Below are 72,089 nucleotides of genomic sequence, written 5' to 3'. Positions count from 1 at the left end.
AGAAGGTCACATAGTGGTCTAGATATAAAGAAAAAATTTTGTATGAACCTCTTATAAAAGCCTGTATGACCAGGAAATGATCTCACATCCTTTATAATTCTATGTGTAGGCAACTTAGAGATTAATTCAATTTTAGATTAATCTACCTCTATCCTCCTAGAAGAAATAATATGCCTTAAGACAATATCTAAAGGTACCATAAAGTGACATTTTTTTCAATTTAAAACCAATTTCTTCTCCTCACAATGAGTCAACACTCTCTCTAAATTTAATAAGCATGCATCAAAAGAAGATAAAAAAATAGTCAAGTCATTTATAAGAACTTCCATACAATTTTCAATCATGTCACTAAAAATGCTCTTCATGCATCATTGAAAAGTAGCAGGTGCATTACACAATCTAAATGATATTCTACAAAAAACATAAGTACCAAAAGGATAAGTGAAAGTGATTTTATTCTGGTCTTCTAATGTAATTTCAATTTGATAATAACCAGAATAACTATTCAAGAAACAATAGAAATGTTGACTAGCCACATGCTCAAGAACTTGATTAATAAAAAGGAGGAAAATGGTTTTTTCCAGGTGGTAGCATTTAATTTTTTGTAATCAATGCACATCCACCACCCAATCACAAGTTTTGTAGGGACTAACTCTCCTAAATCATTCTTCACTACAATAACACCTGACTTTTTAGGAATAACCTGTGTAGGACTTACTCACTTATTATCAGAAATAGGATATATGATTCCTGCATTTAATAGTTTCAACAGCTCGTTCTTCACCACTTCTTTCATAGTGGGATTAAGCCTACGCTAGGGGTCTATACGAAAGCTAGTTCCTTCCTCCAAATTAATTTTATGAGAACAGAATAGGGGACAAACACATTTTATATAAGCAATGTTCCAACATAAGGCTAACTTATATTCACTTAGGGTTTGAATTAATTTCTCACCTTGAGACTTAGATAATTCAAATGAGATAATAATAGGAAAAATATCATCTGGACCAAGGAAAGCATGCTTTAAACCCTAGGCAGAGACTTCCACACTTGAAAGAATTTGTTTTTCACTTTTCTCAGGCAACTCTTCAAACTTTAGTTGCCATGTCCAAGTGCCATAATCTTGAGTTCTATAGAAAATAGTACAAATATCAATGACATCAGATGTATTACTGATAGAATCAAATTCAGAATTAATAAGAAAATACTCAGGGGTATCACAATCATGAGCTAAAGAAACTCCCCTATCCATTAATGAGTCAATCATGTATGTCCTGTGGCCGTCGTCATCATCTTCTACCTGTTTTGTAATATGGAAAATATTCATCTCAAGAGTCATATTCCCAAAATACAGCTTCTTGAGTCAATTCCTTCAATTAATAAGAACATTATCTGTGACAAGGAAAGTCGTACCTAAAATCAAATGAATTTTAGAAGTAGTATCAACAACAGAGCTAGTGTCAAGAATTAGGAAATCAGCAGGATAATAAAATTTGTTAATTTGAATTAGAACATTCTCTACCACACTCTGAGGTACTTTGACTAAACAGTTAGCCAATTGTAATACTACAGTGGTTGGTTTGATTTCTCCTAACCCTAACTGCAAATAAATAGAATATGGCATTAAATTCAAGCTAGCTTCTAAATCTAGCAAAGTTTGCCCAAACTCATGATTTTCAATGCTACATGTAATGATTGAATAACCAGGATCCTTGTACTTAGGAGGAGGAATCCACTGTTCAATTAAAGCACTAACTTGCTCTGTTAAGAATGTTGTTTTCAGCACATGGTGTTTCCTCTTAACTATATACAAATCCTTGAAAATTTTTGCATAAGTAGGAACTTGTTTAATCACATGCAAAAAAGGAAGATTGATCCAGAGTTCTCTAAGATTTCATTATTAGGATCCAGAGTTCGCTTACTTAATTTTAAAGTTTGAGAGAATGGTACCTTAATAGGACTCTTTGTCACCTTAAATTCCTTGGACAGCTCGACATCACTACTATCTTAATTCTTTTCCACATCTTCTGATTTGTTCATTGTTGGGATGTGTAATGACTTACCATTTCATATCACAATGACATTCACATTTTTCAAATTCTCTTGCGCTATGTGTTGACCATGGGATGCGGACTGAACTTGAGAAATGAACTTACATAACTCATTCACACTCAAGGAGCTCATCAATTTGGATATATGATTCTTTATCTCTTTATTTTCTTCAACAACCTACGTAATCAAATATTCAAATTTTTGGTTAGTCTTACCATGTGCCTCAATAAAAGCATGCATAGTATCTTCTAAAGGACTCTTAGAAGATGAAGGTGCATGATATGGTGCAGGATATGATCTAGCGGGTTGTGCAGAAGGCTTGTTTTCAAAATTTCCGCTAAAATTTGGGTGATTGCGTCATCCTGGATTATAAGTATCAGAGAAAGGTGTAAAAGACTTATTGTACATACCTAAGACATTATATAGTTCCTCATACGTTCCTCTCATCTCAGTAAATGTGAGACACTCTTGGACGAGGTGATCTACTCTACCACACACAAAACATGGTTAAAAAGACTCTGCATATCGTCTCGCTGGCAACGATGCCAAAATTTGATTACACCCGAAAAATAATGCGGTAGTTGTAGCACACTTTTGAGGTGTCGATTCTACAAAAAGAATAGCAGAATGAACAAAAAAACTAAAGGAAAAATATTAAATGATTAATGAAAAATAAAGATTAATTTTAAATATAAATTAAAGTGAAGTAAAGTGACTAAGGGAAGAAGTACTCAAAGTTGACCAACAGTAGAGCGTCGGGAATCCCTTGCACAAATTCAGTATTTTAATTATTCTTAACTCATTGACTAACTCAGTCGAGAACTCAATTTCCAATCGGAAGGTATAAAATTATAAACCAAAATTAAATCAAATATAATCCTTTGAAAAATTATTCACCACTTTTAAAATACGTAGATTATTATCTCTATTGATAAAATTCAATGACGACAATATACTTAGGGAGTGATATTGCAGTTAAGAACTAAATCAATATAGATAAATAATTTATCTAAATGTAATAAAAAAATTAATCCATTTAATAGAAAAAACATTACTGAATCCATAAATAGAATAAATTCTATGATTATTCGGAAAAAAAATCAATAATGAATTGAGAATGATAAAATAAAAAAGTTTTAGCAACTGAAAATTAAATATATAAATTAAAAATACTATCTAATATATAAATTTATCCTTAATTCTATTTAAAAATTTAGTTCTCCATAAATATAATATATAATAAAAATCTCGAAAAAAAAATATAATAAAAGGCGATCAAGAAGGAAATTTTCTTCGTTCTTCAATCCCTCGTCTCACCAAAGAAAATGGCGCTGCTTCTTCTTCTTCTTATTCTTCTTCTTCTTCTTTTTGGAATGTGCGTGCGTCCAGAAACCCTTACAGGTAAAAACCCAACCTCCCAAAGACAAAACCCCAAAAAACTTTCCTTTTTACTTCTAACAACCAAAATTGCCTCTCCATGTGTTGCATCCATAAAAAATTTCAGCTTGCGGTGAATCCTTCAAAGACCTTTTCCGTTGAGATCTCCTCTCTACTGCGTCTAAAGGCCAAGCCGAAATCCCCACAAAAGTCAAAAACGGCCACCTTCCTTCTAAAACCCGAAAAAAAAAAAAAGCCCGTGTATATCCATTCCTTCAAAAATAAAATAATTCCAATCTTTTCATGTGTTTTTCATCCAAAGCCCAAAAAGTAAAACTCAAAATGGCCCCACCATGTTGCATGTAAATCTCTTTTCCTCTCAAGACCCCTCCATTGGTCAACTACGGCCCAAAAACTTATCTTCAAAATGTGAAAATCCCACGCCCAAAAGAAAAGAGCCCCCTTGCCGATCCTTGCCCATGGTTCCTCAGTCGTTTTAACTCATCCACAGGCTTAAGGTACTCCAGTAATAGTCTGATCGATAGTCTCTAATTGTTCCTAGATGATGGGTTTGGAAGAGCTCATTTCCATCTTGGACACTATCCTATTTAGAGAAAGTGCTATCCTCTTCTGCTTCTCATCGGGGTTTTCTATACTTGTTACAACTTCTACTATTATTTTGAAAAAGAAATGGTAATAAAAACTATTACAGTGAAATTTTGAAAAATCTCAACAAATAAACAGTCAATATATCACAAATATCATAAGCATATAAAAGCAAACCACAAACAAATACATGGGGATGTACTTTGACCTAAAACCTTGACATATGCAACATAAACTTTCTCATAAAACAACTTTTCATCTTTTAAACTCTTAACACATGCTCATATCATTTGAGCTCGGGTTCTTGTTCATATAATAACATGTCATTCCATTTCCTTATCGTTTCATAACATGTCATATTGAGATCACATCTCATCGTTTTCATATCATTTCATGTTCATATTATAACATATTATGACATTTCCTTATCATTTCATAACATGTCGTATTGAGATCGCATCTCATCATTTCATGTTTATATCATAACATATCATAGCATATCATGGCATAACATATCATGTCATATCATAACGTATCATATTATAGAGCTCAAATGCCTTGTTCTCCCCACCTCATCAACCAATGATCCACTTGATCGAGGTTACTCTATCATAATCATTAACATATTCTTGTACTGCAGTTTGCTTATTTCACTTTTACCGTATTACACTCACTAGCCTTAGATGCAACCTCACCCTGATATACTTCCATAGGAATCATTCGAGGCCCGTCGATGGTACTTTGTTGATCTAGGGTTCTTCACTTGACTTTAAACACTCCAGAGTGGACAAGGAGTTCTACTAAAGCATTTCCCTGTCCTAACATTTGAGGTCATGATAAAATATTTATTGACTCATTTCTTTTAAAAACATGGACCCAAATGAACGAGATGTGGACATATGATGAAGCATTTATCATACTCATGCAACATGTAAAAGCCGAACCATATAGCCCAAATAATAACATGCATATTGCAGTATGGATTGAAAATATTAGAACATGCAATCATATGACGAATACACGTAAGCATAATCGAATCACACTTCCCAAAACACAAAATAGATTTTTACACCTTTAATATAGCCTTGGCGGATTCATACAAGTCCTCCAAACATGGATTTTCATTATCACAACACAAATACCCATACTTCTACATGTTCACATATCGAAACAAGCATGCATAGCACTTATACATGTCAAAACCGAAACCTTTATATGACATGCTTGAAATCTTCTTTAACCAAAACATCACAATACATGACATTTCTTTTCTTTTATAAAAATTGAGCATACATATAACAAGATAACATGATTCAAGCAATGAAATATAAACAAGAGTTACATAACATTTAAATCGAGTATATACGTGTAATAAGATGGCAAGGTTCAAGCAACACAATACAAATGTTATCAAGAGTAAGTTGGAAGTTTACTTACAAAAATCCATGAGAATATTAGCAAGAAATCTGGAAATGTAACATAGCATACTAGAAATTATCAAACAAACCCTAATCTTCAAAATATGAATGAGTGTAAGTGTCTACGATTTTCCAAACCATTTTCGAATGCTAAAACCCTAGAATCAAAAGTATTCTCCTCCCCATGGTCACGTGTGTGTATGTATGAAGAACCCATGGGAAAAACTGAAACATTCACTCTCTCTTGGCCGTATGTATATGGGCAAGAAATAGTGAGACGACTCTTACCTTTATGTGCTTCCTTTCTTCTTGAATGATGTAGAAGAAATCCTTGGTGATTTCGAAATAGTGCTTGAAGAGTGAGGGTGGTGTTTGGTTGGTAAGAAAACCTGAGACCATGAAAACTAGAGAAAGAGAGCCATGGTGTGGCCGAAAGGGTGTTAGAAGCAAATATGAAAATTTTTCCCAAAAAGGGCTCCTCATATTTTGACTATCCCTTTATATAAAAGCCTCCCTCCCTTCTTGAAATACCGGAAGTCATGTGCATGGATGCCACTTGGCTCCTAGGCAAAAGAGTCACTTTCTTTTCCTTATGATGGGATTGCCTTGAAAAGCCAAAGGTCTGTTTTTGCAAGTGACATGTAGCCTCCCCAACTGAAACCCTCTAATTTCCATATTTCCCCTTCTTCACGTGTTTAGGTTCAATGCACTTGGTGGCAAAAAGGTAAAATTTGAAAACCCTAACTCTTCCTTGAATCCCTACATATGGACATGGTTGCCATGTGACAAATGGAGTGTGTGTTTGGGTGCCATGTACTTGCTAAAAACCCTAGGTCTTCTCAATGATTTTTTGTCTTCCCTAGGTGTCCCTTGAGTTGCCTTCTTGCTTGTACCATCGCCCCCCCTCTCTCTTCCTTCACCAAAAAGCCTATTCTAGAACATGGCATTTTCTCTTCCCAAATAAGTTCTTCTGGGAACTCCAAAGGTGTTTCTTCATGATTGACAAGTGTTAACTAAAGAAATGGGGCTTTGCATGTGAGTGTGTGACCTCAAAACCGAAACCCTATATGACTTTGTCTCTTCTTCTTCTCTCAAATCATTACAATCATCTTGGAATTTGACAAAATCCATGAGTGGCGTGTAGGACTAGGGGTTTCATCCAAAACTCTCTTTTCTTTTTTTTTCTTTGCCTCATCCACTCACCTCGTTCTAGAACCTCTATGCATGCAGGACACGTGTCATGTGTTGTTACTTTCCTAGGTTTCAAATGATGAGCTTCTAGAAAACCAAAAAGATCTTCTCATACCACGTGGCATCTCCACCATCCTTAGGAATAAACTTTGGGTTTCTAAAACCCTAATTCCTCAAAGGGCCGAATTACATGGGCCTATTTCTTCTATTTCCCTCTTGTGGGCTCTCTAGCTTTCCACTCTAAGATCCAAATCCAACCAAAAAAAAAAAAAAATGTCCTAAAGAACTCTTCCAACACCTAGCCGATAGCGATATTAAATAAACATTAATATCTAAAAGAATTACGAACAGGAACTTAGCAAAAATTTGGGATGTCACAACAACCATGCTTTGTGTGGGAGCAACAAGCCTTGACGGTGCAGATTCAATGACAAAGGGGCACTGCAGATTGGAAGTGATCTCAGGCTGGAAATTATTATTCATCGAAGACCACACTACGGCTAAGGTAGATCCTTTTTGTGATGGGATCTAAACATCTATAATCCCTATGAGTGGAACAAGAAATATGCACCTCTTTGATCTAAATTGGAGCTTGTGATTATTATAGGGTTTGCGTAAGGGGTAACAAGCACATCCAAAGTTCCTTAGTGAGGAGTAGTCTAGTAGTTTAATAAGTAAAAGTTCATAGGGTGACTTGTTGTGAAGAAAAAATGTAGGTATACGATTAATGAGGGGGACAATAGTGTTAAAAGACTCAACCCAATATGTTAATGGAAGATAAGAGTGCGCAAGCAAGGAGAGGCTTGTTTCAATTAGGTGTCTATGTTTCCTCTCAGCAACTCTATTTTACTAAGAGGTATGAGGACATGTGATTTGATGGATAATGCCATTAGCATGAAGAAAATCCTTAAAATGGTTAGAGGTAAATTCTCCACCACCATCAATTTGAATGGCTTTGATGATCTTGTCAAATTGATGTTTAGCAAAGCATTTGAACTTTAAAAAGGATTGAAATGTATTAGATTTAGCATGTAAAGGATACATCCATGTGAATCTCAAGAAATCTTCAATAAATGTAACATAAAACTTATATCAACTCAAAGATTTAATAGGTGAACACCAAATGTTAGAATGTATCAACTCTAGGGGAAAACAAGACGCCCTAAAAGAGCTAGAGAAAGGTAGAGACTTACTCCTCCCCAATTGGCAAGATTCACAAACAGTCTTATTATTAACACAACTAGAAATTGGGACAAGGTTCTTGGATTTTAAAAATTGTAAAATAGTAGGAGTTGGGTGGCCAAGTGGAAGAATCAATAGAGACTCCAAGAAAAGCAGCAAAAGCTTTTGTTTTATTTGCAAAATTTGTGAATTTAATGGGGGTAAAGACCATTCTTACTGGGCCCTCATAAAAGAATCTGCCCCGTGAGATTGTCCTTCACTACAAAAAACTTGCATGTGAGTGCAAACTAGCAATCATTGTCTTCACAAAATCTTTGAATGGACAAAAGGTTAGTAGCAGCTTTAGGACAGTGCAATATGTTATTTAAATTAAACTTAGATTTAAAATGAGTAAGGGTAGAGAAGCCAGTAGCAGTGATATACAAACCAGAGCCATTTCTAATTGCTACCTCCTTACCACCATGATAAGGTTCGCTAATTGTGAGATTATTCATGTCAGTTATGATGTGAGCATTGGCACCACTATTAGCAAACTAGGTTTGCTCCTCACTTGTATCATATTGTTTTGCAGCCATAACAACAAGTTGTGAGGGAGGGTGACAACCTTGGTAAGAAAAATTTATTCGATTAAAAAAATCCAAGGCTTAATTTCCACTTTTGCCACAAATTTGACAAGGGGCACATTGTTCTAAATCAAAGCCAGAATTTGAAGATTTGTTGGTCTGAGATGCAATTGACTTAGTAGGCTGGTTGGGTTGATTTGAGTTTTTCATGCTAAAGTGACCATTTTGTCATTGAGGCTTATAAGAACCATTCCTTTTCTTGTGAGAGTAGAGGGCAAATGAATCTTGGTTTCTTCCAAAATTGTGATTATTAAGAAGCATTTCATAATTCAACAATTCTATCTGGAACTCATCAAAAGTAAGAGATGAGTGGAGAGTAGCAAATGAATAAGAGGAAATATAAGGCATGATAGGAAGGATTCAAACCATTTATAATGTATGTAATCAAATCCTCATCATCGGTCGGCTTTCCAACAATAGCCAATTGATTAGCTAAAGGTTTAACACTTTATAAATATTCACCACAAGTCTTGGAACCTTGACGAAGTGATTGAAGTTGAAGCTTCAAACTAGCAATCTGATACCGTGATTGAGAAGCAATGCGGGAAGCAAGGAGAGTCCACACTTCCTTGGAGGAATTAAGGCCATATACCAAGGCCAAAACATTGTTAGAGAAAGTGGCATTCAACCAGCTTAACAAGAACTGGTCTTTTTTAATACCAAATGGTGAATTCTAGGTTGACTGTTTGGGTGATTTTTCCAGGGAAGTTAACAACAAATTGTGGGGGACAAAGTTCACTTCCATCAATGATGCCGATGGAACAGGCAGAAATTATGACACCCACAAGAGGTCATTTGAATTGTCTAGTTTAACTGATATAAAAGGAGTAGGATTGGGGGCATTGAATGGAACAGAAAGAGAGTAAGTGGAAGTGGGAGTGGCCATTGAAGGTTCGATAAAGCGATGAACCTAACTGGCTCTGATACCATGAAAGAAAACAAGAAAAATCGAAAAAAATTGCAACACAAAGAGTGAGTGATTAGTCTGCTTCTGTTTGTATTTATAAGTTGATGATATTGTTTGTTACAACAGAAATGATAAGATAGGTACAAAGAAAAAGTACAGATGAGATAAGCATGACTTTTGAATTACAAGTGATCTGATCATGACTTAATCTAAAATACAAAACTGAGATAAGAAGCATCATCATTAGAAAGTGTTTGAATTTCAGAGAAGTTACTCTACTGTAGTTGAGGCCTGTGTTAGGCCATATAAACTCTTGAGTTTGCATACTCGAGGGTCATTAGGTGTAGAGAAACCACATGGTAGCTACATATATACTTCTTCATTTAAGTCTTCGTGCAAAAAAGTATTATTTACATCAAGTTGATGTAAATACCAATTATTTGATGCAGCTACAGCTAGCAAAGTTCTCACTGTCGTCATTTTAGCAACAGGTGAAAAGGTATCAAAAAAATCAAGTCCCTCTTATTAAGTGTAGCCCTTTGTTACCAACCTTGCTTTATATCTATCCAATGTGCCATCAGCCTTAAATTTTATGCAATAAACCCATTTGCAACCTATTATTGTTTTGTTAGGAGGCAAAATTGCAAGTTTCCAAGTTTTATTAGTTTCAAGGGCTTTAATCTCATAGCTTGTTGCCATTGAGGTTGTGAGATGGCTTGTTTAAAATTTCTAGGTTCAGGTATAAAGGAGACAACATGAACAAAGGCTTTTGTGATTGTTGGAAAGTTTAGAATAAAAAATGAAAGGCAAAATTGAGTAAGGTTTACCTGAAGAAGGATAGCTAGGAGGTTCATGAGTTGCTAAAAATCTTTTAGTCAAAGTACAACAATAATAGTTATGCAAATTTTGAGAAAAATGCCTCATTCTTTCAGATCTTCTCAGATTTGTAGGTAATGGATTTGTAATATTTGAAGATGGTAATGAAGCATAATTTTTTGTAAGAGGTGAAGAAGAATTTTTTGTAATAGGACAGTCATATATTTGAGGAAAATTAGGAAAGACAAATAGTATATGAATAGAGTTAGGGATAGATGGAAAAATGGATTTATTAAATATGACATTTCTGGATATGAAGGGTTGTTTTAAAATCACTTTTGGGCTTTGTGATCAATTTTTTTTTCTATTTGCTTGGGCTGAAATGATTTTTGGCAATAAACATATTTGTTTTAAATCTGGCTCAAACTATTGTTGTGTTTTAAAAAATATCAATCCATTTTCTTAAAACAAAAAAAAAAAAAAAGAAGAAGAAGAAGAAGAAGAAGAAGAGAGTTCAGTTAACTTGGGCCTTATGCCCAATAGGAGGAGGCCCACACTGCAAGCCTACGCAACGACCCCTAGCTGTGTGAGAGTCCAATATGTTGGGCGCACAACCCATATAATTTTTTGTGTTCTTTTTGGATCATTAACCCATCCAAGATTTGTGTTTTTTCTGGATCATTGAAGGCAAAAAGGTCTTTGTGGTGTTTAGAACCCAAGACCTCCAAAGACAATGAGCACAACCATTGGAGTAGAGGCATCCATGTTGATTTTATTTATTTAACTCAGCATGTAATTGTGGCATATAACATTTATTTGGAATTATTTTTTGCATGTAATTATGGTTATTGAGTACATGCATGCCATGATATTATGAGATCATTTTATCGAATTTGTTAGGCATTTTATTTTATGTTATAAATTGCCTATATTATTATTTTTTGTACATGTATTGTGTTTACTTGTCATAATATGAGCTTATTTTATCCCTAGTGATCATAGGAATTAGTCTTCAAACTTTTCGAATGTAATAAAGTAAATGATTAAGTAGCCCGAGTTTAATTAGTTCATGCTTTTGATTGACTCAAATTGATTTCTTCAATCTGGGAAGAAATTGTTTTCCATGTGTTTAACTCAGAAGAGTGCTTATCATAGTGAGAGTATGGTTGAGATTGATTTGAAATTAATCTCCTAGACGATATAAATTTGTGCAAAAATTAAGTTAGAAATTAATAATTAGGCATTGAGGCGTAAGATATGATTAGGAAGCTAATTGAATTTTTGATCTTATGACATGTGTTAATTATTTTTATTCTGACTTAGATTGACGCAGCAAATTATTTAAATGCGCGTGCAATTAAAACCTATAGGTTAGTAATTTTGAGATAACTGAAAAGAAAGCCTAGAGATTGTATATGCGACTTAATTGTTCCATTAATCTCCTTCATGAGCATGGTTGGTAAAGAATGAAGATTATTATGAGTGTTAGATAGTTTTAGACCATCATTATTGTATAAACCTCTAAAACATCTAGAGTAAAATTGGAAGTGTGCATGAGATGCATGCATTACAATTTTCATCAAAGTTGAAGGGATCAACTATCAGATAAAGCTAAACTACTATTTTGCATTTGAGAATCTTGTGGGTAATAACGGAAGTTGAGCAATTTACATTAATCTTACTAGATAGATTGTGTTCAAACAGCTACCCATCTTATTAATTATATTCCTTCTTCAATCTTAACTAATCAATCACCATACTATCTCTTATTCCACAAACAACCAAGTTACAAATACCTCCAAGTATTTGGATGTTTGTATTTTGCAAGCAAACTTAAAAATAATTGAGGGAAGTTTTCACCTAAAGCTTCCATATCACTAACTGACTTAACTACCTTAACTGCTTATTTACAGATGAAGCTCTCTGTTTGGCTTCTAGAGATTTTAACTCCAATTTCTCTATATGATTTTCTATATTCCAACACTCCCTCTCAAGATGAGAATGTATATTAATCATTCCCATCTTGCAAATAAGGTGATGAAAATTGAGAGAACAAATAAGCTTAGTTAATATATCTGCTTTTTGGAATTTGAAAGGAATGTGAATGATCTTTATAAGACCTTCCTGCAGCTTTTCTCAAACTAAATGGCAGTTCGATTGGATATGCTTTGTCCTCTCGTGGTGTACTGGATTTGATGCAATCTCAGAGGCAAGTTTATTGTCCGCAGGTAATTTAACCATTGAAGTTTACAGGTAGTTGATGCCAATGCTTGATACTCAGACTCTACAGTGAACCTACTAATTGTGGGTTGTTTCTTTGATTTTCAAGAGATGAGAGAATCTCCTAAAAATATTGCAAAGCCAGTGACACTCTTTCTTGTATCAATACAGCTACCCCAATCAATGGCTGAGTAACCCTTTAGATGCAATGGAGATTTAGCAGATAAGTAAATTCCTTAGCCTGACGTTGCCTTGATGTATTTGAGGACTCTCTCGACTACCTTGAGATGTAAGGTGCTAGGATTAGCCATAAATTGACTTGTGGTTGGATTGATGTAGGTTTAGATTAAGATAATTTCTCACAAAATTTTCTTTTCTCCCCTATAGTGGATTGGAGAATATGAAAAATATTGAGTATGTGAGAAATAGGGATATTGCTAGTTAGCTGCTAAAACATCATATAAAATATTTATTGCACAATGAGATGTTTTTGGCACTTTTAACGCAATATTGGCAAAGTTTACACCTAATTTGATTTAAGATTCATTACAAATAGTGGTGTTAGTAACAATTTCTAGAGATTTAGAAGTTAGATGGTCACTCATTGACTGAGTGATATTATTTCTTGGATGGAGAGATGGTATACTAAAATGAGCCGTGGAGGCATAGGATGATAGATGTGAAGCTTAAGAAATTCAAAATTTTCTCACTAATGAAATTGCTCTCCTTTATTAGAAGAGTCAAAGAGAAAAGGTAATATGAGCATTTTTTGTATGAAAGTTCCTATACATGCACACGAAATACATGGAATAATAAAAATATTGTTTCATTGTATACATACAATTCTAATTTTTTTTAAGAAAAATATATTTTTCAGTTGAAATATATTTTTCAAAATTTCAATCATATGAGTTATATGATAAGAACAATTATCTCACAGTTTAATGACTTACTAAGAAGTTATAAATTAATTATGACGCAAAATAGTTGTTAGATCACACTTGGGTTGATGTAATATAAGATTCTAGTAATTCAATTAAGATGAAAATCTTGATAATCTAATATTGATCTTTTTTGGTCGAGTTAAGAAAATTACTCGTATTTTCAGCTAGGGTGGGGTATTGTGAATTTTTGTAACACTTGTTTTTTGGAAAGAACGTTTCATTACGTTTTATTCTATATTACCTTAATATTAATATTTTCAAAAAAAAAATTTAAAGATCATCGAAAATAGTTCAAATAATTCAACAACTAGTATGAATATACATTTGACAGATGGTGTACCACTAGTGATGGTGACTCCTAAAAGTTATAGAATATAAGGATACTCACAAGTAGGGTGGAAGCAATATATAAATATTATCTTGTCATTTAGAGACTAAAGAGAATATTTGTAATATGGCCCTGCTAAAATTACTGAATCTGTATAGTAGAAATCCCAACATAAAATCTTATAATCACTTCACTTATATGATCCAACATAGGGTCGTTGATCTGATTGACACAATAAAAGTGAAGTTGATAAAGGAATATATCCATCTATTGGCACTAATTAAGTTGCCTTTAAATAACCATTGATCTCACATCTATTTGAACTTTTATTAAAAGAGTCAAATAGTTGATTCTCATAGGAGAATTAGATTATTAGTTTTTTGTGATGTTTAGGCATGAAGTACTTTGAGTGCATGATTTTTGTTTATACTATTTTGATACAAAAAGCGAATGAATGTTGTTGGTACTGTTTTCGTATAGCTTAAACCAACCATTTATTCAAAAATACCCAATATGTCTAGTCGTTTGTTAACGACTTATTGAATAAAATGGGTTCTTTGTGTTGACAATCTTAAAAAAAGGTCATCATAAGAGATATAACGATATTGTTTTCTTCTATTATTAATTATCACCTAATAAGATTTTCCATACTACGAAGTGATAAACATGAGTTTGTGAAAAGTAACTAAGACTTTACATCTTATGAGACTGTGTATAAGAAAAATAGTTTCTAGGAGTTTTTGTTCAAAATCCATAGACAATTAATGATATGAAAAATTCCAAAAAATCTAATTTTGTCTATGCTATTTGGTGTTTCTATTATGGTTTGCTCATGGGAGTGAGATGTTGAAATTTTGTTAGAGTGTAAATATGGCTTACTTAATTAAGTAAGTTTGTGATGTGATTGTCGTTAAAAGTAAAAACTGGACTACTTTGATTGTCTTTAGGGGTAAATGCCCTAATCTCTTTACCCTTAATGAAAAATAAATTATGGTTATCTCACATGCTTTTGTTGACTACATAAAATTTATATGAAACCCTGAAGTCACAAATTGAGTTTGCTGAATGACATTTGTGGTCACCTTGTAGATTCTTAAAACTCACAATAGGACTTGCTAACTAGAATCTAAGATTTATATTAAGAGTTTGACCTTACATGAGATTCTTGATGAGTCATTGCTACCTTCATGGTTGTGCAAAGGATTTTTATATATAAAAGCAAAGTATCCTGGTAGGAGCATGTTTTTATAAGGTTACTACACATGGGATTGGGCATGGAGATAAATGGTCATTCATCACTTGAGAGTTGTGGTTTGATTATTTTTTAGTTGACCATTTGATTTCTCTCTGTCATGGTTTTGCTCGTCATGCATATGACACTAATTTGTTCTATGATCATGTGGCATGATTGGAAGTATTTTTATTTTTATTTTATTTTTATATAAGCACACACATTCACCATAGATCTGGTAGTTAAGGTGAAAAAGGTATGTCAACAAGCATATATCAGCTCACTCACACGAGCGATCGCCTTTTGTGCTACAAAGGAGTAGCAAGCAAAGATGAGACAATGTGTCATTTGATATTTGTCCAGAGAGCGATAAGTCGTAAAACATAAAAAATATGTTGCTTTAGTGGAAGTTAAGATAAGATCCATTATATTTAAAAGGATCGTGCATGGTTATCCACAATCCATATAGCTTGTGGTTTTGCTAGATGCAAGATTTTCTTTGGCGCTTCGGATAGCAAGCAAATTGAGGAACTCAGGTTAGGCACTAAGATAGTGACTAGACTTAAATACGTACGGTGTATTGAGATTAGAGATATGATCTTTCTTGTAAAAAGAAAACTCTATTGTAATATGTATTTTATACTACATCTGTTTTTGTGATCATATACTATGCTGGCCTTCTCTCGAAGAGTTTTGGTATAGTGCTCCTATTTTTCTTTAACAAGTGTACTCGATAGTCATACAACCTATTTGCTAGTATGAACAAGATTGAAAACATATTGAGACATGCAGAGGGACCCCAAATGTCAATATGAACTAATTGAAAATTTTTATTTGATTGATTGTTTGATACAAGAGAAGGAAGGTTCTTTTGTCTAACTAATGGGCATATTTCACATACATGATTAGGAGAAGCATTTACAAAAGAATCAAGATTACTAATTATCTGTAATCTTGCAGATGGAACATGTCCTAATCTAAGATGCCATATATGAGGATTGCTATTACATGATTGAACTAAGGCAGTAGAAGAAGAACCAATCATATCAGACATTTCACTCTTATTTGAAGCAGAAAAAGATAAGTAGTATGAACCAGATTTGACTTCAGCAAGCCCAGTCATCCTCCATTTGCTTAAGTCCTACAAAATGCATTTGGATTGAATGAAGAACAATCCAATAGAATTATCTTTAGTCAATCTTGAAGCATAAATCAAATTGATATTAAAAGAAGGAACAAACAATGCATTTTGTAGGGTTATGTCAGAAGAAAGTGTGACATTTCCAGAGAAAACGATAGGAACAGATTGTCCATTTGGTAGATGGACTTTGGAAGGTTTGTTGAGTATGCTTATGGAATCAAAAAGATGGGGAAAACATATTATATGATTTGTTGCTCCTGTGTCAAGAATCTAAGTGTATGAATTCATTGAAGAAGAAAAAGTATTACGGGAAGAAGATATACCTAAAGTTGAGGCAACATTAGCTGTGGAATCAGTATTAAGATTAGAGTTGGATAGGCTATTTGCTAAGGTAAGCAGATTTTGATTTGCTCTTGAGAAAATACCATATTGGGAATACTTGAATTTTGTTCCAATGAAGATACATTGTTTGGAATGGGCTGTGCATATGATGAATTTCCAGATTGCACATTGAGAGATCTTTTCTCTTTAGGACCTTTCCATCCAAGAGGATATTCAATGAGTTTAAAACATTTGTCTACAAGATGGCTAGAATAGCCACAATAAGAACAGATCAAATCTGTTTTTCCTTTCTACTTTATGTATCTAGCACCAGTAGATGATTGTCTTTGTGGTTGAGCAACAACCATGTCATGAGAACCTAGGAAAATTCCAACATTATTAGACAGAGATCTTTGACTTTCTTCTTGTAGTAACGAAGAAAATACTTTGCTCATTGATGGTAGAGGAGATTGAAGGAGTAATTGACTCCTGATATAGCCGAGTATGAATCATGCAATCCAACCAAGAATTTGATTACATAATCAAACTGTTGTCGATCTGTGAGATTCTTGAGAATATTGCATGTGCACTACCAAGATTTCCATATTTACAACTTGGAATAAGTCGATAGCTGATATATTCATCCCACAAGGCTTTAAATTCACTGAAATACTCAGTAATAGTTTTCAAACTTTGAGAAATTGAATTGAGGGATTTTTCCAAAGAAAAAACTCTTGGACCATCGCTTCTAAGATATCTTGTCTTGATTGCCTCTCAAATAACCAAAGCAATTGTAAAAATAAAGAAGGTTGCCATGAATTTCTTCGGAAATTGAGTTCATTAACTGTGATAGCACCAGATTATTGGCTCTTAGTCAAGCAATTCCTAGCCTAGGATCAGCATCAATTCTAGGTCGAAGCAGAGTTCCATCAATGAAGGAGATTTTATTCTTGACAATGATTGCAATTGAAATCGATCGACTCCATGTAATATAATTCTCACTTGTGAAGATTTCATACACAAGAAATGCTCCTGGATTGTCAGAAGGATGAAGATAGTACTGACTCAAGAAATCATGACAAGGATTCGCCATAGAATAATTTTCAAAAGGTATTTCAAAGGGTGCCATAGAAGTAAGAAACAAAAAATCAAGAACATAATCAATAAGGAAAGAATTCAACGGAAGACTTCTCTTTACTCTTTTGATACCATGTAAATTTCTATAACATGTATAACTCGAAAACAGAAGATTGTCTGAATGGAGACTAGAATAATTCTCATTACTTTTGTGAAGATAAAAAGATTGTACAAAGGGTCTATTTATACATTGCATTTACCTGAGCATATCACTAACTGACTTAACTAACTTAATTGCTTATTTACAGACGAAGTTCTATGCTTGGCTTCCAGAGATTTTAACTCAAATTTTTTTATATGATTTTCTATATTCCAACAGTTTGGTTATAAAAAATAAAATAAAAATAATTTCATGGCATTCTCTTAAATTTAGTTCGTATCGATGAACATCATGATCTCCTGATGCATGCAGCAATTTGAATAAATTAACTACGGTACAATCTTAGAAGAAATTAATAGAAGGTACCTAAGTTAATTAGTAATTGAAGTATAAAGGATATTGATCGAAAGAACTTAATTGATGAATCAAGGGTGTACGTACAAAGTCCATGTGATGATCTACATATATATATATATATATATTTATATAGTGAGAGGGATTCCGAGTATTTTTTATTATTTCTATTTAATAATTAAAGAAATATTTTTAATACTATTATAATTTAATAAATATACATATATTTGAGAATTTTAAAAAGATGATGAAAACAAATCAAAAAATATAAAAATATTTTCTTTCATTCTCGATAGATCTTTGGAACGTAGGACTTCTCATGTACGATATGAAAGCTGACTTGAAAGCTATAGCCCCAAACTTTCCCGAGTTTCTTGCCTGCAACGCTGGAAAAAGATGTTAAGAGCATTGGCAATGGCCATTGCCAATTTCAAATTTTGGCTAGAATTATAAATTTTAGCTATAGCTAAAACTTTTAGCTAAGTCTATCACATTAAACTAGTTATTTTGAAGTAAAAATAATAATATAATATTTATATATTTAAATAACAATTTGGCTATACAACACAAAACACCGGTTTATGCTCAGGCTCGACAGAGGCATGCGAAAATAGAAACAAAAATGAAAATGAAAACAGAGACAGAGGCAAGCGACGGAGCTGGGCGGCCCACAAGTGGCTTGACGGAGGTCAACTGCGCCAGAAGAAAACGTCGTCGATCTGCATGGCCCCGTGACTGAGAGAGAGATAGAGTGATCATCAGAGAGAGAACGGAGATGAATTTGAAAAACAGATTACACGGCGTTGAGGGGAAAAACCTCACTGTGAGACGCGGCCGTTAGTGCGACTGACATGCAGTACTCGGCGGCATCTTCTGAGGCGATGTGGAGGTGCAGCGGCGTAGGCGACGGCGTACGGTTGTGCAACGGGCGAGAGCACAATATTCTACTCTGTTTTGAGGTTCTCCAATTACTGAAAACGAAAACAATTCCATGCGATGGAGCTCCGATGTAGAGAAAAAAAAAAAAAAAAAAAAAAAAAGGTATTAACACAACTGCAAGAAACGAGTAACACAAAAAGCGCGAATCCGAGAAAAATGAGAGGTTGCATGTGAAAAAAAAAAGAATAAAATAATGCATGGACTCAGTACAGTAGCTCGCCAATGTTGACGAACAACTTACAATTACTGTATAATTTATGTCAAATTTTTGAAATTTGATTAGATCATTACAGATGATAAATAGTTAAAATGCTGACTATTTTAATCTTGTCAATAGCGAGACTAATGCGGATGCTCTAAGAAGTTATCACGTAGGTTGTCATTTCCAGGAGAAAATCCTTTAACACGTTTAATACACCTTACACGTTGCATCAAATTGTCAATTTCATGGAATGGAATGGTTGAAGTCCTCGTACCTACTCACCTATATACCTAATAATATCATGGATTTGAAAATACAGTCCGATCAATCACGTTGCCTACAGTGACCGCTCAATGTGTCTTGTTGCTTTTTGTTCTTCCTAAAAAAAGGTAAAAATTTAATCGTAAATATAATTATACATTAATTTATATATTAATTTAGTGTGATTAGATAAAATATAAATTTTATTAAAAATAATATTAATTTAAATTTTAAATATAAAAAATTTAATATTATTACATAAATTAACATGCAATTTTATTTATACATAATAAAATTAAAAAAATAAAATAAATGATAACTACTAACAAATTTACCACTCTTAAATTACTATTAAATAATATAATATTTTTAAAAAAAATTAATTTTAATTTTGATTTGATGTATCTAAAATTTTAAAATAATTATATTTTATGAAGAAATAATAGATAAAATGTAGATGGATTGTTACTTATCGTTGCTCAAAAATCAACACAATGACATATACATTGGACGATTCAAATTTGATAAATGGAATGCTACAAATCATTTAAAATTATATATTTTATATATTTTAAAATTATTTTTTATTTTAAATTATTTTATTTTTATTAAATTAATTAAATTATTTTATTTATCATCTATATATTATATATTTATTATAAAAATATAAAATAAAATAAAATAAGTATAATATATAGTGTACGGACATTATATCCAAATTAGTGGACATCCACCACATGCAACAGCTAGCATATATAGCCATGCAACACGAGAGATCCATCGAAACCCTCCAAGATGATTCCAAATTAATATAAAAAGACATTCGTATGATACGGTATGTCTTTAGCTTATCATTTAAAATTACACATTTTTTATATATTATATCTTAAACGGTTCTCATTTAAATGATTAACATATATAATTGAGGGTATGGGAATAATTGATCTGGTCCTATCCGATTCTAGACATATTTTATAATTGAAACAGTATATCGATTTTAAAATTTAAAAAATCGATATCGCACTGGTTACAACCCTAGATTGATACTTTCGGTTTTTTTGATATATAATATAATATATATAATATAGTATATAAGAATATAATGATAATATATTGTAGTATATTATAATTATATTATAGACTATAATGATAATATATAGTTATTTTTATAGGATTTTAAAATTTAATATTATATTAATTAATAATTTATTATATAATATAAAATTATTTTATATATAGTTATATATAATGTTAAAAATATTTTTTACAATATAAAAAATTAAAATCTATATCTATCAACTGGTCTGGTATGATATAAGACAAATGAAAACCAAAATTGATCGGATTGATTTTGATAAAAATGAAATCGATATCATATCAAACCAAACCTATTAATTCGGTCTAGCTAGTTTACCGCTTTTCTTTCCATCCTTAATTGAAGGTGATACCTACTTATATTTATGGGTTTTGCTAGATGCAGTCGGCAAATGCAATCAGGATACAAACGGTTGTACGGAATGAATTTATAAATTTTTTTTTTTATGTAGGTTCCATATTAATTTATTTTTTTTAAAGCGGCTGCATGCTGCTTGCATTTGCTGACTGCAAAAATCATTTCTCTATATTTATTGATGGTTGTTATGGACATGAGCAATGCTACATTAATACTAGACTTTGTCACAGATGTTGTCATCCTCGATAGCATTAAGCTTCGGTCTAATGCCCATAATAATTAACCATTAATAAATATAAGCAAATCAGTAGCATACATTCCTAATAAACTAAATAAATAAGTACTCAAAAGTCTATAAATACCCAATAATTAAGAAAAAAAAATTATAAATATATGTGCAAATTAATTTATTATGTTTAATTTGACGCATGCCTGAGATATGTATTTTTAGATTAAAAAAAAAATTCTATTATCAAATCGGTATATAAATCACACACAATAAAATATTTATATATCATAATTTAATTTTCAATATAAACTTTAAAATTTAGATTTTATAAATTAAATCTTACTATTTAAATAATTATATAGATGATCTTTTAAAAAATTATATAAATGATGTATTTTACACATATATTAATTTAAAAATAGATCAATAACTCAGTTTAGATTAAAAATATAATACTTGCACTCGTGAGTGTATAAAAATTATATAATTATTTTTATAAAAATTAATAAATAAGAAATTTATGTAAAAAAAATTTAATTTTTTAATAATATACTTTATTTTTTTAAAAACAGTTACACGATATTTGTGACTTTATGATTGTGCACAGTGTTAGTCGTCGAAGATAGATGAAGGGGGCCATAACTAGTCGTCTTGGCCATTACCACCTGAGAAATTCTATAACTTAAAATTTGGAATATATATAGTGAAAAATTTTATGTGCAGTCATTTTTGTGGACTCATTTGTGCACTCTAGTGATATGATTAGTTATGTATTAAAAAAAAAATTAATCCAGCCAATCATATCAGTAGAGTGTGCAGAAAGTATGTAAAAATGACTGTATATAATATTACTCATATATAATTATATGTACTGAAACCTATCTTGCCTTCGTTCACGTTAATATGGCCCACATGAGTAATGTCATGTCCAACGAATGAGTTTCTCCAAAAAGTATGTGGTGATAAATTAAGTTTCGGATCAACCTTCGCTTCTAGCCGATGCAGGCTGCATGATAATTAATGTCGTGGTCCCTAATTCCCTGAGTCACCATATACCAACAAACCCAAGGGGGGCCATATGTGTTCCTAATAATTCTTTGTACGTAAATCGATGATCCACGTGATTTTCAACAGGAAATGGATTATGGCGTTAACGAAAATGATCAATATGCACGGCCAACGATGGTGACCATGACATCAAACTATCCACGCATGCACGATTCCATTAATTAATAATTAATTAATGTGCATGGATTAATCCTATTTGATGTGGGACACGCATGTAGGAGTTTAGTCATGTCGTCTCACTCGCATGAATTGCATATAGGAGTTTATTGCCGTCTCACTCGATTGGATCTAATCATCTTCAAGATTAGATGTTCTTGACCTCCACGTACGTTATAAGGGATAATTTTCTATCCTTGGGTATATTACGAGGAATGAATATTTACTCTCAAACTAATTTTATAAAATAAATTAGATCTGTAAATTTTTTTATTATATCAAAACATATTAATAAGGACTCACACTATTTATTTTGTGATAAGGATTAAAAAAAATATTAATATATACATAAAAAAATATATAAAAAAATAAATTTCACATTACCTATAAATAAGGTGTTAAACATGTTTATAAAAAATGAATAAAATTATCTTATTAAACCCGATTTTATGATATGAGTTATATCCATAAATTTTTACCATATGGTCGTTTCTTTCATCGACGACGGAACTCCCATGGATTTGAACATTGCTTGCCCCCCATTCGTCTAATACCTGAGGTCTCTAATCTTTCGCCGCCCTTGCCCACGTATGATTCATTGCCTTTTCCATCGGTCATCACTCGACCGCGGTACCATCTAGATCCAGTTTCAAGGCTGATCATTGCCTCCTGATCCCGTACCTCTTTCCTCTCCTTCCGACCGACGACCCCATTCTTCCTCTCCTTCCAATATTAATCTCGATCTTCCTTATATATATAGAATGCATGCTTTTGAACATGGATCTACTACCCACGCATCAACTATGATAGGTATTATACATACGCAACATGATCGATCGAGGAAAAAGAAAATAATTTTTTTCTCTTAATTCCTAGTACTCTACAATAAATAAATAAAGATATATATTCAATGAGCTGCTCAAATTTGGATTCGACTACATTCATTTATTAAAAATGAATTATCCGCACAACATACCTATGATCAATTATTAAACGATATTAATTAAATTGTGTGAAGTTTCATTCGACTCGTACAAACTCGAATAAATTCAAATAAGTTCATATTTATTCTTCTTATTGTATGATCTCATCACTATCTATAATGAGTATGATTTTAATATTATATGATTTCATATATAAATATTATTGTTAGTTATGTATATATAAAAATTTCATAAAAATATTGACAAAAATTTCAAAATTTATATGTCAAAATTCACAATCAATAAAGCTATAAATGTACTATAAATAATTTATTTTAATAAAATAAAATAGTTTGTGAAAAAAAAATTGAATATGTTAGTTCGAAAACTCATATTCAAACAAAGCTAGATTAGTGAATAAGACTTTGTTAATAGTAGTACTCGAGTCAGGCGGCTAGCTGCTCAATTATTAAAATATATGTGTGGACGTGGGTTGTTCAAATTTTCATATCCACCTGAACCATACGTACCCATGGCCATCATCAATTAAGGAAGAAAAATAATACTTGCAGAAAAAAATCAACTAGCTTTTAGTAAGGCGCATTTCAACGACGTAAAATATGTGGATCTTGTTAATTTGGCGTCATTTCATAGCGTGAAACATGCATGCAATATCTTAGAATCTAACTATTTCAATACCAGGTGGTCCATGAGCACCTACATGAAAATCTTACCTAAAACTAGTACACCTAGAATTTAAAACTACTCAATACATGAACTAGCTAAATTAGTCATGTTTAGGTAATTAGCAATTGTAATTATACCACAAAAAAGCCGAAAAATGTAATGAAAATCAGAAACTTACTTACATACTGAAAGAGTTTTTAGGCAACAGTCATCCGTTCAATGCAACTCCAATAATACTGACCAACTTATATATAACAGTCAACAGTACTCAAGTAATTACCCGATCACATCAGAGGCAACGTGATAAAAAGATTATATGAAATAAGTTTATAAAACGTAGGGTTATATATGTTAAATTATAAAATTAATTTTATTATAAAAATATATATAACAAGAAATTAGATTAATTTATTAATTTATTTGTATAAATCTTTTGGTCACTATGGCTATTCTTTCCTCGAAAATATCACAAAGAGGGGAATGTAAAAGGAGAAAAAGCGGTACGGTTAGGACTACGCAGTCAATACACAAAAAATTGTTTAAATATAATTTTTTTTATATTATTTTTATTTTGAAGTTTGAAAAACTTGTATTGAATTTTATATTTTGTTTTAAAATTTGTAAAAGTTATAATTACTAAACTTTTAAATAAAAAGGTTAAAAATTAAAAATTAAAAAATATTTTATATTTAAGTAATGTTTGCAAAGATTATTGTAATAAGTTTTGAGAATTTATCATTCCATCCCGTCTCTATTGCCGAACAAGCCCTTGGTTAAACTAGCGCTAGATCATCTAGTATTACAGATTCTATATGTATAAAAAAGGTAAATATTTCCTTTGGTATCAGAGGTCCAGAACAATCATAAATAAATTCAAAATACAAAATTTCTTTTATTCTAGTTAATGTTGTGGAAATTTATCCTAATATATTTATGAATAAAAAATTTTATATACAGTTATTTATATATATATATATATATACATTTATTGTGTATTTTATTAACATAATTGATTGCGTTATTTTTTTAATATAAAATAATTATTTTGATAAATCAAAAAATATTATACAAGAAGTATGTAAAAATAATTATATATAATCAACTTTTGTAAAGAAATTTTTTATATTTTTTAAAATAAATAATAGTGTACCACCCTGGGAGTATAGATGAGTTAGACACTTAGAAACCTTAATTGAGAAAAGTCATTTGCAAAAGGGCCATTTGCAGGATGGACAGAGAGAAAACCTGCCCGAACGCACATGAATCACATGGACGGTATGGGTGTGAAATGCATGGTGCGGAAATAAAAAGAGAGAATTATTAACGAAGCACGTTTGCGTGGCCTCGATCTATTATATATAGAGGTTACAAATCTTGCTTCATTTCCAGCTTCCTTCCTCCAACGCCTCGGCCGAGTCTTTATTAAAAGCAACTCCTCGATCGATCTTCTTCTCCCTTTTGTTGTGTTAAATTAAACATGATGGGCTTTCTTCAGCTAGCCACTCTCTCACTCTTTTCCCTTCTTGTTTCCAAGCTCAGTTCCTTATCAGCCATGTCGATTTACATATATTCGATTGCTACCAATTTGAAATGGGCATTCAACTTCTTGCTTTACCATGCTTTCTCCAAGACCTACGCCTTTGACCACGTGGTTCCAGAACTTGGTCATGATGATCATGAAGAACTTAGCATAGAACGATACCAGCACACGCCTGGTAGTAGTACTGATGCAGAAGTGCAATGTGCTGTGTGTCTGTGTAAGATGGAAGATGGAGACGAGTTTAGAGTGCTGAGATGTGAGCATCTGTTTCATAGAGTTTGCTTAGACAGATGGACTGGATACAAGGTTAATAATAATCAAACCTGCCCCTTATGCCGAGATTTCTTAACTCGGGCGAGAATGATTACAGAGCTGGGAGTGGAAGTTCTATCGTTTAAGTTTTACACGTTCAGATCCGATGCCCGCGAGACATGGTGGCTTCGGTAAATATTAATCATGATGGGGCCGGCGAATTAGCTGATGATGCAGGGATTAATACTGCACAATCTGGTACTAGTACTCCTTTGTTTTGCATGTCTGGCCTTTTCCCAGAGAAAAAAGAAAAATCAAGGAAATTGTTCTTCCGTTTTTCATAGTACAGTAGTTTGAGGCTTATTCCCTGCATTGTAGATGGTAGCTGGAAACCATCGTCAAAGTGAATGTTGTGCTACTTATATATATATATATATGTGTGTGTGTGTGTGTGTGTGTGTGTGTGTGTGTGAACATGATCACTTTGTGCTACTTACAGCCACTTGTATGTTCTTCCAAGAAATAACTATGTCTTAATACAAAAACCCACATAAGTATCACTGAGTTTAATTAGAGAAGTCAGCTGCAGGCTGATTTTAATTTTAATTTTCGTCTCAACATGTTTGGTTTTTTATATAATTGTAAACAAAATAGTGAATATATATTATTATTCCCAGAAAAAATAACAACATAGATTAAACAAAATAAAAATATTTTAATCATAAACAAATTTTATAAAAATAAACTTATAAAATCATAATATACCTTGATGTAATATATATATATATATCAAATTATAAATCTATTTTTATTATAAGATGAATCTAACATATCACGTGACTTCACGTTAATTCGTAAAATCTCTTTATATTTATAATATTCTCTGAACAAAGAAGTTGCCAATTAATGCATGTCCTCTGACACTACTTCTCGCCATAGAGGTTGTCGTCAAACCCAACATGAACTCACGTCAACGTGTTTGATTTTCATCTCAACGTGTTTGAGATTTTTCCACACGTGATTTGATTTTTAATTTTCATCATGTCATGAACCTAATTTTTTTTTTCTTTTTTATAGATCGAATTGTAGAAAGAAATTGTGTATATATTATTATTCCGAGAAACAATAATAGAGGATAAATAGAATATATATGCTTTTAATTATAAAGAGATTTTACAAAAATAAAATTATAAAATAATATAACTTGACAAAATATGTCAGATTATATAATTATTTTTATTATAAAATAAATCTAAAATATTTTATAAATTCAATTCATGAGTTTGTTTTATAAAATTCTGCGCGACAATATTACCTAAGCATAAAACTTGCCGATTAATGCCTGCTCTTTTGACACCGCTTCTCACGTTTTCTGGCCATAGAGGTGGTTGTCAAACTCAGTACTACGTGAGCGTGCTTTGACCAGATTCCTTGGAACCCGGCCTGTGGTTATGACAAGTTGGCATCATGCAAAGTTTCTCTTTCACCACTCGAATGGCATCATACATGATACATGCAACCGATGATCCGGGAATTCAAAATTACGGGTGCGTTGAGTCCAATGTAGTATGTGTTGGGCTGATATTCAAAAACAACCAGCCCAGTTTAATAATAACGGTGAATAAAGAAATGAAGCCCAAATCAATATGGAATTAAGCCCACAATATCGATGAGTTAGATGTTAAGATATAACAAAAATTTTGTTATGCTTGCAAGACCGAGAAAATTTGTTCGGTCTAATGACTCCGGTGAATGCAAAGTTCGAATCTCAGAACTTCCGATTTGTAGTAAAATTATTTAAGAATAATAATGAAATAGTTTGAGTTAAAATATTTTATTAGATTTTAAAGATGTGAGAGAAAAAAGTTAAATAAAAATATTATAGAGTTAAAATATTATTATAATATAATTTTTTAATATAATTTTTCTTTTGAAATTTGAAAAGTTAGTATTGTTTTTTTATGTTTTGTTTGGAAGTTTGAAAAATATGTAACGATTAGATGAAAATATTAAATACTTGAAATTAAAAAGTAATGATATTTGAAAATGAAATTATAAAAAATTTTGAAATAAAATAAAATGAGATCATGTTACTTCCCAAACAAGCCCTAAACATATACATACATTTGCAAAACCATCACAAATATGATTTAGATAAATAGTTGATTTAATCATATGATAATTAATGTTCTGAATCATATATTCTTTAGCATCTACGATTAGCAGTAGCAAGTCAACTCTATTCACCAAGAAATTACAATAGTTTCTTCATCTGGAAGCACTAAATTGCCAGTTCATCTGGAAGCCCTAAATTGCTAGTTTTATCTCATATTATTTTATTATCATAATTTTTTTAAATTTCACACAAATATAATAAATAATTTAATTTTTTATTTTAAAATAATAATATTAAAAAAAATAATATTTTAATTATAAGGAAATATTTTCCTAGCCTTGATCCCAGAGTGCAAACCTAGATAAAGGGAGCCTAAGCCAGTCAGATGACCTATCAGCCCAACAATCGCCCTGGCCACGATTGTGCTAGAAGTCCCTAAAGCCAGGAAGGTGAGGGACACGTCACCCCGGTAGCCCCTAAGACGCCTAGCCTCTGAGGGCCATCACAGCCAGGACGACAGTAAACATGGGAAACCCTTGATCCACTGACAAGTAAGTGAGGAGGAAGCTAACAGAAAAAATGCTTGCAAATGAGTAGAGGGGACAAGAAGTCATGCCACATTTATTGCACTAACCCAGAAGGCCAAATCTCATTAAAGGACTCTGACCAAAGGGACAACTAAGGTGACATATGCCCCTAACATAGAGCATGGGGCGATTGACCTCCATGAACCAAGTATAAAAGACAATCCTCATGTATGAAGAACTCTCTCTAAACTCTTGATTTACTCACACAAAACTCTAAGACAATACTAACTTTGACATCAGAGACTCTCTGGCCACCACCACGATCGCCGTCTCGTAGTGTTTTCTTTGTGTTGCAGGCCTAAGACTAAAGACTCGAATTGCTGAGAGTCTGGCCCAAATGTGTGCAAAACACGACATTAACAATGACTCCTTATGTGGGATCTTTATAGACTTCACGTGTCATTCGTACGCCTGTAACAACCCGTTCTCTAGCAACTCGGGGGCAGGAGGAAGTAATATTGGCAAACATGAAAACAAGGATCGTGGCAACGGAACAAAAAGAAGGGAAGGAGAAAAAGACACTTGATCAAGCCACCAATGAACTAAGAGATAATGTAGAACCAAACAAGTGCATAGGCTCCGGTAGTGTTAAAGGGGGAGCCAACACCGAGGAACAAAGGAAGAGCGCACAGGACTTCCTCCCATCCCCACCCAAGTCTGCCCCAGCAGATGGCGAGATTCGGGATGAATAAGCACTTAGGAATGTGGAGCCAAAGGAGCTGCTAGAATTGGTCCTATTGAACTTGAGCTGCCCTGAAGCCACTGCCAAGATCAACAATGAGATGACTCTCGAAATGAGTTACGAGGACATGCCAGGAATCGACCCAAAGATCATGCAACACCACTTAAGTGTGGACCCCAAGGCTAAAGGGGTAAGAAAGAAATGCAGCAGTTTTAGTGCAAAGAAGAACGCCACCATTGCCATAGAGGTTGACCGATTACTTATGGCGGGATTCATACAATAAGTCCACTACCCAGTCTGGTTGTCCAATGTGGTGTTGGTAAAGAAACCAAACAGCAAATGTAAGGTGTGCATGGAATTCATCGACCTGAATAAGGCATGCCCAAAGGACAACTTTTTGCTTCCCCACATCTATCTAATCGTTGACTCAACGATAGATCATTGCATGCTGAGATTCATGGACATATACTCCAGGTACAACTAAATTCTCATGAACCCGGACGAGGAGGAGAAGACGTCATTCATCACTGACCGAGGGTTATACTGCTACTCAGCCATGGTGTTCGGGTTGAAGAAGACATGGGCCACCTATCAACGATTGGTTAATCACATGTTTAAAGCTCAGATCGGGAGGTACATGAAGGTCTACATTGATGATGTGTTAGTCAAAAGTGAAACTTCTGAGCACCACCTAGACGACCTCCGAAAAGCCTTCGCAGAGCTGAGGCAGTACCAAATGAAGTTGAACCCGGCAAAATGTGCTTTCGAACCCTCCATTTCTTCAAAGTGTTGTGGAAGGCTCAAAATTGGGATGAAGAGTGCGACCGAGCTTTCGAAACCCTAAAAAAGTACCTCACCAACCCTCTGTTGCTTAGCTAGCCCAGGTACAAAGAGGCCTTGGTTTTATACCTATCTGTCTCCCCACAGACAACCTCCTCAGCCTTGGTACGAGATGAAGGTGGGGTCCAGAGACCTGTATAGTACACCAGCCAAGCCTATCAAGGAGCAGAGGCCAAATACCCCTATAGAGATCAACTCGCCTTCACCTTGATAGTAACCACTCAAAAACTCTGCCAATATTTTCAAGCTCACCTGGTCAAAGTTTTCACCGTGACCCTCCTGAAAAAGATCCTGCAAAGGTCGGACGCCTCAGGCCACCTCACAAAATGGGTCTTGGAGTTGAGCAAATTCAACATTGATACGCACCACGTACTTCGATTAAGGGGTAGGTGTTGGCAGATTTCATGACAGAGTTCACAAGCTTCTTCAATGAGGCCAAATATGCATAACCCATGATGCCCTCGCAAGTCTTTGTCGACGACACATCTTGCCAGGCTAGAGAGGGAGTGGGAGTGCATATAGTTACATACAAGGGCGGAAAACATAACTATGCTAACAAGATTGGCATTCAAAACTACAAACAACGAGGTAGAATACGAGGCATTAGTCTTGAGTCTGATAGTTGCTAGGTCCCTAGGCACCGAGGAAGTAAAAGTATGAGCTGATTCCTAGGTAGTGGTTATCCAAATGTGAGGAGAATTCACGGCAAAGAGCGAGCAGTTGAAAAAGTATCTAATGATGATAGAGGTCAAGCGCACCTACTTCAATTACTTCCAGATTCAGTAAATCTTGAGAGCCAAAAATCACAAGGCAGACAGGCTAACAAGAACGGCATCCGGACAAGAGAGTGCCTCTCTCCTAGAGCTAACAGTGTTCTAGACCGTCGAGGTACCCACCGTAAGTACTGAGGTAATGGAGGTTGAACTAGGACCATCGACGTGGGTACTAAACATTATCAAATATTTGGAAGCCAATGAGGTGCCCGACGATAGGTGGGAAGTCAAGAAGATCAGCAACAAAGCAGCATGATATACCATAGTCGACGGAATCTTGTATCAAATGGGATATTCTACACTCCTTCTGAGGTGCATCTTGTTTGAAGAGGCCTAATACATGTTAGCAGAGATACAAGAGGGAATCTATGGCAGCCATTACGAAGGAAAGGTGTTGGCAGACAAAGTCATGCGAGTGGGGTACTACTGACCGCGTGTCCTTAAGGATGCTGAGGAATATGTGCAGAAGTGTAAAAAGTGCCAAGAATACTCTAAAGTACCCCATTGCCCGCCGAAAGAACTGATATCCATCACCTCGCCCTGAGTAAAGGGAGAGGGAGGTTTGTGATGGTCGTGGTAGACTATTTTACCAAGTGGATAGAAGACAAGGCATTGGCAACAATTGCGGTGCCCATCTTGCCACCGACCCCGTAATGAGTTAACAGGTAGGAAAGGTCAAGGATTGCCTGACCTCTTAAACACCCAAAGGGGCCAGCAGGACACTTAATAGCACGATTGCGTTCATGCACACTCTGCACAACGGAAGCCACCTCCAACCTAAATCCAACTAAATGTTGAGATAGCCAACTGCGAGACAACACCCCAGTGAGGGAGACTAAAGAGGCATGGCCAACGGCATCCCAGCCTCTCTCCCCACGGAGTGGAAGCCCAGTCTCCCCTTAGCACGGCTTATTCTTCTAAGGTTGGGGTTATTCGACTACAAAAAGAAAAAAAAAAGGGGTCAAGCCCATTGGCAAATGACCCATGGTGCAAGTAGAAGAAAATGAAGGAAACTAGCTTATAAAGGAAGCAGCAAAGAGAGGCAAGTATTATGTCCCTATGGACTTCCCTCAACCCTTGTTCTCACAGACTAAGTCAATGTGGTAGTCTGGGCCCCACCGGACCATTAGGCCACCGATGAAAATTAAAGGAAAGACAGTAAAGTAAAATACACAACAAACCATTGAAGAAAAATATTTGTTCATTGATGATTAAAGCCTTTACAAAAGGGAAAGAAAATTGCTACATCTTCACAAATAACTTTACAAGGAAGAAAAGAAAAACATTTAGCTGGTAAGGTCATTCAAGAGCACACTTGGAATCAGGTCCTTCCTTATTAAGGTGCCTTGCTTCAAAACCGTTGGGTCATAAGCAAGAATCTTGAGGTCCAACGACCGCAGATTGCTCATAGGAGTTGTCACGAACCTGGCGGACATGTGACAACTCCTGGTGCAGCTGGAGGAAGGTCAAGCTGACACTATCAAGGAGAAAGCACAAGTCTCAGTTGGTCTCCTCGTGGGTAGCAATCGCTTGATTGGCCTCAGTCTTCTTGACCTCCAATGCCTTTATGCTCTTGGACCACTCTTTCAGAGATTCCTTTTTCTTCTTATTAGACTCCACAGCTTCCTTGAACCTCTACTCGAGCCACTTATGGAATCAAGCAGTAAATTTTATTGTTTGGTTGGCTCCACCTTCTCGACCTCGAGCTTATCCAGCTCCTTTTGTTGGCAATCAAAGGACTCCTAAAGGTTGTCCCTTACCTCCATAGAGAGTGTAGCCTCAAGATGATGCAAGCAGGCCTCCTCCTGGGACCTCACCAGGGCGGCCTTGAGTTGGGCCTTGCATTGGCGAAGACGGAGAATCCTCTTCTACCTTCTCCACCTAACTGAATTCCACCTTGAGAAGCGTGTCCTCCAATTCCTCCATGTGCTCTCTCTCTTCATTGACACAGTGCAGGGTCAACTGCGCCAAAGACCAGAGCGCTTGGTTCTCGCCCTCTACGCCATGCCATGGAAAATCCAGGTTAGATAGGTGGGGAAACATGCTAAGAAAGTTATTAAAAAAAAAAAGTAGGAGAAAAAGAAGTAAGCAAGCAACAAAAGATAGCATATAGTTGATCCCCAAGAAGAGTCCTAGTAGCCTTTGAGCCATCGCATGGAAGAGGTCAAAGTACGCCCCATCGACCGACAGCTAGGGAGCGGCATCACACTTTTCCAAGGAAGGGATCACGATCACAACAACCTCGCCCGTCGTGGCCTTAGGACCCACCTCTAGCTCCACAGGAATTTCCTCAACCTTGGCTTTCATCGGCCGGGGGAGGTAAATGCCGCCGCAAGTTATTTTTGGACAGCAGGGTGCCTGAAAGGACTTCATTTGGGTGGGCCTTCACCCAAGCATGTACAATCTCGATGCGTTCAATGTCTTGGGGTGTCGCCAAGGACTTCACGACTTTGTCGTCCTTCACAACCCCCCAGATGGCCCAGACAAGGCATTCCCACGGGTTGGCTTACCTGATGGAGAACTCTTATCCCTTGTCGGACATGAAGAAGAAGCATCTGTGACACCCTTTCAATTTCTTGTAATGTGGATCCAAATGAGCTAGCGCCTGGACCGAATAGAAATTGCAAGTATTCCTACTCTGCATCAAAAGGTTGTGGGTGAGGAGGACTCACGAGTGGTAAGGTCAGGTCGATCAAACCCAACCTCTTTTAGGGCGCGCCACCAAATGATGCAGTAGTACACCAGGATTCTCCTAACACCATTTGCACCACCAAATGGCACAAATTGCACGATGACATGTGACAAGAGTCGCCTAACACCATCAATGCAGAAGAGACATAACGGACGCAATCAAGTACCTAAATCCAATTGCCTAAGACGTTCCAACAAAATTGGAAGGGGAACTGTCGCACGATGTGTTGGAAGGCGAAAAGACCAAATAGGGGCGACCTACGGCCTGCCGCGTGGAAGGGTCAAGAAGCGAAAATGGTCGCTCGCTCCAAAGGGGAGGATAGCTAGCGGCTGAAAATGCTAGAAGATGTGAAGGCGAAGGCAAAAAGAAATTCTTATCCAACCAATCCAACAGATATTGGTTGACTAACTGTATGGAAGGTTTTTCCCTCAGGCCTAAGGCTCAGAGTGCAAGCCCAGATAGAAGGAGCCTAAGTCGGTTGCACGATCCATCAGCCCATCAAGGGCTCCCGGCCAAGATCGCGCTGGAAGTCTCTAAATGAGGGGATGCGAAGGACACGTCACCCCTGCCTCCCTCTATGACGCCTAGCCTCTTAAGGCCTGTATAGCTAGGATAATAATAAACATATGGAACCCTTGATCCACTGACAAGCAAGTGAGGAGGAAGCTTACGAAGAGCACTTATAAATGAGCAAATGGGACAGAAAGCTATACCGCAATTATTGTGCCACTCGTCACGCCGCATTAAAAGGCTCTGACCAAAGGGACAGTTGAGGTGACATATGCTCCTGGCACAAGGCATGTGCAATTGACCTCCAAGAATCAAGTATAAAAGACAATTCTCAAGTACGAAGAACTCTCTCTAAATTTTTTATTCACCCACACAAAACTCTAAGACAATACTGACTTTGACATCGGAGACTCCCCGACCTTTATTTCGCGGTGTTTTCTTTGAATTTACAGGTCCAAGACTAGGGACCCTAGTTAATGAGAGCCCGGCTCAAAGGTGTGCGAAACATGACGTAACACTAATAATATATTATTCAACTTTTAACTTTCATCTAAACTATCTTACCTCACTATCCAAACCGTACCTTAAGGTTAGTGGAGCTTGATGTTGTTAATGTTATCTGATATTGGTTGCTTGGTATATTGGTTGGTTATAACAACTGGCTTAGGCCATATTTTGTACATACGTATATATTATCTGCATTAATAGTGATTATGCATAACGAGTCAAATCCGAGCGAATAAATATAGATAGTGAAACTCTGTTCATTTACTTTCTACTCGAACTTTAAGATATTCCCGAATTATGTAATTTTATATGAACAATGATAAGTTAATTTACGTCTTTAACGAGCTAGCGGTTGTCAAATAGTGTACGGAATTTTGGGGGTTTTTTTTCTTCATTAAATAATATGACTGTCTTTGTTTGGGTTTGACCTCCTCAATATATTTTGAAAAAGTTAAAAATAAAAAATAAATTACTGTTTGGTCACATAAAATTCTCATCTCAAATATAAAATTCTCATCTCATCATTATAATTTTTTTAAATTTCTATACAAAATATAATAAATAATTTAAACTTTTTTTTAATTTTTTCAAATGTCAATACAATAATAATATTAAAATATAATATTTTAATATTTAATCTTAAAATTCAAAATTCTCATTTAAAAAATCTCATGACCAAGCAAAAATGAATTGTTGAAAATTTTTACTTCTTCTACATTAGTACGTTATATACCATGTGGAGGGTTAGACGATTCTCCTCAAAGCATCTTGAAAAAGTAAAAAAATAAATAAATCTCAATTGTTGAAATTTTTTTCTTTGACACATGAGTAGTACGTTATATACCATGTGGAGGGTTAGAAAATTCTTCTGCCAAACCAAAAAGAAAAGAAAAACATCATTTTAACAACCTATTGCCCTCCAAATGTACAACATATGTTTGATGACTTTGTTTCACTTTCAATTAACTTTACGTGCCCAACTCTATATTTGCCCATTTTTCTAACCTAGTCTTACGTACATATCTAGATAGATTAACCAGCAAACAGTAACGCTCGCAGATTTTCTTAATTCCGGCCATCGTTTTTCTCTTTTCCACACTAATCATTTCAATCCTGTTTGGTTTTCAATTTAGATGACCAATTTAATTTAATTAATTGGGAATATTAGTCGTACTTTGCATGTAATATATATTTAATACGTCATGAGGTGGAGAAAATTAAAAAAGAAGATTAGATATATTTATGGTGTTTATTTTTTATTATTTGGAAATTTCTGAACTGATATTCTATGGTCAAATTAAATAAATCAAAAAGGAAACTTGCAGGAAATGAGTCACGAAAATTACTGTTTGTTTGGACTAATAGTAAGAGATAGAATGATATCATTTCAATTTTCTTTCTTTCTTTCAACGAAGTAAAAGGAACGATTCTTGTGTCTAATTTTTATTATTGACTTAGCTTCTAGCAATATGCATGCATTTTGGAGGCGCACGTTTTCTTTTCTTTTAATTTTAATTCTTGGAATAATTCATCTCATTGTTGCTAAAAATTAATTGGATAAAAATGTAAGTTATCTAGTCAAACAAACACGTCATGTGACTTTTATAATAATATTTGTTCAGAATTTAATGACATCTCAAAAATTCATGATACGGATGAAATTGCTATCCAAAATTTAATATTTATAAAATAAATAATATAAAAATTTGAGCAAATGTTATTCTAAAGTTTTTATACAACAAATTTCTTACCTGGCCTAATTTGATTTGAAAGTTAAATATTATTAAAATTAAATTGAATTTTATAAATTAAATTTTATTATTTTAATTTTAAATTATGTCATGTAATGTAGAAGTTGTAGAATAACTATGTTCCAATTTGTATATGGGATATTTTATATAAATATTAGTCGTCTATAACGGTCAAGTATTCTAGAGAAATAATAATAAAAAAATAAAAAAACATTTTTTATAAAAACATTTTTCATATGGAATGGTCAAAAATATTTTTCAAGGTCAAGGTCCCCAATATATAATGAGTCAAAAAGATGGTTTTTTCCTCAGGTGAGCAGATAGGCGTCGCTAATTGATGTTTTGATTGTTGGGAAGAATCTTAGATACTGTTTGACCACAAATAATTTTTATCTTAAATATAAAATTTTTATTTTATTATTATAATTTTTTTAAATTTTCATATAAAATATAATAAATAATTTAACTTTTTTCCTATTTTTTTAAATCTCAAAATAATAATAATATTAAAATATAATATTTTAATATTTAATCTTAAAACTCAAAATTCTTATCTGAAAAATCTTAGTGGCCAAGCACAACCTGCGGCCTCTATGATTACCGGAAATAGTAATTAATTTTGGTAAAGTTTAATTTATAATATTTAAATTTTTAAGTTATTTTTATAAAACAAATAATGATATATCAGAAGGTATATAATACATGTCGCATCAACTTATAAATAGAATTATTTATTAGACAAAGTTAAGGTCACCGAAAATTACACTTTTCATATTTTTTTGTAAATATTTTTTAAACTCCTTAAAAAATTTAAAATAAATCACCATTCTTGAACAAATATTTTATTTATTGTAAAATATAAAGTAACCTAATTAGTTAATAGATATTGTCCTTAATTATAAGGTTAGATTTGTCAAAAGCTTATGGCTTGATTAATTTTTGTGAAAAATAACTATTTTCTATTAAAATAAGTTTGTTTTGATCGTAAATAATCATTTTCATCTTATATAATTCTTCACAAATGGTCATTTTAATCTTATTGGTCTTTCCAATATTGTGTGATAGGAGGATGGAGTTTTCACCACCAAGAAGTCGGTCGAGCATTGGTCTTTCCAATATTGTGTGATAGGAGGATGGAGTTTTCACCACCAAGAAGTCGGTCATGGTAGTGGCCATATGCGTACCAGTTTCGACAGTTACTAGGTGGGTGATAGCCCCAACAGGCTGTATTGTATCTCCAGAGAAACTCTTTAGTGGTATTAAGGAGGGTCTTAGTTTATTGACGTTTGATACTCATTTTGGCGAACACTTCCCAAAATAGTAAATGTGCAAAGCTTCCATTGTTGATTAGTACCCACCTGGTTGTGTAGTTTGCTTTCATAAGGGTGACCACCAAAGCATCATCGTGTGGATACAGTACTCCTTCCTGGTCCTCCTCCCTAAAAGATATTGTTATCTGGTTATTAAACTTTTGTTGCTTAGAGGCTCTATCTGTCATATATACATCTTCATATTTTACCCTTCGTGCATACGCCTTCCTGCTAGATGTGGACACGCCTCCTCCAGCAAACCCCCTGTTGTTGTCTGAATTTCTCCTATGGGTGCTCTGTCCCTATCGCTTTGGCGACCATCAGCTCGGTGTTGACGACGTTGCTCAGGACTATTGCTCCTCCTAGTACCACGCTTGGATTTTGGGTTTCGAGCGATCTGCGACCATTCGTTCCAATTCTCTCGTTCCTACTTGTTTGATTACTCTCTTCTTCATGGTCATTCAGTCCTTAGTCTAGTGCGACCATGTTTGGTGGTACTTGCAGTAGTGACTGACTGTCTTAAGTTGATGTCGTTTCTTGCTCTCCTTCTCTTCTTCCCGTATGTTTAAATTACTATGAATCAAACTGGGATTGTGGTCTGGCCACCTTTTCTTTCCTCCTTTCTTGCCGACTCACACCAGTTTTTCTGTCAACGTGCCCACTCCTCCATTTGATCTTGTTGTCCTCCTTCCGAGGATCCACCAAAACTTGCAGTGTATCTTCAGCTTTAACAAAATTATCCGCCCTATCCATAAACTCCCTAAGGGTAGAAGGAGTCTTTCTAGCTAACTCTGCCATAAAGGGACTTTGTGGCCATGTCCTACCCAACAGGGCGATAAGGGTAATCTTTTCAACCTGGTCATCTATTGTTAACCTCTCTTTGTTGAAGTGAGCAAGGTAGGTTTTCAAGTTCTCATCTTCTTTTTGTTTTTCTATTAGCAATTAGGTGGTTGGTCGCCGACGCCTTCTACTTGGCATAAACTAGGTTATGAATTGTTTAGCCAACTCTTCAAAACGGTTTGTTGACATTGGCTTGAGGGTCCCGAACCACACTCTTGTTGTTCCCCTTAAGATCAAAGGAAAAGCTCGACATGCAATCTTCCCTAGAAAACTATGGAGCGTGATGTGGGCCTTGAAGTTCTTCAAATGATCTACTAGATTTTTGGACCTATCATACATGTCTATCTGGGGAACCTTAAACTTTGGCAAGAGCGGCATGGCCATAATCTGTTCACTAAATGGCAAGTTGGTTTGGTTTAGCACCTAATAAGATCCCTCCATTCTCATCACCATCTCTTCATACTTTCTTGCCAGTTCTTTCAATTCATCGTACATTTTTTTCTTCTCTGCCCTTTCTATGCTTGACTCTGCATTGCACTGCGGCTCTCCCTCACTTTACTCATTGTGATCGGGTACAGCACCGTTGTGACCAAGTATGGTGGTGTCATTAAATTTAACATTCTTTTGCTGCAAATAGTCGTTTTCTTTCTTTAGGATTTTCATGGCCTCCAATGCCTTCTTTAGCTTTTCCTCAATTGCTACTAGTCATGCTTCCATGGCAGTTGACAATGTATCCATCTCTCGATTTGCTAAGGAACGGGTTACAGTCGGCATGTGAGAACCGCGTTGGTCCGTAACGAGAGACCAAATTCAGATCCCACAGACGGCGCCAATGTTAAAGACGTGATGTGTCCCACTACCACAAATGCAACCGTTCACCTGCAAATGTGAATAAGACTCCAACATGATACGTCTGAAAACACTTCAATGCTTAAGTCAGTAAAGTGTATCACATAAGTAATTTAGAATTCAAAGATGGATCGTCTTTGAGGTTATTTGGTATATATAAAGATTTCCTGTTGAATTAGATCAGCACTATATAAGATTACCATCACATGACGTCTATCTTGTGCAGTATTTATCAACTTAGATAATCTCTAAGTAACCGAAACAATCACGTACATGTATGAAATTTATTTATTCTCAAGTTAGGCGACGTGTAGCGTGTAGATCCCTGTTGAGTATGGACTCTTCAGTTTAAGCTAGTTGGTAGAGAGCTTTTATATTGGATTTAAATACAAAATGCGCCCACCATATATATAAAAGATGAGTAATGCTACATACAGTCACTTTTGCGTACTCCCTGCGCACTCCACTGATATGATTGGCTGGATTAATTTTTTTTTAATATCCAACCAATCATATCACTGGAGTGCATAAAAGAGTGCACAAAAATGACTGCACATAAAATTTTTGATAAAAGATAAATTCGATATTTACATGACTTGCTGGCATGAATAATAATCAAGCTAGATGGCTAGCCAGCTGCCAGGCCACTTCAAAAATAAATAAAAGAATTTATATTAAGCACCCAGCAAGTGGAAATATTGTCTCCTAATATATAGATTGCGATATATCCTCGATCTCTGTCTTCCTCTTTTTGTTTTATATGCACTAAGTTACGAAATACGTAGTTGTTCCAAAAAGTCTGCCACCAACTGTGTATAAAATGTAAATTATTTAGGCGAACAAACAAGTTAAGTGAGTTTTATAATAATATTTATTCAGAATTTAATGATATCTCACCAATTCATGATACGGATAAACGGAGCGGCTACCATGCCTTCTGCATCGTACCGTTGAATGTGTTGTCTAATTAATTATTTTATATTTATTAATTATTTTTTTAATTATTAAGTAAAAAAATACATCTTTATATTTAAAATCACTTCTTTAATTATTAAATAAAAAAAATTTCTTAAATGATACACTTGAATGGTACCGGCGTACCGCCCAAGCAGCACAAGGACTTTTCTCTTTGGATAAAATTCTTTTTCGAATTTTAAGATTTATATAAAATAACCCATATAAAAATTTGAGCAATGTTATTCTAAAATTTTTGTACAACACACTTATTATATTATGAACTAATTTAATTTAAAAGATAAATTTTAAAAATAAAATTTTACAAATCAAATATTATTATTTTAATTTTAAATTATGTCATTTAATATAGAAATTTTAGAATAACAGTGTTCAAATTTGTATATAGGCTATTTCATATAAAATATTGGATAAAATTTTTAAATTATTTTCGATTTTGAGTCCATGACTCCATGGAACAATACCCAAGACACCATGTGCAAATTAGTTTTCTTAGGCCGGGTTTGGATGGCCAATCTGTACTGTATATTAATTTTTTCTATCTAAACACATTATATTTTATTTTTAAATTTTAAAAATATTTCCTTAAATAAACAGTAATGAAGAGTATATAAATAGTAAAAATATGACATAAACAGTATATGAACAATATATAAACATTATACTGTACAATCTGACATGAACAGTAAATAATTCGGCTATCCTTATTAAATAATGAGATCCATATCTTTTTTAAATTTTAAAAATAAAAAAAATTATTACATCTCATCTTATTATTTAAATATATATTTTTTTATAAATTATTTTATCCCGATTCAAAAATTTTATTATTATTTAATTTTGAGTGCATGAAACAATACCCAAGACACCATGTGCATGTTAGTCGTCTTAAACGGCCAAGTATTCTCGAGATTAAAAAAGACATTTTTCATATGGAATGGTCAAAAAATGTTACCCAAGGTCAAGGTCCCCAATATAATGAGTCAAAAAGGTCGCTTTTTGCTGAGGCTAGTAGCTAGCCGTCGCTAATGGAGGTTTGATTGATGGTAAAAATAACCAGCCTCCATTATTACCGGAAGAAAAAATTTAGTTGTAAAAATAATTGTGTATTAATTTATATATTAATTTAATATAATTAATTAAAAAATAAATTTTATTAAAAATAATATTAATTTAAATTTTAAATATGAATGTATCAGTATTGATATGTAAATTAGTATACGATTTTATTTATATATAGTAAAATTCTTATAAAAAATAGTAATTAATTTTGGTAAAGTTTAATTAATAATATTTTAAAATTTAAAGTTATTTTTATAAATCAAATAATGATATATCAGAAGGTATATCTTTCGCACAACTTATAAATAGAATTATTTATCGAACAATGTTAGGGTCATCGAAAATTACACTTTTCTTATTATTTGTAAATATTTATTAAACTCTTTTAAACATTTAAAATAAATTACAAACTTATTAAAAAATGTTTCTTTAACAATTAAATAAATAAAAATAACATATCCATCGGTCACTTTTGGGAACACCATTCTCGGCGGTCCAACTATTTTATTTATTTATTTATTTTAAAATATAAAGTAACCTAATTAATTTATATATATTGTCCTTAATTATAAAGCTCTATTTTACATTTCTTTTCGTAAAAATGCTTTTTGTTTTGTAACCAAAGCAGTCACGTCGTCCACGTTGCTGTGATGGAGATATTTGCTCGATTGGTCTAATATTAGGGACTGGAAAATGATTTATACATGACATTTTTTACAATATATTTCATAATAATATATTAAATAAGAGATATTTTTATAAAACACCTTATAAAGGAGTATTATTTTATAAAAATATCCTCATCTTATAAAATTATTATACAAATATGTTGTGTGTATCATTTCTCTTTTTTATTTATTTTTTAAAAGTTTTTAATAAATTAAAAAATTTTAAAAATAAATTAAAAATATTAGAAATTCATTTAAAAAATATTTACTTAACTATTATATAAAAAAATAAAAAATAAAAAAAGGAATCGGTAGACCACCAACTGTGGACAAAGCAATTTCCTTAATTCCCAATAACTCAAAATCGATGAACAACTCTATGAGCGATTCTTTCCTATGTGCTGTAAGAGCGACTTTTTCTCCATATTATTCGCTTCCTCTTTTTCATTTTCAAACTCACCCTTAATTTTTTTTTTAAATTGACGTAATTAACTTGATGCAATATATTGAATTATAAAATTATTTTTATTATAAAATAAATTTAACATATTATATAAAATCACGTCAATTTATAAATTTATTTTTATAAAATTATAATCTTAATTAGATGCGGTGCTAGCTAGCTAGTTCAAAATAAAACTTAATTTATAATTATAGTTATTGAATTTAGAGTATCATACTGAAGTAGAAGATATATATATATATATATATATATATATATATATATATTAGACTTGCTGGCATGAATAATAATCAAGCCAGATAGCCAGCCAGGCCACTTCAAAAATAAGTAAAAGAATTATCAAACACCCAGAAAGTGGCAATATTGTCTCTTATAGATTGCGTCTTCAAAAATAAAAAAAAGAATTACCCAGAAAGTGGCAAATGGCAATATTGTCTCTTATAGATTGCGTCTTCAAAAATAAAAAAAAGAATTACCCAGAAAGTGGCAAATGGCAATATTGTCTCTTATAGATTGCGTCGTTGCGATATACTCTCTCTCTCTCTCTCTCTATTTTTTATATGCACGATTAAGAAATATGTAGTTGTTCCAGAAAGACTGCTACCAACTGTGGATTAATTTCCATATTCTTGACGTAATAATGAACCCAAAAGTCTTGAACCCAGTATACTCGTGCATGAACCAAAGACCATTATAAGTAGCTCGGCCCTCTTCTTCACTCTCCACCGAATTCATCTTCATCTACTCGGCCTGCAATTCCACTGTTGCTTGCCATATTCGTGATATATTAACCGTAAAAGGAGTACAGAAAAAATCCATTTTCCTGGAAATCAACCCTATCTCTCTGCTATATATCAATTAGTCCTAAAAAATCACAGCATTCGTGCGTTACTTAGTACTGATCGATCACTTTCTTTCACTTCCAGATAACCCTATCGGCCTCCTACGTCCTTTAATTCTGCCCTCATCGATTCAGCAGCTAGCCATCCATGAACACTTTGCCGATTCCGTCAACTTTCTCACTCCTTTTCGTTCTGGTTTCCATCATGTTTCGTTTCCGTAAGCAGTTTTACAAACTAAATCGTTTGTCCATCGTTTGGGAAAATGTCGTCTTGGTGGCTTCACGTCTTACAACGTTGCTCGATCTCCTGCTTTATCATTCCTTCTCCAAGGGGTACCGGTATGAGCATGATCACCATGACATGCCACATAGCAGCTGCGACCAAGAACGTCGTCCAACGAGCGGCTTTTACGAGTGGAAGCCGGCCGCCGGGGCTGATGAGGAAGATCAAGTAGAATGTGCGGTGTGTCTGTGCAAGATTGAGGAAGGCGAAGAGATTAGAGAGTTGAGATGTGACCATATTTTTCATAGAGTTTGCTTAGACAGATGGCTTGGATACAATCGCGCAACCTGTCCCCTTTGTCGTGATTCTCTGTTCATGCGCAGGAATGTCACTGAAGTTGGAGTGGAATTGCTGCATTTCAAATATTGTTGTCTCAACTCTCGTGACCGGCGCCAGACATGGTGGCTGCGCTGAATCTATATATATATATATATATATATATGAGAACATATATAGCAAATGAATGAAGTCCCTGTAATGCTAAGTACTTTCATTTCATCCAACATACCTACCTATAACATCTTCTAGTTTATTTTTTTTAAATAACATTTCTAGTTAGTTATTATATATATTTACACTAATGTGTTTTTTTTTTTTTTTTTTGCTTATATATATATATATATATATATATATATGTTAATGTTATATAATTCGTCGGGCTTGCATGTGTGGTTTTGATAAACAGCTAGCATGCACGAGCTAGTTGATCTATTTATACTAGTTAATATCATGATTCGTAAATTATATATATCCACAGCAATTGGATCAATTGTATTAAGAATATAATACAGATAATTAAATTTACATCTTCTCATTATCTTAAATTTTTGGAACAAATGATGGTTTTATAAATTGCAATATTGGCTCTATCTTAAATAGTTAATGCATGGCTGCATCTTTTAAAACTGTGACCAATATGCATGGCAAAAACATAAGAATTAATGATAGTTATATATAAATATATATATATCAAACAATATTGGTTCGTTAAAACAAATTTGAACGTGGAGATCATTTGTTCTCCGATTTAAAGATTGATTAATTCTCGGAAATATCTAATGTTGGGGGGGAAGGTTTTCTAGTAGAAACCCTTCATGATCATGTGAAGGATCCAATTAAGACTAATATTGACTTATGTCAGTAGAAGTATACGTACGTACGTGTCTCATTTGGGTATGATCAATTAATTCTGTATTCCAGATCAATCTTTTGAAATAGCACTGACGTCGTCGTTGTTGGGGTCTATGGGTGGTGTTATGTGTTTCCACGAGTCTCTAATATGTCTGCAACTTTGGTCAGACAAGACTTTTAGTACTCCGTCCTCTTCCATCTAATTGTCTAATTCACGTGCGCTCTCTTTGATTCTTCGCCTACAAAGACAAAAATATCGTTGCACACTTTCTATTACCATGCTGCATTAACGTGATTAATTAATTACAGAACTTTGAATTCAATTCCAAATTAGGGGCCGGGACAGTAACATTATTATTCCAAATTAAGATGATAAGGACATTGACATAAGTCATCAAGGTAATTAATTTTGTTTTTAAGACAAGAAATGATATAATTTGCAGATGTACGGTACTGTACAAATCTAGCAATTATTTTTATATAAGTTCCATATTAACTCTCTTTTTTCAAATGAATGTGCGAAACCTATACATTAATCTAATGTTGTATCTAATATTACTTCTCTGGTATTAAGATAATTGAACGTAAGGAGCTAGAAAGAAAAATTCTAGTTAACTATTCATTTTAGAGAAATGTTTTAATCACAAGAGATTTCATAAAATTAAATTGACAAACTCATATAGTTTGATAAGCTATGTTAAATTTTAAAATTATTTTTTATAATAAAATATATCTAACGTATCATATAAAATTATATCAATTTGTCGATTTATTTTGATGACATCTATTTATAATTGTATTCCTTGTCTCGCTTTTAACTATTTAATACTAGACATATGTGGAGTGAGTTGGTTGCGGGTGTGCGTGGGCCTAGGGGCGTAACCAGAAAATTTGGTTTGCGGGGTAAGTTAAAAAAAATAAAAAATTATTGGGGGTCAAATACTAAATAATTTACTTTATAAAAACACATTTAAAATTTTAATTTTCATCATATTTTGAAAATTTTGGTCAATTTTAAAATTTTAGTGGTTCCGCCCCTGTGTGGGCCTGACACGTAGACTGACATGGACCGCAAATTTGTTGAATTTTTTTTCCAATGGTTATTTGATAAGATCATGACTTTGATTTAAATCCGGACCCTAGATTATCCTATGAATTTTAGAATAATCTAGCCTGTGATTTATGAGCTTAAGGTTACATTTAGTTTTACAGATGGTTTCAACTTATATCATCACATCACATCTAATCTCATCTCAACATCTAAAATACTATTCAAATACAAACATTTTTTATTTTTTAATTTTGAACTTTTCAATATTTTCATCTAATCATTAGAACTTTTCCAACCTTCTAAATAAAATACAATAAATAATTTAACTTTTTCAAATCACAAAACAAAAATTATATTATAACAATATTTTAATTTTATAATATTTTTCTTCAACTTTTTCTTTCTCATTTTCCAAAACCTTATAAAATTTCTTAATTTAAATAATTTCACTACTATTCACAAATTTCTAATCTTATCTCATCTGATTTGTATAACCAAATAAGGCCTAATTCTCTAGGCATGGCAATTAACTAGTGTGTTTTGTTACACTTGTGTGAGAGAGAGGGAGAGGGATATGTTGTTGTTCAAATATTTTGTTTAGGAGAAGCAAAAATAAATTTCATAAAAATAATCTTATAAATTGATTACAAGTGACACTTTATATCTATTTTACAATAAAAATTATTTGACAATTTGACGTACCTATCATATGAAGTTGCGTCAAATTTTAAATTTACATTTATAAAATCCATTTATAGTTAAAACTTAAAACATGTCTCTTTATTTACCGGTCTAATTAATTAATAACCTTCGTGATTCTAAAGAATTACTCAATTCATTAAATGAAAGAAATTCTACGCAACTAAGCTAATATGTCTTTGGGTATTACGTTATAAATAGAACTTTTGAAAGAATTTCAGTTTTAGCATTTTCAATTTTTAATCACTAAGATTTTCATTACCACAACTTAATCAAATAAAAAGTAGCAATGCAATTAAATATACCATTTTCATTTTTTTTAATAAAATTAAAAATTTAATTGGGTGCACAACTTGTAGTTCGCCATCTTCATGGTCTTGAAATGCTCAAGCAAATTTAAGCAGAAACATAAAATCCAGTTTTAATCTGTATCAACAGAGGGAACCGACTATATCCTAATAAATCTGACAAATTACTCTCACTACAACAAATTTGATATTTTGTGATGGACGAAACCATCATAAAAAATTGGCAAACTATCACAGAAAAGTTTTGGTGGCGTTTTGGAAACCGACGCCAAAAATGCGTCATAGAATGTATTTTATGATAGTTTACTATACCAAAAAAAAAAAAAATTGTGACGATTGAAAATCAGCCAAGTTAGATGCAACATTCGAACGTAAAATAAGTATTTTGTTTTTTTGTGTGTATGAAAGTCAAATTCCATCACGGAAAGTAAGTTCAAACGTTTACTCAACCGATTAGCATTCAAACGATAAATATCTAACATTCGATATTTTTCATTCAAACGTTTTATTTTTAAGTTTGAATGTGCACACATTCAAACGTTTGAATGTTTCATTCGCACAGTATTAAGAATTATTACAACGTAACAAACTAAAATCTTAGATGATTAATATATAATTTCAAACATTAAAAAACGTCGTTCGATCGTAACAAAATTAGTTCAAATATTGCTTGGATATTTTTGTTCGAACGTAATAGTTTTCATTTGAATGTATTTATCACACGTCTGTGTAATTATATTCGAACGTTAATTCGAACATAAAGCTATGTTCAAACGTTCTTTGTTTACATTCGAATATACCGCTTAAAACTAATAATTTCATAAAATTAATTATCATATAAATTGTATTATATTACAGCACAAATAGTATCATATGATTTGCAAATTATATCCACAACAATTGCATCACTTAGGTTAAGAATATAATATAAATAATTAAATTTATATTTTTTTATCAGTTTAAAATTTTGTAATAAGTAGTAATTTCACAAGATATTTATAGCAGAGTTCATTAATTCAGATGCCAAATAATTAAATCTATCTCTTTTTATCGGTTTAAATTTATTAGATAAGTAGTGATTTTACAAATCGCAATAGCTCGATCTTAAATACTTAAGGGTATCCATGTATGCATGCATCTACGTGTCAGCATTCAATCGTCTAATCAATTAACTGATCTTGAACATGGGAAGGATGGAAGACTGATACTAACTTATGTCGACAGAAGTGTACGTACGTGTTTAAGTTGGGTATCGATTAATTATGAAATCCACGTGCATATATATCTTTTGAAATATTAAGGACGTTGTGGGGGGTGGGGCCTATAGGTGATGTTATTTGTTACTACGAGTCTCTATTTATATGTCACCAACTTTCATCAGACAAGAATTTTACGTTTTACCTCGTCCACTTCTTTCTCGTCCAATTCACGTGCTCTTTGATTCTTCTTCTACAAAAACAAAAATATCGTTGCAGACTGATTCCCGTAATTAATTAATTTAAAGGAACTTTGAATTCAACTCGATCGATAGCGGACAGAAACGTGCTTATCATTCCGAATATCACGACGTTGATCAACAGTCCCCAACGTAGTTTTCTTCGGTTTTAAGATAAGAAATTATATTTAGAGATCTAAGAACATTTATATTGATTTAGGCATATGCATATGTAAAATCATATCTTTTAGAGATCTAATTTGTCATACAAGCAAAATTTTTACATTAACTTATGCAAATTTGAGACAAAATAATAATAAAATATTATCATTTTATTTTTTATTTTTTACTTTTTTTTTTAATAGGGTTTGATCTTCAAATATGTAAAATATTTAAGTAAAATATTTTTTGGGGAGTGAATGAGTAAAATATGTAATAAAATATTTAAAGGTAAAATATGTAGAAAGAGAGTGGGAGGAGAGAAAAAGAATGAATAAAATATGTTTTGGAGAGTGAATAGTAGATCTTTAAACATGTAAAGGTACTGTTCATAGCCATGCAAATATTTAAAGATGCATAATCTAATGTAGATGAATTTAGACTCATATTATATAAATATGACTTTGCATATGCATATGCATAGACCAATGTGAATGCTCGGGACTTTTTTGCAAATCACCTAAATTATTTTTTAAAAAGAGTGATTTAATTTAGAACTTCTATAAAAATAATAATTTTTTAATATTATAACCCACTTTTTCTAAAATGAATACCCAAAACTTATACATTAATATAAGAATGTGTCTAATATTACTACTTTGATCTTAAGATAATCGAACTCTAAGGAGAAAAAGACAGACTTGAGTTAACTATTCATTTTAGAGAAATATTTTAACAAAAAGAGATTTTATAAAATTAAATTAACAAATTCATATAATTTAATGTGATACGTTAAATTATAAAATTATTTTTATCGTAAAATAAATCTCATATATTGTATGAAACTATGTCAATTTATTGATTCACTTTTATAACATCTATTTGTATTTGTGATTGTATTACTTTGTCTCGCTTTTTAACTCTTTAATACTAGAGATCAGTGGAGTGAGTTGCTTGTGGGTGTGTGCGGGCGTGACACGTAGAGTCACATTGACGGCAAATTTGTTGAATTTTTTGTTTTTCCAAAGATTATTCGGTAAGATCATGACTTTGATTTAAATCCATTCATACAATCCTAGATTATCCTATGAATTTTAGAATAATCTAGTTTGTGATTTATGAGCTTAAGGCCATGTTTGATTTCACAAATAGTTTTAACCTATATCATCAGATCACATCTCATTTTAATTCACTGTAATAAATTTTAATTGTAAAATACTTGTAGAAAAAAATTGGTGATATAAATTATTTTTCTTCATTAAAAGCCAAACTCATGGGAAATGTACTCATATTTCCACAAGATTAGTTGAAGGGAAAAAGAATCTTCCACCTTGGAAAATATGATGACCTTTGGAAGTAAATTGTGGAAAAAAAGACCTTTGGAAGTAAATCGTGGAAAAAAAGTATCTACGAAGAACTCTTATCGCAGGAAATAATCACTTCCGACAAATAAAAAGCCATTGGTAGGAGTTACATTCAAGGCAAATGCAAAAACATTTTGGAAAGAAAAATTTTAAAGCCAAAAAGAATCATAAGAAATGATCTAATATTAGCTTAAAAATAAATACCTTGGCCTTATTAGCTGTACAATCTACAATAACATATTCATTCTCAATGTAGAGCTTAAAGAGTAGAATAACAAATTGTTGCAATTGTATTTAAACAGAATATTTGGCAAAGGAAACTTGAAATCTTACCGTGAACATAGATGCAATTGTATTCTTTTCTGCAAGATCATTTTGAGCTTCCACTAACTTCATTACTTGATGATATATACTTTCATTCTCATGGTCATACATTTAGTAATAAAATTTTTGTTAAAACTCTCAAAATGTGTACTCCAAGTACATGGGCTGAATGCAAGAAAATACCTATCTAGAAAAAAGAAAGCATCCCTCAAAACATGTAAGTTCAGCCCACTAAAGCCTATTGCAGTAGTCCAAAGGAGTAGAGCATTGGAAAGGAAAGTCTGGAGCACCTCCATAGTCTGTTCAAGGTCCTCTAGCATGTTGTTCTCATTGTCCCGATCCAACACATTGTGTATCTCAAGGGCACTTGTGCCGAGAAGCTCTGTGCTTACAACTCGTAGGCTCAAGATTTTTCGAAGTTCTGGTATTACATCATTAATATCTATAACTTTCCATGAAAAGATTTTTTATACATTTTCTCATCCGTTGTTATTTAGCAAACTGGTGATAAAGGTAGGCTATCTCAGATTCTGATATACACCACAATAATAACTGAAGAAAAAAATGAAAATCAAGATAAACTATTTTAATCCCAACACGTCAAGACAATCCATTTCAATCCAAACTTCATGCATTCATAACAACACCTCAATACAATCAATTAGGAAGCATAATCCAAAAACCAAGCATAATCATACAATTACAAACCACTTTTATACTCGATCATCAAATACAAATAAATTTAAAGATTAACTATTAGATCTGTCCAATGAATACCACATACATCAAGATAAACACTCTATTCATTTGTCACTTGAGCCCAACCTAAATCCATCTCACAATCCATCGTTCATGCAAAGCACACCTAACATAATCAAATCTGTCCAATTCTTTCAAGAGTTTGCTTATAAAATTCTTATGCTACATAGTAGAACTTATGCACCTCCAAAATACTACCATCTTGCAACTATAAATCATACATACTCCACACAAACATAAACTGCAAGAAAACCAATTTAAACATAATCTGTCCAACCACTTAGACCAACACACAGCTAACCTTTCTAGCTTCATACGCACACCACCAACAATCTAATCAACATATCACTTCAACATCTAGTATCAATTTACATTGTTCTACTCCACGCTTCCATATACATGACTCAATTTATACTACATACTACTAACATACTTGCTACCCATGTGCGTCAACCCAACACAACTACAATCTACAAAGATTAATATGCTTCATTGACGACTCCACAAAATCTCAACCTACATATTTACTACATTCAATCATTAAGCCTATTAACAATAAATAAAACACACATATTCAGTTCATCATCCATTTAAACTCAATATATGCAAACAAACACAAAAAACACATACTAAATCCATAGTCCATTTAAACTCCACATAAAACAAACCAACACAACCCCCATACTTCACAATCTCCACGCTTCACTTACAATTCCATTACAATCCCAACCAAACCTCACTTCACACGGCACATCTAACTACATAGTCTATCCCGACACTACACATGGCATTCGTCCACTTCACCACTACATAATCATCCCATCACTTCACACAACCCAATCACAAACTTCACATTTAATTCCATCACTTCACAACATATAACCCCATCACAAATCACCCACACTTCTTCTCAATCTATCACAACCAACACATTCAATACATACATTAAATTTGTCCATATATTCAAACATAAAACCAAATACCAAGTTCACATAACATAAATCTGAAAAGATCTTGGAGTCCATACGCATACTCAATTTATAAATTTATAAAACTTAATAACATGCTTGCTACCCATCTACATCAATCTAACACAATTAAAAATTTCAAAATTTTAATGAACTTCATTCATGGCTCCATACAATCCCCAACCTTTACATCACTTTTCTTGGTTCATTGAAACCAACACATTCAATGTATAAATCTGATCATATCATTTGTACACCAACCCCAAACACAATCATAAAGATTTATAAGTTTCATTCATGGCTCAAATCAACTCCAACACAGTATAACACAACTTGCCTATGTCCAAGCATTCAAATACGAGATCATTTAATCAAGCATGCTTATTAATCTAAAAGATAGGGAAATAGAGGTTATACCAAAACTTTATGGGCTTGAGACAAGAAAAACTACTGCCTACTAGTCCACGTTATTTCAAGGCAGAGTAGGTGGTGCTCTGTTCTGTTTTCAGATTACTAAAATAGGGGACTGTGAGGTGGCGTATGGAGGAGTTTGGTGGTGGGGAGGTGACTGGCAATGAGGCTCTGTTGGTGGTTGTTGGGCTTGTTGTGCATAGTGAAGAGAGAGAGAGAGAGAGAGGCGTTGGGGGATTTTGGGCTGCTGTTCAGGGTGGTTGGTGGCTTAGCTTCCATTGTCCATGGCTAAGACGAAGAGAAGCAGTGAGGTAGAAAAGGGAGATCTAGAGAAAGAGAGGGGTTCAAGAAGAAGGAAGAGGCGTCGCAGGTTGGCTTGCCGATTTACTGTGCTTGGAGGAGTGAGGCAACGTGTTCATAGCTGCTGGTGGTGGCAAGTCCGTAGGGGCGAAAGAAATTGAAGAGGTAAAGGAAGGCAGCACTGGGAGGGAGATACCGAGAGAGAGACAGGCGACGATTGAGGTGCCAAGATAGGGAAGAGAGGTAGTCTGTTGGGAATTTGGACCTCCAAATTCACCCCCCCTAGGATCTACCCTTTGCAGGAATAACAAGAAAAATAGAGAAATAATAACAACACAAGAAATTTACGTGGAAACTTCAAAACAGGAGAAAAACCACCAGACCCAGATAAGAAAATTCACTATGTGAAAAATTGTTACAATCACACAATTTTTCTCCTCACCACACCTACAAAGCTACCCCACTAGTAAAATTTTAACTTTACACCTCTTTCCCTTTTACAAAAGGTTAATAGAGGAATTTAACTAAATTTAAAAGTTACTAGATAAGCTTTCAACTGGTGCACTTAAACTAAGAGGCTAAGCCTCTTATTTATAACCCATGACATATGCTCCTTCATTTAACCCAACAGGTGGAATAAAAGTTGCAATTAGTCAACATAGTCGCCATCAAGGTGCGGCGGTGGAGGTGGCATTGTCGACTGTGGTGTTGCTGGCTTGGTCGGGGGGGTTTCATGGGAGGGGAGATGACGTAGGTAGGGAGGAGGGAAGAAAGAGAAGAAAGAATAGAGAGAGTATCGAACCAAGGAAGAAAAAAATAAAAATAAAAAAGGGAAAAAAATATGAGGATTAATCTTTAAAACTATTTGCGGAGGTTCATTATCGCCGCAAAATCTAATAATTCCTCACCTTAAACACAAAGTCAATGTTCAAGCATTTAGCCATATGATTGGACGCTGACTTCTTAACTCAAATTCTTATTGAATAATTTCCGAACTCTTAAAACTCAATTTTTATACTATTAACTTATCTAAAACACTTCATAACAACTTTTAGATAAAATTAAAATGCTATAAATAAATTTAAAATATTTTACATTCATCCAAATTACAAAATTAAAAATAAAATAAAATTTATAATTTTAATCACCTAGTCCTAACCAAACTCTTGCATCTACAAATGCAGATTTTGTTGCATCTTCAAGCAATTTAAATGGTGACGCCATGTGAATGGTTTTCTACTTCTCAGATTCCACCCAATTTCTCCCTGAATGATATCAAAAACTAAAACTCACTCAAGAATCTCTTGTTCGGTCCACAAAGGAAACAATATTTTATAATACCCATTATCTGGAATGAGCTTCAGAAGCCCAGCTTCTCCATCTTGCTATCCCATCAGGTACATATGCTCCCCTTTCCTTAAGTCAAAGACCATATCCTCAATTAAAATCTTGGGCGATTGTGCGCTTTTTGTCTCTGACTCTATCCATATTCCTTACAGCCTCTCTTTGCCTACATGCATTGTGTCATTTCTCCTGCCCCTGCCTGCAACCTCAAGCTCTCACCTTTTCTTTTGGTGAATGGTTGGAAATCAAGCTGCTCAATTCTATGGGCAAAGATAATTAAGCCCTTAATTTACTGATCAACTGTAAAGGAATATTAGCGTCAACGCAGTCCATATGAGGACGAATTTGCGAGGGTTTTCGAAGGAACCTGGTTGAAGAGAGAAGCTTCGGCGGACGTCACGCTTGGGATCGACAGTGGCGGACTCGCTGCTGAAAAGCCACTGCTGATCTTGATCACACGCCATTTTCTCAACTTTGTTTCTTTTCTTTGGACCATGTGGTCCAGGAGGCTCACCAGCCAATTGGGCTTGCTAGCATTTTGAGGGTCCAATTGACTGGTGTATAGCGTATAGTGCAGTCATTTAAATACCATACTCTATAATTTAATATAGCTTCAATATTCTTGACTTCTAACTCAAGTAATTTTATGAGAAAAACCAGAGTCTCCTCAAACTATAACCTAATTGGCAATCACTATAAAGACCATGACAAATACCCCACTAAACTACCAAAAAAATGTTTATATTTTTATGCATGGGCATATGGAAAATAACTTACATGACTGGTAAATGAGTCAAGTTTTGCCATATATCTTGACCAACATAAAAAAAGATATTGGCATGCACAAGCTTAGCCTCATTTGTTATACAGTTCATAGAAAATGAGATAAGATATTTTAAATAATGGTAAAATTTTTTAATTAAAGATGAAATGAAATAATTTGTAAAAAAAATGTGTTCGATATTGAAATGAGATTAGATAGCTTTTACATTTTAGCATTTGAAAAAAGTGTGAGTCCCAACTTTGGAGAGTACCCATTCACTTGAAATTTTACATTATTCACTTATTGTATCTATCAATTTTATACTGTTCATTTTACTTTTTATGCTGTTCACTTATTGTTTTTGTCAGTTTCTTACTATTCACTTTAATGAATATTTTCAAAACTTAGAAATAAAATATACCATTTAAATAGGCAAAATCTTTATAACGTATAGCTCCAGATGAGATGAGATAAAATGCTAACCAAACTGGGCCTAAAAGAAACAAATGATGTTAAAACTTGTCGAAGTTGATAAAACAAAGCTTGAATTTAGGTCTTTGAGAAGAAGACTTTACCCAAAGATAGAAGGTGAGCGCGCATCAATTCTTTGAGTGCATGTATTCATCTTTCAAACATAGATGTCTCGATATTCGATATTGAATTTATCTCTTTGCGAATTAAATCATTTAATTTATTAAGAATATAATATAAATTATTAAATTATTTTTTCTACTTAATTTAAAATTTTAAAATAAATAATAATTTTCATAATATTAGAATAAAGATTATGAATTCAAACCAACCATATATCTTATTTTATTTAATTAAATATTTCATGTGACATTTTACAATTTAAAAGACAAATGGGAAAGGAAATCTCTGTCGATTCAATAAAGATGACTAAATTAGTAATGGCATCAAAGTAAGTTTGAGCTAATAGTCTTTGACATTTTCTGAATTATAATAAAGTACAGAGGGGAAAGGACACTAGCTTGTAACTCTTTTTTTTCCTTTTTTTTTTCTGACTCCTCTTTTGATTTTGACTAGAAATGAGAAACATAAAAAACAGAATAACAATTTTGAGAATAATCTGCACAAAAAGAGAAAAGACACTCTCCTATTTCTATGTAGTTCAACATATATCAGCTTTTGAACATAAGATCCTCGTCCTTCTTCCTTGCATGGTGCTTGAAAATCCAGCGCCATCCTTTCATACTTTTCCTGCCCTTCCTCATCCCACCCTCATTCACTGCAATCCTACAAGAACCCCCATTTCTGAAACTCTCGTCCCCTCTGAAATTCTCCAAACTACAAGCTCCACATTCATGTGCCATAAAACTACAACCTCTCATGCTGCCAAAACCAGAGTCAGTACCTGATAACGCGGACATTTTTGCAGCAGAGAAATCGGCCTTAGATTCTGATGAGAAATCAAGCTTCAAGTCGATAAAGCCCGAATCATCCATACAATTGAAGTCACTCTCTTTGAGTGAGAAAACACGTCTACTTGCTCCATTAAAACCAGCGTCTGGCTCCAAAACACCACCCCTCTTCACGCTCTTGAAATCAGCACCTTTTTCATACTCCAAAAGAACGTCTTTCTTTTCCCCATCAAATCCGCTTTTTCTTGGCTCTGCTTCACTATATCCGCTTCTTCTTGCAGAATCTAAAAGCAGACCCCCGTTGACGCCAGAACTCCTGGCCGCAGAAATGGAACTCCTTGCCGCAGAAATGGAACTCCTAGCAGCTGACACAACCAAATCCCCACCATCCTCTGAACCAAACCACCCACCACCCCTGAAACTGCAAAGAGACCTTGATCTAGACACACCCATGTAATCGACCAACCACAGATCAGTTTTCTCATCACACCCACCAACACTCGATCTCTCGCAAGTTTTTCCTCTTTTCTTCCTAAACAGCCTCCCAATTTTCCAGAACCCACTTCTTTTAATCTCAACACAGCTGCTGCTGCTCCTTTTGAGCATCAGAACTTCTCCAGATTTCTCTTGGGCTCTGGGCTTCGAATGTGACTGTGAAATTTCACCTTTTTCATTCTCTATCAGGAATGAGACTCGACCAACACTACCTACCTCGACAGAGCATGAATTGCGAACTGAAGACATGTCGGAGCAAGAGCAAGAAGAGAGGCGCTGCTCTCCACAGTCAGAGCAGACCAGCTTGATCAGCCGATCCTTGAGACAGTAAGCACATATCCCAACTGAGGATGAATAAGGGTGCCTCTTGCATGGAAGATCCGATGAACAGTAGTACTCAATGTCGCTGCTGAATGCATCCACAGCTTTGCCTCGTTCTTTCATTGCTTCTCCGATTCCTGTAAATGCAAGCTTCAAACAATACTGAAATGAGCAAACACTCAAAAAAGTAGTGAGAGTTTTATTAATTTATGAGGTAGTAGAGAGATAATCAAATGCTTGGTATATTTAAAAATGGCGAGGCTATCAATCAGAGGAAACAAACTGGGATATTTCGGATTTCAAGAATCAAGGTGCTGTGACATATGGATGGAGCGATAGGAAAGGACAGAGGCGTCAACTTTACGTTTTCTTTCCAGGAACAGTGCTAGGTAGAAAAAAGGAGTGACGCGAGAAAGCACTAAAGCTCTTGAAAAAAAGGCATTATTGTGTAGGGAAGTGAATGCCACAGCAAATGGAGTAAATCAGTGAACAAAAGTCCCTCATAAATTCCAGGCCTGCATGCACTTGTACCATCAATGCTACTCTCTCTCTCTCTCCCTACAAACTCCCATTTTAATTTTCCTAAAAACTTACCACAAAATTAAAAAATAAAATAAAATGAAAGGAGTTTGAAGTTTCACCACAAATGCAATTTTACAGTCTCTTTAGAGATAGGCTGGTCTGGGGATCAATCAATCTGTCTTATGTTGAATGTCTCATTTTGTCAAAATTTCCACAATTTCTATCATTTTGTTTGTCTCTTTCGTTTGACTTTGTCCACAAAATGACATGAATTCCCCTTCTGAATCCTTTTATCATGAAAGAAAAAGAAAAAAAGTGTCTCCATTCTCACTCCCCAATGGCAATGTATCTGATTTTCTTGGATTAGTGGGATGTGAAAGTAACACATCAAACTAACATGAGTCAAGCGCACGTATCAAATTGTCCACTTCCTTTTTTTAAATCGTATAATCATGCAGCAAGACAGTCTAATAACATGTCGTTTTCCCATGGATCTGGAGCACGTGTTCCCACCCAACCAATACTTTTGTTGCAGACTGAAGGATCGCCAAGCTTTCCTCTTTAACCCAGAACTTTTCGTTTGGGAGGAAAAAGAACGGCTCTGATTTGATCAAGAGCAGGGACAATCATGCAGATGTGAGGCTCTGTAGAGGCAGCCTGATGCATGCTCTGTCACAGATGTCAGAAGTTTCAAAGCTAGGGATGATGGAGGACAGATGTCACGTTAAAAAGCAAAGCAGATTGGACTTTGACGTGCCGTGGGGTACTCGTAAACTGTCTATATGCTCTGTAGATTTGTTCTCCTTCAAGACTTTTCCATATATACGCAAAAAAATCGTGGGACCTTTCTACTGACTGCGTGCCCACTTCTATCTTAATCACCGAACGCTTCTTGGCATTACCGCGATTGGACTAAACTCTCTGCTCCATCTCTACTTTTTTGCTCATCTTCCCCCCTCTCTCTCTCTCTCTCTCTTCTGCAGATTACCAAGGGCCCTTAGAGTTTTTTATATTTATTTATTTTTTTCATATTTTTCATGAGTAATGTTATATACTAGCAATATGAAACATGGGGATGAAAGTCATATTGATCTCTTTTTCATCCAAATTATCTTAAAATGGTGATTAGCAAGTTCACACAATAATGGGATTGAAGCTGGGAGTGAATGCCTGGGCTGGAGGAAGACAGAAAAAGAAGACGAAAAGGGGTACAGCCAGACACGTCTACCTCGAGACATCATGGCTGAGTAGCACGCAACACGCATGCAAGATCCCTATGCATTATTGGGGGACATTAGCAATTGTTAGGCGGAATGCATTTGTGTAGGTGTGTGTGTTTTCTTTTGCATTTATTTATTTTTATTAATTTCTGAAACTATGGTGATAATCATGATGTTCCATTGGTCTGCGTTCACTAATAATTATGTTGCTTTGACAGGCATTGAAGGAAGGCTTTTGAAAATGTTTTGGGGATCATAAGGATGAGCTGCAAGTGTCGGAGTCTGGAGACATAGTTAATTTGAAGCATATAGATTTTAGTGCTGTTTCTTTTGAAATGAAATTGTTCAATGATTAAACTACAACCTACTCACTGATTTATTAACATGCTTGTTGTCTGACATGCACCTCCTCCTTAGCCTTGGGACCCTTTTCCAGAATCTGCAGTCAAATGGCAACATTATTAATCCTGTCAATAATGTATTCTGCTGGGCTTGGGTCTTGTCATTAGCCCTGAAAGTGGTTGGGCCCCCCCTTATCAAATTTGTTTAGTTTTGGGCTTGAAAAACATTTACAGTGATATATAAATATCCTCAGAGCTTAGGAAGAGAAGAAAAAGGAAAAAAGAAAATCAGACTTTCGTCTCTCCGAAAAATACCCCCCATCACCCTCTCTCCCAGTTTTCCTCTGTTTCAGTGTTTCCCACCCTGCCCCTCCCCTCAAATTCAGCAAAGGAGGGAGGCTGCATAAAGTTTTCAACGGAAATCGAAGACTTGTCTCCCGACGGTACAATATGACCAGAAAACATTGGCATTGGTGGAGTGCTCCATGTTCGACGTGCTCACAGGCTTGGTCTACTTCTCGAGTTATTCTCTCGCCTTTGAGGTTTGTTGGTAAAAATTTCAAAATTGGTCTTCTTCAATGTGGTAAAGATATTGAATTTTGGTTTCAATAGTCCTGTTAATTTTCATTCTGTTTATTGTAAAGGAAAGTCATGGGATGGATTTGTGATTTTGTAGCCTCGTTTGTCTTGATCGTTACAAAAGTTCTTACACTACTGGAACTTACAAGTCTTCCCAGTATTGGCTTTTTTATTATTCTGGCTTCGGTGGTTCTCCTTTTGATTTTACATTGCTCGTTCTATGTATGTATTCTTCTCTTTCCCAGGTTGCATTTTGAAGGGCTATTGGTTTCTGAGTCCTGGACAGTGATTTGCTATTGTGCGTGATTGTCCCTTCTCAGTTTTCACTTTTCCTTGTGGGTAATTGCTATTATTCCAAAATAAAAACAAGTGTTCTGGACATAGAAGATGAAACAAGGCATGACTCTACCTAGCAAAACAGGCGAAGAGAGCATCCTCAATATGCCCGACCCATATACTGACTCACCGGTCAAAGTTCAGTTCTACTTGGTAGAGCTGCTGCACACTCTTTGCCTAGTTGCTACTCCCCAACCCGTTTTAAGTATTCCCATCTAACCATTGGTCTAAAAATTTTAGGGCGTGTTGATGCTAATTTATCTATGTGTAGACATTTTAGTTCAACCTATTAACTTGTCCTCCGGAATGACTCGAACTCGTGACAAGGTACTTACTTTCATTTGTTCAAGGCCTAATATTGAATTAAAAGTCCTAGAACTACTGGACTCTGATTTTCAGTGGGAGTTGTTGAGAGAGAAGCTATGCAGGGTAATCCTTGTAAATAATAAATATAGAAAATCTAACTCTTGTACTACGCTAAAGAAGTTTACACATCTAAACTACTTGGAAAATGAATAGATCTACTACAAAGGTAAAGATGATTAAATTGAGCCTCAAGTACAAAAACCCAGGGACAGAAATGTCATCAATGTTGTAAGTAAATAAATAACCAAAACCTCAACGGAGCAGAGCGTCATTCTTGACTTAAAAAAATAGCTGAAAGGCAAAAAGAGTTTAAAAAAATAAAAAATAAATAAAATCAGAAACGACCATATAGATAAAATGAACAATAGGAAACCATTTATCATAGCATAGACATTTATCGGGAAAAAAAAGTAGAAAATTCTCAAGAAAGATGGGTGAACCTGGGAAGGGAAGGGAAGGACATATCCAAAAGAAAATACCGGCAAAATTCAAGCTTCCTTCCTAGTTATCCTGTGATTGGCAAAAAAAATTAACTGAGAATGAAGGCTATATTCTAAAGATACTACAGGGACAATTTCACAGTTAAATGCTAATTATGATAAAAGTGTGTAAAGACATTTGTTTTTTCAACACTGCTGAATAGGACATGGTTTGGAAGATACAAAAGTCAAATTCAGAGTTGTGGCTGACTTCTAACCTGAAGCAATAAATCCCCAACGCAGCTGTGATTTCATGAATAACTGATGTGGCAAAGTGCAAATAAAGTGCAGCTGAGTTCAGAAAAAGATGATTATCAGATGCAGAAGAGCAAGATTTTTTCTCACAAAAATCACGATATTAATTTATAACTGATAGTAAAAGTTAAACCAATACATTCCCAATAAGGCACTGTAGCAACAAATGCCCAATTATTCTTCTCAAAACATAAGCTCAACAAGGAGAACTTTGATATCAATTGGTAATAAGAGTTGTAACGTGTACAAAGAGAGAAGTAATTTATAATTAAGTGGCAATATGCATAAGAAAAAAGGTGAGTCACCATACTTGAGAATAGACAGTAAAGAAGAAGAACCAAACTCTCATCAACTAAAGGAACCCTGCCACAAAAGATGAACATAGGTTCAACAATGAAAAAGAAAATCAATAATGAATACAATGACAAGTCTGTTGCTCGGCTTACAAAATAAAATTACAACATACCCATCATTCAGTCTTGCTGTGAGTGCATTTGCAATGGCAAAAGGGAGATACAGTAGAGACTGCACAGAGTAAAAGATAAAGTGAATCACAACTTTTTTGGGGGGGATTTGACATGAAGACCTCACCTACCATCGACCAATGTTGTGGATTAACAAGGAACAGTATTATACACACACAACCCCCCACACTCCCGCCCCCCCCAAAAAAAACACAACACAAGAACTATAAGTGTTAACAAGGACTCGTAATTTCCAACCAAAAATCCTTAATAGAAAACCGGCTACAAAATAACTAAGGTACAGTACAATTGTAAGTTTTCTTCCTCTCAATAAGATTCTCTCAACTATAACTCAAGGCACAAAGTTATCATAAAACTTTATTCATCCAAAATCTTAAGAAGACAGAAATCTGAAAAATTAGCCACCGACTGGCTATGCTCAAAAATTGTTTACACTCATGCACATACTGGGTCGCTAAGGATCAGTGGACTTTAAAAGAATACAATTACAATGAGTTTTGAAAATGTTTGCTACATATTCTTTCTCGAGTGACAAGACTCATTACATTGGGATTTTTGTTCTGAGTTATCATTTTTCAGCCTTGATTTAAATATCCAGTAGTTCTCAAAATCTTCCAACACCAGTTATGGTGAACTACATACGGCGGACTACATACGGCCAAAGTAATGCAACAAGAGGGGAAAACCCCCATGAAATTGATGGAATTTTACTTATCAAAAAAAAAAAATTGATGGAATTGTACTTGACAAAAAAGAAAAAGAAAATTGACTGAATTTCAAATTACTAGCAAATTTCAATAGGTTCGGCATGAGAATGCAACATACCACACACATGTTAGTTTTCAACCCCTTTGGTTCATCACACAAATGAGCCAGGACCATCCTTCCCTGCCAAAACAGACTAATTCAGGGAAAAAAAAAAATCATCGATAGAGACTTTATTGCCTATATAACTGGTTCTCGGGAAAAATAAAATAAAATGAAATATTACACAGCAAAAAGTAGCTATAAGAACTAGCAAACTAACACCAAAGCTGCCAAGCGGACATACCAGAGAAAATTAATGGTGTGTATGAACTATTTATTTCCTTGTATATTTCAAAATATCAATCGCATGCTAGGGTTCCCAGAGGAAAACGTACTGGCCATCTCCAAATACCAGCCATTCATGCCTCTTAACCGGTTAGAATACAGCAAGCCATAAAAATACCTTCAATCTTTACACAGCAAATCATCATAATACCTTGCAAGGAGATCTATCCACCATAAGGGTTCTACTGACCATTAGAGAATATCATAACTTATGCGAGGGATGGGCGTTCAAAACTTCAAAGTACCCGTTGGAACGAAAAACCAACTAAACTGGCTGGTTTTTCACAGTCCGGTCCAATTCTTGGATTGGTAGGTTTTAATTCAATCACTAGGGGATTTTGTTCCAGTATCAGTGGGATTTCTCCACCTGAACCAACCCAAATATAAATATGGTTTTTTTTTTAATTGTGTATATAATATATATTATACATATTATAAAACCGGTTTTATGTAAGACAATGATAAACACAATACTTTTCACAACATATTTCACAATCATGTTTTAAAATGAGGGGTATTATCATAAAATATACTATAAAAATAACACCAATTTACAAAAATTCCCTCATTTTACATCATGTGGTGTGAAAAGTGTTGTGAAGAGTGTTATGTGTGTATCATTACTCAACCAAGTAAACTTAAAGTTTATTTTTTTAATATACTTTATTAAATACTTAATTAGAATACTTACTTAATATACTTGATGAAAATACACTTAATTAAAAAACTTAAGTATAGTGGTCCGGTTTCAGTCCAATCCAAAACATCCTTTAAGACCGACAGGATCAATGTAAATCGGTTTAGTCCAGTTTTTAAGGCTTTGCAGTCAGTCTTAAGGGTAATAGTGGTGATCCAGTGCAAAAAATGCCTCCAAAACTGACCGGACCAGACCAATTACACCCATGACCAAGGACTTTAATCTCACAGTACTTGGCAGATCAGTGACATTATCATGCTAAGAACCTTTCTCATTGTGAAATTCAAATGCATCTGGAACCCACAGCTTACAACAAAATATAACTGCATGGAAAATGCATCTACCAGGAAAAGCCTTAATCATTATATGGATGCAAGGTTCTATTACTTCCAGTCAACCTTCAAACTGGGAACAATAGATCAATTGATATAATAATGACCACGGAAAGTGAAACCCAAAGACAATAATAACAAAGCCATCCAATTCAAAGAAAATAAATAAAAACTATAGCTGAATGCGTAGTCACACTGAAATGCTATCTATTTTTTTAATATATAAACACCAAAACACAACATCTTACCACAAGGAAACCAAAAGCAAGTCCAGTTCCCAATACAACTAAATGCGGATAGTCCGCCATTATGTCAAATGGAGACAGATAGTCCCTGCATAGAGAAATAATGCCACCATGTAAAGCACAATGCATGTGAAAGAAAATATATATATATATATAAAACATACAACATATATCAATCATACCATACAAGAACTCCTCCCAAGAGTGCAGCAAAAGGGCAAAGCTAAAAAGAGGCAACAACAAAACAACATTACATCTCATATAAGCAACTGGAAGCAAGAGACATGTATCCAATAGATTGTAGTAATACCATTGCTAGCGCCAGCAGCATGCTTCCTTTTCTTCCCTGAACTACCCTATAAACATTGCGTATGCTGCAAATAAATGTAAAACAAGGGAGATCTAAGCTGAACTTTATTGAACAACCATATTATGTCATAAATATGAGCTCCAAAGGGAATAGGCAAGTCCTTTGGAGTTCAAACCATGTAACATCGACCCTAATACACACACAATTAGTTTCTGGCTCTCAGTTTTTAGCTCTAGAGACAGATAAAACACATGTAAAAGCACCCCAAAAGCCCAGCAACAACAACAATTGATAATTTGAATGTCATTCCAATATCCGTGGGTCAACACAGTGGGGTTAGCAGGAGGGAAAACAAGTGTGCTTAAGCTCCAATCTATTTAAGCTCGTCATAAAAGGAAAGAACTTGATGGTTGCCTATTAAACAGTCAATCTAGAGTTGATAAAGTCATAACAAATGTACTTGTAAGTCAGAAAAAAATGTCAGATAAGTTTATGCGCATGAAAAAAAAAAAGGCTCTAAACTTCAATAATATAGGATAAGGAGAAGTACGTACTTGTAAGTGACTGTTGGTATGACACCAAAAACTGACATCAGAAACAGCACAACTCTGTTTGTGGGAATTTCTGGTCAAAATAAACAAAAAATGCAAACACATAACATTCAAACTATTGCAAATAAAGACAGGATTTTAATGACAATCAAGTAAGGAAGAGGAAGTAAAGATGAAAATGATAAGGTGAAAAACAGGTAATCGGAAATACAAAATGACAATTTTAAGTAAAGGCTTCATTTAACTGCCTGCAAAAGAGGGTAAAAAGATGGTGCGGATCATTATTCCCTGCAGAAATAGTACAAGTACAACTTAAGAAGTTCTGGCATCTTAAACATAGAAATGAACATGGACAACCCAACAAATAGCGTTGCTATCAAAGGAATGTATGAAAATAACTTCTAAGCGGTGCACATCAATGTCCCCTAGTGCTTGATAATTATTAGGTGTATTCTGCGTACACTTTCTGTGTACTTGGGCTATGCCTTATACTATCAATAAACTTTTACTTTTACTTGCAAAAACATGTATGACAAGATGGCAATGATAGAATTAGTGCTCAATTGGGGAGGATACACAGAAAAAGAATTAAATGAAGTACATGTTGAATTCATATGTACATGCCAATAAAGATTACACTTCAACTTGCAGAACAAATTCCAAGAAAATAGGCAAACATATAATACAATTGCATTATAGTTTCCAGCGAAGCCCGCAACAAATAATTATTAGGATTTCTATCCTAAAAACTATATCCTTTAGGCAGAAAAACATCTAAATGACATTACTTTCCATGCCATAATCAGGTATAAAAACTTCAAAAGTTATTCTACATCACATCCTGCCATGACCTTGACAATAAAAATCTCACCAAAAGAAGCTTAAGATAAAGCTATAATCTAAAACTTCTGAAGCATTAACACCTTCAATTCAGAGTAAATGAAAGTGAGAAACCGTTAGCAATCATGAAGAGAAATTTCAGATAAAGAAACCCCAAATAATTCATCTCATAATAAAAGATTCCGGCACGTCCAAATCTAGCTAAAACACCATGGTATATTATGTAAGATTTTCAAAACAGGTTCCATACCTCTTTGTTGAGTTCCAAAAAATAAGGAGTAATCGGCCGTCAGATTTCTGAAGAAAACTTACCATGAATAAATGGTAGCCCAATTACAAAGGGAACAGACTTTCCAAATTGTTGAGCCCACCACTCAGCACCTAAGAACTCAAGTAACAATTAAGTGTAATTAGCCTAAAGCAAAAGAAATCCACAAAGAAAATTATGATTTAAAATAAATAAAGTTCTAGAACATTTATTTGTATGCACATAAAGCACATTACTTAGGGGTTAAAAAACACAGAAGCTTACCTACAATAGCTGTGAAAAAATGACTCAAATAAATCAGCATGAGGCCCTCTGTTGGTCCATTGATAGCCGGAAGAACAAGGGTATTGGTGAAATAGCTAGATCAAGAAAATCAAACATCAATACTGCTAACATCCAACAGTCAGTATAATCTACAGATATCATCAATGACAAACTTAATCTGGAAAGCCGATAAACAATAATCCCAATAGAACATTTCGCATAGCAAGAATAAAGGCGGCATAAAAGTCATATAAAGCAAGCAGATACAATAATCATCATTTACAGTGAAAGAGTGAATAAGCACTGGCATTTTTAAAAGAATCCCTCCCATCCAATCCCTGGGCTTTGGACCCTGGGAGGCAGGGGTGAGGAAGAAAATTTATTACTTTGTCTTCCTCACTCCTGCCAAATATATGCAGAAACCGTTTTTTTCCTTAAGAGGTGGAATACATAGAAATCATTTAGTGCATTATTTAAACATAAAAGCAGGAAATAACTAAATGGTTAACATTAATAAATGATGAAGCTGTAACAAAAAACTTACTGTTCCCATGTTGCACAGTAAAATGGAATGGCTGAAATTACCCAGAACCAGAAAGTATAGCTTCCACACATAGCAGTGCTCCCAAAAGCCAATGCTTCAAACTATTTAAGGGAAAAAGATGAAAAAGGTGATGTATGTCTAAATTGTCTCAATGCCATACAATGTCAACCAAAGATTATGAAATATACCGCACAAGCAAGGGCATCACATCCTGCAATTAGGGGGGTAGAGGGAGGCAAGAACATTATTCATCAGTATTAATTCTTGTCCCACAAAGAAAAAAGAAAGACAACGTATGTGACAGTAGCTCACCATGATCGAAAAGCTCCCCTAATGGACTTGATGAATTAGTTCGTCTTGCTTGCTTCCCATCAACAGCATCAAAGGTCTAACATGGAAATAGAAACAGGTTAAAAAAAACATTGATAAAGGAGAAGGGGGTGGACATGCTTATATGCAATCTCTATTAGAGGACCATATTTTATAACTTAATGTAATTTTATTCAATCTCAAAAGGCAGGGACATCCAACTACATAGAGTATACAAAAGATGCTTTAGAAGAAAATCATGATATTGAAGATTAGTATCACAATAACGAGTGACCAACCAAAGAAAAAAGGGTTTTAATGAAAAAACAAAAAACTTTGAGATCATCCACTGATTTGTTGCAGTCTCAAAGTACAGATCATTTCATTCTCTCCACAGACACCACGTTAGCAGGACAAACAGCTTAATAAACGATCTGCAACATAATAGACACCTAAAATGGCAGGACAAATGGCTACCTAGTAATCAGGACATAAGATTTAGAATATTTACAGAGATGAAGTTGTGGTAAAAATTTCATTTTGCAGAAAATAGTCTTAGATAGTCACAAAACCTAAAAAAGCCACTACAGAAGTTGAGCAGCAGCAGTTTTCCACAAGTCCCAACTTTTAACTGTCTAAAATCCAGAAGCTAATTCTCTTGACTTCAATCAAAGAAATAAGAACATGATAGCACAAAGTCAAGCAAGCAAAACAGCCCCATGAAAGTCAAACTAAAATATTGCATGAAAGCAAAATAAATAATCTCAAGGAAATATTGCATGAATGCGTATCTTAGTATTATAACCCTATTCAGCTGCATGTAAGGAGAAGAAGCACGCCTAATGAATATAAATTATGACAATAAGAAGAAACAACATGACTTTCACAGCTTGAATTAATTCTAATCAGACCTGATAGAGAAAAAGTAGCAATCCGTGTGCAACATGAACCCATCTTGGAGGAGGTGAGTCCAAGCGAGGTGAATAAATCTGAAACAAAAGTATGTATCAATAATTCAGAGGTTAGAGGGTTACTATACAAAACACTTCTTTTCACAACTTCTTTGCAACTGATCAACAAATCCTAAACCAGGTTTTATTTCTAAATAACAGATGGACAATTGGGCATTAAAAAATGCTTTCAATAAAAACTATTCCAACAAACATTTTGTAGCAAGTAACATGGAGATTCAATTCTCACATAACAGATACACAAATGCATGCAACAGAACACACAAGGGTCAATTGTTAGGAGGATTTTGTATAATCTAACAGATGATTGAAACCAAAAACATGAGAAGAGATCAACTCCCACTCACATAGCCAAGCAGCATAGAGATGACTAAGAACATGGATCCCGTAAGTGTTATCTGACAAAATACAAAGTGTATTCTGTCAATGAAAAGGCATGAGTGCACCATATCAAAGTAGAAGTAACAAATTGATGAATGATATAAAGAGGAGGAAAGATTATTATACCGCGTTTGGACTTGGAAATTTCCGAAATGAAACACAAAAAACCCAGAGAAAAAGAGAAAAGTCAGCTCATCTTAGTAAGAAGATAAATGTACTAGCACTTGCACACACAAAAAACTGGTAATAATAACAAGATAGCAGACTTGGCTGAAGAATTTAAAATTGGGGATCAGGTACAAGTCCAATAAAAGCACACCATAAGAAATTGTATGCATCATCATTCATGAAATCCTAGATTTTCAAACCAGTGCTTAAATTTTATGTTATCAAACCACATTCTCAAGTTAACTCCACGGTATATAGGTTCTTGAGTTACAAATGAAGCATTAAGGAAAAAAAAAAGCTTCAGTGCAAAATTGGACCTTCCCATATGTCAGAAAAATAAAAAAAGAACTTTGTACTAATGTTGGGAAAATCCCAAATTCTGAATTCTAACCAGAATTTAGGAAACAGAAACAACATAAAGATTGTAGCTTGCATTCTGACATTCCAACTTAGTGCTTTTCCCTCCTTTTTGACAAGTAATTCTCCATTAGCAATTGCCAAACTTCGACATCAGACACCCAAAAAACACTACGCGCAGATTTAAAAAACAACAGAGAGTTGGAGAGATTGTCACAACTCAACATCACAAACTAGAGGCACATATTAGAACATTGACCATATAGTCTTTTGGTTCTAGAATTTTGTTTGCACTCTTTACTAAGATTTTCATACCATCAGATTAGATAGCTTAAAAATAATTAAAAATACAAAGTCCAATACAAGTTGCTTATGTGCAAACTTTTCAACAACCGGAGTAAAATTAAAATAGTTAAAGGACTTACGGCATCCAAAGTGGGAATAAATTAACGAAGCGACTCCAAAAGGGTTGGAGCACATATTTGGCGACGTAGGAATGATCCACGCCGCTATACTTATGCCTATGCAGCGCAGCCACACCATGCGCACCAATGTACCCCATTCTTCCCTGATTCTAGTCTCCGACTGACCCGCCAAACCACCAACACAGGGCCAAGTGCTACAATCGCTCGAAGCAATTGGAAGATAACGGTTATGTTAAAGCAATCAAAAGACACAAACAAACTATCGCAAACCAAAATTAAACGAAGTACAAGGCATTTTTTATCCATGGTATTTACATTGAGAAAGGATCGAAGGAAAAGTAAAGAACAAACGGAAATTGATAAACTGAGCAGATCAGCAAACGAAGAAGATGAACATTACCTCTTGGAACCACAGTGGATTGAGCTAGGTTGCGAGAAAGAGAGTAAGAGAAGAGGGTTTAGTGGAGCTAAGGGGTAAGCATGGCTGACTATTATTTTATTCTGCTTCTTCTAATCGAAAAGGTACTTTCAAAAATAATAATAGTAACAATTGAAAAGGCGAACAAAATGCAGTTTTTCTTTTTTCATTTATGAAAAATAATAAACGTAACTTTTTATAATATTTTACATAATAATATTTAAAAATGATGAATATTTTTATAATTTATTTTATAAAAATAAAAACATTTTATAAAAATATTCTTATTTCATAATATGTATTGTGAAATATAAAGTATTTTGCATTTTTATTAATATCAATTGTGAAATAGTAATATTGAGATCCACTTTTTTTTTTTTAATTGGAGAATGGTTTAAAAATACATAATGTTGTCGGTAGATACGAATAATTAAAAACACACAGCTGTTTTATGCTGGTTGAAGTGAGGGCTCCTTTTTTGCCGCAGTGTTAGCTTAAGCATCTCTTCTGAGCTAAGACTTTTGAAAAGTGGAGATGTAGGCTTGCCTTTCAAGTGGAATATATAAACAGAGATTCTACTAAAAAGTTTTACGCCACTTACTCTCGTCTAATTAATACGTAATTTGTAAAGAGAAAAAGATATTTATAATTTTGAATTACGCAACTGTCATATAATTATTTTAAAAAAATAAATAAAATATGATATTAACATGAAAAATTAATTAATTTTTTAATAATAAATCACAATTTTTTTTAAAATAATTACAGAATATTTATATAATTTACAATTATATATAAAATTAATCTTAAATAAAATGATAAAAATAACAAATGCCATGCATACAAGTATTCCTTTTATTTATATTCTTAAGCTAATGGTAAAATTTAATTTATAATATTTAAAATTAAAAATTTATCTTTTAAATTAAATCATATTTAGGAGAGAGCATTGGCTGGTCCGGACCAGATAAACCGATTGGACCGATCATTTTTTGACCGGTCTAGTCAAGTCCAAAAATGGAAGGACCAAATTCATTTGGTCCAGTCCGCGGTGCAACCCGGACCTAACTTGACCAAATGAAAAATTGTAAAAAAAAATTATATATATCATTTATATAAATAATTATATATCACAATATTACATAAGTATTATATTCTTTAATATATAAATATAATATATAGTACTAATATATATTAATATATTATAAGAGTTATAGTATAAATTATAATATATGTATAAATTTATAATAGTATTAATATAGTTAATTTAATATATTAGTATTAAATTAATATAACAACATAGCGTATTAGTAGAACTACATAAAATATTAGTAATAAGAATATTACTATTATTTAATATAGTATTACATAATGTTATAAAGTATTAATAAATGATTAAATGTGCAGGGTTTGAAGAGATATAGTAAAACTAATATATTACATATAGTATTACTATTATCACATATAGTTATTAATTATAGTATTAGTACTAGTGTATTATTAGTTATAGTAAATAAATTAATAACTATTACTAATTTACAATATATTAATAGACTAATAGTATTAGTGTATTACTAATATATATAATAGTATACTATATGTATAATATATATTAAATATATTACAATATAATTATCTAAGTATTAAACAAAATACCCTTAGATTATTGAAAAAAAAAAGTCTAAAGTAGACCAAATGAATCTACCGGACCGTCCGAATGGGACCGAAACGGCCCGGCCCTTAAGGAATTTGATCTAGTCCAGGGTAGAAAAACCCTAGACTAAATAGGTCCTGTCTACAAAACCTCCTCGAACTTCCCACTAATTATATCTGTATATTATTTATACTCACTTATAAATATAATTTTTTTTATACAAATATGTTTTAAAATCTCAACATTTAAATACAATAAAATATGATTAAAAAAAGAAATTGTCAGAAATCTGATAGGAGAATAATTTAAAATGAATTTGGGACCGGAGACGGACATGCAAAACGGCAAATATACACTACTTTCTATATTTGGACGCAACCGACGATGCTTGGGAAATCGGAATCAGAAATGATTTGTGCAGTCGGGAAATGCAGTCGGCGTGCAGTCGGCTGTATAAAAAAAATTAATACAGGACCTATATGAAAAAAAAAATTATTTTTATAGCTTTTTATAATTCATGCAGGTCTCTCTGAATATAAAATAATTTTTTTATAATTTTTTTTTATTCATTCCGTACAGCCGACTGCGTTTCCCGACTGCGTGTAGCAAAGCCCAATCGGAATTGATGTTCCAAGTTTCCTCCGCCCACTCTCCCATGCGCCTCGTTGATTGGACGACGTACCCAAGTGGTTTCGTGGAATCGTGGGTGGTCCCTAGCCGAGCCGGCCTCGCTCCATGAAAGTCGTGACCGCGTTTATTTGGTTGGCTCAGCTTTGTCAAAGACTTCGTGGCAGATGACTACTGGCTCGTATAATCTAATTACGATTTGACAACTGCGTGACTAGCCCCGAGAGTCAGAGACGTTAAACTGAGGAGCAGCAGTTTGGGTTTAACCAAATTTTAATTAGTAAATATATTTTTATAAATTTAGTTAATATTTTTTTAACAACATTAAATAATTTTTTTTAAATTTATCATTATTTTATTAAAATATTAATTTCAATATTTTTATTTATTTTAATTATAATTGTTGTTAAAGTATTAATTTATTTTTTTTAA

General features: G+C 33.7%; 3 protein-coding genes and 1 long non-coding RNA gene across 6 annotated transcripts; 3 read left to right on the top strand and 1 right to left on the bottom strand.

Annotated features, from left to right (window-relative positions):
- Positions 1-25,213: 25,213 nt before the first annotated feature.
- On the top strand, positions 25,214-26,268 carry LOC122313963 (probable E3 ubiquitin-protein ligase XERICO). The gene has a single exon (XM_043129308.1). It carries the CDS (start codon positions 25,344-25,346, stop codon positions 25,851-25,853), a length of 510 nt encoding a protein of 169 aa, XP_042985242.1. The 5' UTR covers positions 25,214-25,343; the 3' UTR covers positions 25,854-26,268.
- Positions 26,269-30,335: 4,067 nt separating this feature from the next.
- Positions 30,336-44,216, top strand: LOC122312738. The gene is made up of 5 exons (XM_043127402.1): positions 30,336-30,471; positions 30,556-30,771; positions 35,375-35,411; positions 38,972-39,026; positions 43,267-44,216. Exons 1-5 carry the CDS (start codon positions 30,336-30,338, stop codon positions 43,819-43,821), a joined length of 999 nt encoding a protein of 332 aa, XP_042983336.1. The 3' UTR covers positions 43,822-44,216.
- An 11,134-nt stretch (positions 44,217-55,350) lies between these two features.
- LOC122313187 (choline/ethanolaminephosphotransferase 1-like) lies at positions 55,351-69,502 on the bottom strand. Of its 3 annotated transcripts, none has more exons than XM_043127963.1 (20): positions 69,359-69,502; positions 68,959-69,152; positions 68,135-68,144; positions 67,975-68,025; positions 67,568-67,645; positions 66,660-66,735; positions 66,536-66,558; positions 66,348-66,448; positions 65,804-65,898; positions 65,584-65,652; positions 64,435-64,504; positions 63,881-63,944; positions 63,753-63,793; positions 63,574-63,658; positions 62,030-62,092; positions 61,186-61,244; positions 61,030-61,082; positions 60,683-60,755; positions 60,426-60,495; positions 56,672-56,758 (listed from the first exon to the last, which is right to left on the bottom strand). In XM_043127963.1, exons 2-19 carry the CDS (start codon positions 69,093-69,095, stop codon positions 60,474-60,476), a joined length of 1,170 nt encoding a protein of 389 aa, XP_042983897.1. In that variant the 5' UTR covers positions 69,096-69,152; positions 69,359-69,502; the 3' UTR covers positions 56,672-56,758; positions 60,426-60,473. The 3 variants fall into 3 exon arrangements, with proteins under 3 accessions (XP_042983895.1, XP_042983897.1, XP_042983896.1); XM_043127962.1 differs by lacking the exon at positions 56,672-56,758 and adding an exon at positions 60,043-60,276; XM_043127961.1 differs by lacking the exons at positions 61,030-61,082; positions 61,186-61,244; positions 62,030-62,092; ... (12 more) ...; positions 68,959-69,152; positions 69,359-69,502 and having other exon boundaries at positions 55,351-56,758; positions 60,683-60,751.
- LOC122313188 lies at positions 58,328-59,579 on the top strand. Its single transcript, XR_006243314.1, has 2 exons — positions 58,328-58,470; positions 58,582-59,579. It is a non-coding gene; the product is annotated as an uncharacterized LOC122313188 (long non-coding RNA).
- Positions 69,503-72,089: the final 2,587 nt, after the last annotated feature.

This window comes from Carya illinoinensis, chromosome 6 (assembly GCF_018687715.1).
Source record: "Carya illinoinensis cultivar Pawnee chromosome 6, C.illinoinensisPawnee_v1, whole genome shotgun sequence".
Lineage (NCBI taxonomy): Eukaryota > Viridiplantae > Streptophyta > Magnoliopsida > Fagales > Juglandaceae > Carya > Carya illinoinensis.
The sequence above is the reverse complement of the archived record's forward strand: the minus strand, read 5'-3'. Positions and strand labels throughout refer to the sequence as shown.

Excerpts from the sequence above, each read along its gene's own strand:
- LOC122313963 (XM_043129308.1), top strand. The coding sequence starts at position 25,344 with ATGATGGGCTTTCTTCAGCTAGCCACTCTCTCACTCTTTTCCCTTCTT.
- LOC122313187 (XM_043127961.1), bottom strand. The coding sequence starts at position 56,744 with ATGAAAGAACGAGGCAAAGCTGTGGATGCATTCAGCAGCGACATTGAG.
- LOC122312738 (XM_043127402.1), top strand. The coding sequence starts at position 30,336 with ATGATGCCCTCGCAAGTCTTTGTCGACGACACATCTTGCCAGGCTAGA. Across the intron at positions 30,772-35,374 it reads CAGTGTTCTAGACCGTCGAG|TCTTACGTACATATCTAGAT; the intron begins GTACCCACCGTA and ends TTTCTAACCTAG. Across the intron at positions 39,027-43,266 it reads CTCGATTTGCTAAGGAACGG|CCATCCATGAACACTTTGCC; the intron begins GTTACAGTCGGC and ends TTCAGCAGCTAG.